Below are 72,089 nucleotides of genomic sequence, written 5' to 3'. Positions count from 1 at the left end.
TGGTTTATTAGAATGAATTCATCTATTCGAACCAGAATTTTTTGTTCAAACCAATGTTCTAATAGTTTGACCATAAATTGTTTCGTTTGAATAGTAGAAGCTTCCAGTTATAATATAGAATATAGTATAATAGAATACAGTATAATATATTATAACTACTATATATATAACTACTATAGTATATATAACATACTACTATATAGTATATAAACCATAATATATAACTAGTATAGTATATTACTACTTTATACTAATAATACTATACTAATACTAGTATATTAATAAACTATGCTATATACTATACTACTATATATTATACTATAGTATATTATATTAAAATAGCATATGGTATAGAAAGATAAAATCCAAAATGCACTTAGTGTATTATATTGTCTATATTATATATATAATAATATTAGTATATTATTTTGACTCTATTATAATATTAGTATATTATATTGAACATATATATATAATAATATTAGGACTTTCTTGTTTGAATGGGTATACTATCGTTTGAACAATACCTATTCGGGATCGAACAATTTTGAAAAGTATACGAACGGAATTACCAAAATGTTCGAATGACATATTTAATTATTCAAATCAAATCTCCACTCTTATTGAGGTGAGATCCTATATGAGGGAAAACTTTCCCTCCTTATTTGCCTACATTTAAGGGAATATGTTGGGAAATTTTATGGTATTGGCATTTGAATGCATTTGTAAAGCATTCGAATGGATAAAAGATGAATTAAAGCATGCAAAAATTAGGCGCCATTGCAGAAATTTCGTGCTCGAACGGGTAAAACACCATTTGAATGCAACGTTTCAGAATTTAAAACCTTATACTTCTAGTCTTATATTCACAGTGCATTTCTCTTAAACCAAACAGTGGAGAGCTTCCTATAGAAAGGGAGAGTAGCAGCATCCTAGAGAGAGTGTGTGTGTTAAAGAGAGAGAGAGAGAGAGAGAGAGAGAGAGAGAGAGAGAGTACGTTCTATAGAAAGAGTGATTAGAAGTTTGTTTGTTAGCTATGTTTGAAGGAGAAGTTGAGATTTGTATTTTTTTTAATTTATTTATGTATTTTGAATTATTGTACAAATTTTGAAATTTGATTTATGATTTCTCTCATATGTAGGTATTGGTGATTTGCGGAGTGTTGAGGACATGTTTCATACCACCAACTACACAAATATCTGCAATGAAGTAAAAGGGTGGCACGGGGTACCCAGTGGAATGCTGATGCCTAAATTAGATAAGTAGTCATGAGTAAATGTGCCAATGAATCAATGTAAATGTGTTACGTTTGAGTGTTACTTATGGAGATATGACGTGGTAAAGATGATAAACCTCCAGAGTATATCTTGAAGGCTCCCAGTATTAATTAGAGTGATCTACTTCCGAATAAGTCGAAGGCATTATCCATTATCTTGAATGTATATCAATAAAACTCATTCTTAGATTTGCACTCGCCCACTAGGCTTTCACTACAATGGGCCCATGGTTACCAAATATCCCTTCTAGTTACCTCGCTAATTTTTTTCGTGGCAACATATGGGAAATTACATATGTCATGTTTTCCTTTCTACCCTGCTTGCTTTGGACATGTAGCGGCCCCTGGACCTACCCTGCTGAGATTTTATGTTAATTAAGGTATAGGCTTGTGCAAGCAATGAACTCCTTGCATGCCCCGGATGTAATTGTTCCTTTCACTCTTTGTTTTCAAGAATGATAACCAACAACACACAAGTGACCATTCAGTTTCCCAAGAATCTCTAAGAATCCCTCATCATTACCTTCTTTCATCTGCTTTTCCATTTCCTTGGCTCCTTACCACTTTTCAAGTTTTTCTATTCCCTGCATTCCCTTTTTGAAAATTTACAATCCCTTCTAGGGTTTCCACCCTTTCTGAGGTTGAATCCTCTGAGGTCCAAACGCCCCCTTCTTTTGAGGGATTTACCTGGTCCATCACCACTTGAGAGTTGATAAACTTAAGGACTTCTTGCCATGTTCCTGATTCTGTGGAATTCGTCATTCCTCTCGAAGGGGTTAGTGCTGTAGATGAGGAAGGTTTCTCTAGGAGAGTAGCACTCATCACTTGTGCACTTTTACACAAATTGTGCCTCCCATTCTATCACCCCATTCATGATGTTTTGGATCTTCTCCAAATAGCCCCCACCAAACTTTACTCACAAGCTTGGCATGTACTTTTAAGCTCCAGCGTGGTGTTCCATATGTGTAATAACCCACTCCATTCTCTCTCTCATGATCACAAGTCTCGTTCTATGTGCCAAACCTTGATGGTATGCTTTTAAAGATATCAAGCAATTACTAAAGCAAGTCTAGTATTTTAAAGCCCTCGAATATTTTAAATGTCCTAAAAATATTTATACGGGATATTTTCAGTGTTATTGGACTAAACTTGATTTTAAGCAAGAAAATTATAATATTTTTGCAAATCTCAAAAAATGTTATAATCGCATAAAATCATTTTAATTAAATAATTTTAATCATTTAAGAATATTATGAGATTTAAATTATGTTAAAAATTCCAAATTAGTTAAATGGTTTTATTCTCTTAAAAGTAATTAGCAAAACTTTATCATTTAATTAATGATGAAAGATTATATTTTATAAGCTAAAGTTTAGTCAAATAATATTCTATGTTAATTCTTCTCAGTGTTTTCAGTTAATTCAATGTTTACGCATTTTCAAATCAGTATTTAAAATCCACCATTAAATCGTTTTAGAAACCCCAAGATGAAAGGTCTAGATTAAATACCTAAACCCCTTACTTTCCCTTTTCTCTCTCTCTCTCCTCCCTCTCCCCTTAAGCCCAACAAAGAGCTCCCTTCCCCTCCACCAAATCTCTCCTCCTCCAGCCCAACTCCACCGCCAACCACCCAACCTCACCACCACCACCACCGGCGACTTCCTCTTACACTGGCAAGCCTCCACTATGAAACTCAACCCTCACACAGCTCTCTCTCTCTCTCTCTCTCTCTCTCTCTCTCTCTCTCTCTCTCTCTCTCTCTCTCTCCCCTCTCCCTCTCTTCTTGCACGGGCTCTCTCCCTCAACACCAAGCCTACAGCTGCGAGCCACCATGAGGCCACCCTCACCACCATGGCATAGCCGACGAACCCCAACTCCTCCCCCTCCCTCATGCAGCCTCCCTCTTCCCCTTCACCCCACGTAAGCACACACGAAACCCACAGGTATCAAGACCCACATCGTTGTGCATTGCCACCCAAGCCATCGCACCACCACCAGTAGCTGCTTCCTCACCGGTGACCTTCTCTAACCATCCCCACCTCGCTGCATGCCTTCTTAGTCTCCCACAACTCCTCTCCATCTTTTGGCCTAGATCTGCCACCCTCTAGCCACATGTCGCCTCCCTATTGCCACCACAGCTCCACTAGCACCCCTAGGGGAGAGTATCAACCGGACCGAACCGAGAGTAGGTCCAATTGGTCTCGATCCAAATTTTAGTGGACCGATTAGTTTCGGTCCGGTCCCGGTCTAGGGGTTTTTTACCAAACCGGACTGAATAATAATATATATAATATATTTTATTATTTATATAGTATTTATAATTGTATATAATTAATTGTAATTTTTATCTAACCTAATAAGTTAATAGTTATAATTTTATATAATACTAATATTTATACCAAGACTAAATTACTAATAGTCTAAATTAATACTAATATACTATTATATAGTTATACAGTATACTAATCATAAATTTATAATAACTAAATCATTATAAGTCTATAACTATATCTAATAGTATTAGTATTAGTATTAGTTAACTTAATATCTAATATGCTAGTATTAGTAATAAGATTATAAAAGTATTAGTATTAGTTAATTTAATATCTAATATGCTAGTATTAGTAATAAGATTATAAGACTATAAGAGTATTACTATTATTGAATAAATGAATATAGTATTACATAGAGTATTAGTAAATGTGTTCGGTTTGAAGACAATGAAAAGATATAGTAAATTAGTAATACTAGTTATTAGTTATTATCTATTAGTACTAGTGTTATTACATATTATTAGTTATTAGTTATTACATCTAGTTATTAGTTATAATATTATTACTAGTGTATTATTAATTATAATAAATAAGTTAATAACTATTACTAATTTACTATATACTAATAGACTAATAGTATTAGTATTAGTGTATTACTAATATATATAATATATATATTAGTAACTTAGTAACTTAGTTATATGTATTAGTAATATATAATAATAGATATATATTACTAATACATATAACTTATAACTATATGTAATAACAGTATTACTATATCTCTTCAAACCCCACACATTTATTAATACTCTATGTCATACTATATTAAATAATAGAAAAATACTCTTATTATTAATACTCTATGTAGTTATATTAAATACTATATTACTAATACTCTATGTAGCTATAGTGATTTAATACTAACATATTACATATTAAGTTAACTATACTAATACTATTATAAATTTATACATATATAATATATTATAATTTATACCATAACTCTTATAATATGTTAATATATTGATATATATTGGTACTATATATTATAGTTAATATTTATACATTAAAGAGTATAATAATACATTGATACTAAATATATATAGTTATAGACTTAAAATGATTTAGTTATTATAAATTTATGATTAGTATAACTATATAATAGTATTAGTACTAGTGTATTATTAGTTATAGAAAATAAGTTAGTAACTATTACTAATTTACTATATACTAATACACTAATAGTATTAGCGTATTACTAATAGATATATATATATATATATATATATAATAGTATACCATATGTATATATATTAAATATATCATAATATAATTATATAAGTATTAAACAAAATGCCATTGGACTGAACGGACCGACCAGACCAGACCGTCCCGGTCCCTATGGAGTTCGGTCCAGTCCAAGGAATAGGTCCGGTCTGGTCTACAATATCTCCCCGGACTGAACTGGACTAGATCGAACTCCCCCCTAAGCACCCCCAAGCTCCTCCATGCCTAGCCATAGTCTCCAGCCATTCCCTTGCCTTACACGCACCCTCACTCTCTTGGATGCACTGTACATGGCTAGATGCCACTGTGTTTTGCACCTCACTACCATTCCAAGACCACCATGAGACTCCCAAGACCACCCTTAACCCATCCTTAAGCCCAAATTGACACTTTATGTGGTGGACAACCACCTTACAAGGTGGATAGCCATTGTATGAGGTTTAGCCACCGCGTATGACTCTACCGACGTCATTGACTATGATGGGTATCTAGCAATGCATGGGTAAATACCGATGATGGATAACCCTCTCTTTCTCATTATTTATATTAGATGTTGGTTGGTTGTGGACTATGCTTTGGATAATTGTGGAGTTCGGTATGTAGTGAAGTGTTGGGCGTAATTGTGTAGTGTGTTGTGTAGTGTTGTGGATTGTGTTGTAAAGTGTGGGTGTGAAGTATATGCTATAGTAGTGATGTGGCGTAATATTGTGAAGGAAGTATACATGGCATGTAATCCATGTCGTGCAGTGACGCACTATATAGTGTGTGTCGTAGTAGTGTGCGTTGTAGCGTAATGTGAAGGGAGTACACATCATGTGTACTCCATGTTCTGTAGCGATGCACCATGTTGTGTGCATCGTAGTAATGTGTGGCATAGTGTGGATGAAAAGGAGTTCACGTGGAGTGTACTCCATGTGATGTCGTGATGCACTGGATGGCGTGTCACAAAGGTGTGGATGGCATAGCTGAGGAGTGTACAATGTGTGGTGTAGTGTCGGAAACTGTATAACAGTGTCCTGAAGTAGTTGTTATGTAACTCTTTCATAGTGATGGGTGTCACGGTATAGCTTGGGAGTAGCATCGAGCTACATGACGAGAAAGAGGTGTAATGTGAATGGAGTCTTGTTGTGTTAAGTGTTGGAATGAACTAGTGAAGGGCCGGGAAGTAGGAAAGTCCTGCGTCTAGGTTTGAGTAGAAATTCATATCGAAGTATAAAGCTTGTTTGCACAAGCGGACGTTCAACAAATTATAAGTTGATCTTAGGTGATAAAAGGGGGTAAACTACGTGTGTAATCTTGTTAGACACATGTGCTAGACAGATTTACCATATATAATGGGTAATCGATCCTAAGCATGGTTACATGACGTTTAAGCTTCAAAGTTGGCTTAAAGCCATGTGGTATGTATGGACGGGAATGAGGGTGAAGTATAGGCTAGGATGCCGGAAAGGAAGTAATGTGTGTATTATCTAAGATTAGGATGCGTGACTTAGTCGGTTTGAGTTATGCATCGGAATGTGGTTAATAGGAAAAGTAAGACAAAGGTTTTAGTGTCTTAACTCCAAGGTGAATTATGAAGGTTCACTTTAGTGGATGAACACTCAAGGTAAGACATTGAATTTGAAAGAGGTAGTGACTGTAAGTGGATCCCAAAAGTTTTAGCATAGTAAAGGAAATGTAAGATCATGAGATAGAAGGAGAATGTTTCCATGTGAGGTGTAGTTCTATTTCTAGTCTAGTTGCTTATGTACTAGATAAAGAATGATGCTAAGGTTATGTGTATGCATGTAGGTTTCCACCTGACACGCAAATGAATTGACTGCATGAAATGAGTATGACATGGGGTCTAGGTAATTATTATGTTCATACCCTTCTAGAGTTTTCTAAAGATATGAAAATGAAATGCTTTTCATTTTCAAAATGACACAAATGACATTTTATGAAAGAATGCTAAGTATAATGTTTAAAGGTATATGTATGTAACGACCCTTCTTGGCAGCCCCTTTTTATGCATCCCAAGTATTTAAATGTATGCATGTGATGGATGACTATAAGTAGTATTTATTGTCTTTATTTTCATGAAAAGAAATGTCAAGGCTTATGTCCTATGCTTTAAATGACACAAAGAAAGTGTTTTAAAATGCCCCTATGAACTGATGTTTTAAATGATTCCATGAAAGATGATGTTTAATGATGCTTTAATGATGCCATGGACTGATGTTTTAAACAATGCTTATGTTTATGATTTCAAAGGTTGTTTTTAAATGTTGAGGTTTAAGTTTATGCTTTTAAATGATGTTTATGAAATGAATGGACTGATGAATGAATGAAAGTAAAAGGACTGAAAGGATTGAATGAACTAAAGGAAATGAAATGACTATTTTAATGTATGAAAATGCATAATGTCCATGAATGAATGAATGGGTACCAAAGGACTTGGCAATTGCAATACCGAGAAAGTAGTACTGGTAGTGCACCCAGTGCTGCCCCTAACTAAAAAGAGATTCCTAAACCATGGCCACAGGTGGAGTCTGGGTCCAAATGAAGACCGCTAACCCTAGCACATGGGGCATAACAGTGTGTAGGCCAATGGAAAGTGATAAGAGAATGTATTTATGATAAGGAAGAATGTATGTATACTCAGATCCTTTAAGAAATGAAAGTACGAGGCATTGGAAAATGTTTTATGAAGAAAAGAAACGTTTTACAAAAGAAAATCATTTTCAAGAAAAACCCCACCTTGAAATGTTTTAAATGAACGAATGTCTTATGTATAGTATGTATGCAGTGATGACGGCATGACTGAAAAACCTATGTTAGTATATGTTGATTGTATGAAGTAATGCTTATGAGTCTTTCACTCATTTTAATTTTTTATGTGTGCCTTCTCAGAGACAAGATGAGCAGGATGTGTCATGATAGACATGGCCCAAGGGGAAGAGCACGAAAACCTACGCATAACGTTTTGTATCAAAGAGTTTTAATTATAAAGTTTGATGTTTTCCGCTATAACCCTCTTTAAATTGATAAGCATGTTTTCTTTTATTAACATGGAGTCTTTCATATCATGGAAAGGAAAGGAAAAAGTTTTAAAATGAACGGTAATTCTTGTCTCTTTCTTAAAATTATTTTTTAAAAGTCCCAGCACAAGGACAGGCATTACAGTATGGTTCTGGAACTCTTAGGGGAGAAATACCTTTACTTGATGGCTTGCGAATTCTTTTCTTTTTACTTTGTAAGACAATTGCCAAGTAATATCTACAGCTTTTGTGTTCATTTGCAATGATTGGCCATTTTTGAGCCCCACTACTCTAATGGCAAAGCTTGAACTAGGAAATTTTTCTTTCTTGTTGGAAATGGTTGGGAATTCCCAACCTGTGAAAAAGATGTTCTTGATTTTTCCATTTTGGCCAACTGGGGAAAAGTCCCTGATGGCAATAAAATTCTTATTGAACTTATTGGTCATGAACAAGAATGCGTTGATACAATTCCTAACTGGGCTTAGGAACATGATAGTGAAGGCAAAGAAGGTGCCTTGTGGACAGATAAACTGTTGTTGCCTACCAATATAGATAGGTTTCTTGTATACCCAACCACTCCCATGTAAAGGGGAGTAAATTGAAAGATGTAAAAAGGGCCTCTTCCAAAAAGAACATGAGGATCGTGTGATCTTTTGGCTCCATTGCGAGTCTCTTACTCGACTTTGATTGCTAAATATGGAGGTCGTGCGGTCTTTTAACCTCCACGCACTTTTGGCTGCACCACGAGTCTCTAACTTGACTTTTGTGTCTAAATATGGGGGTTGTGGGGTCTTTTGACCTCCACGCTCTTTTGGTTACACCGCAAGTCTCTAACTCAACTATGATGGCTAAGTATGGGGGTTGTGGGATCTTTTGACCTCCATGCTCTTTTGGCTGCACCACGATTCTCTAACTCACCCTTTTGGCTACACAACGAGTCTCTAACTCAACTTTGGTGTCTAAGTATGGGGGTCAGGGGGTCCTTTGACCTCCACACCCTTTTGGCTACACCACGAGTCTCTGACTCAACTTTGGAAGCTAGGTATGGGAGTCGTGGGGTCTTTTGACCTCCACGCCTTTTTGGCTATACCGTGAGTTTCTGACTCGACTTTGGTGGCTAAGTATGGAGGTCATGGGATCTGTTAACCTCCATACCATTTTGGCTACACTGTAAGTCTCTGACTTGATTTTGATGGCTAAGTATGGGGGTTACAGGCACGCAAACTGGACAACCACCTGTCTTTATTGAATACATGCAAGAAAAGAAAAGTGAATAGCAACTAAGGGTAGAATTTCTTCAAGTGCTCAACATTCCAAGGGTGCTGCAACTCCTTTCCTTGGCTATCTTTCGGGCAATATGACCCCACTCTGTGGTTGGCTATCACTATGTTTGACCCTACCCAATGTAGCCCCAACTTTCCTTTGTCCTGAGTTGTCACTCTTGTTTCTTTGAGGACAGGTCGCTTACTTTGAATGATCTGGTCTTGCCCCGTTTATTGAAGTAGTGTCCTGTCCGCCTTTTGTGGAGGACTTTCTGGATCTCAGCTTTTTCTCTCTTTTCTTCCAGAAGCTCAAGGTGCTCCTCTAATTCTTCATCATTTTCTACTGGATTAAAATGGCAAGTTCAGTGTGTAGGCACACCTATTTCCATTGGCGCAACCGCTTCACTTACAAAAGCCAATGTTGTGATGCCCCCAGATTTTTGTTTGGGATCGAACGGACATCAGAAACGTCGGGACATGCAACACGAGGTTACCTATCCCCGTTCATGAGATATAAGATGCAATATTCCTAATATGCATCTAACATTATGCAATATTCACAGTGGATAATTTTTTTTTTTTAGCAATACTATACACCAAACTTATAATATCCCAAATAGTTAAATCGTAATCCAAGTGTACTTAATAGAATAAACATCTACGATTTCAATATGAGTCTTAGAAGACTGAAATCTCTAAAACATGGGAAGCCAGACTCCATATTTATATTTCCAAAATACACTATTGAGAAAGTTCATCGAGTAACTTGTGTAACTCGACTAACGAGGCCAAAATCTATCCAAAACTAACTATGGAAGCAGTAAATTCCGCGTTGTGTCTGCAGCGTCTAGTCAACCTCCTCCAGTCTACTAGTGTCTGCTCCCTGCTCTGATCCTGACACAACGCCTACCATTTGGGGGGAATGGTAGTTGGGACTACCACAGTAAGATTTGATTACAAATCTCAACAAGTTAATAGGAAACTTTCACACAGGTTAATGATGCATGCATGGCAATAAAAACATGAATGCATAATTAAAATCGTAAGTAAGCATTACATAAATTGACATATAGCATGGCATAACTAACATGCCCTAAATAGAAATGTGAACCAAACTTGACTTGACATGACATGAACTTAAACTTAAAACACAACATGGACTAGCAACATAACGAGAACTTGAACTTGAAACATAACATGGACTTGAAACATAGCATGAACGTGAACATACATAACATAAACATAAACTTGAGCATAACATGCCATAAACGTGAGCTTGAGACATAATATGAACGTGAATATAACATAACATGAACATGAACGTGAACTTGAACATAACATGACATGAATGTGAACTTGAAACATAACGTGAACATGAACATAATATAACATGAACATGAGTTTGAACTTAGCATAAACGTGAACATAACATGATATGAACATAAACTTAAAACTTAACATAAACATGAACATAACATAACATAACATAATGGCAGATTATACTCATTCACCGTAGTACTCGGCAGTGCATAGCCTTGACCGCAGTACCAGGCAACGCGTATCATCCTTTTGTAGTACGGCAGATTATACTTCTTCACCATAGTACTTGGCAACACATAGCCTTGACCATAGTACGAGAGAACGCGTATTATCCTTGACCATAACATACTTAACATAACAGTAGATTATACTCCTTCACCGTAGTACTCGGCAGTGCATAGCCTTGACTGCAGTACCAGGCAGCGCGTATTATCCTTAACCATAACATAACTTAACTGATTTAACCATCTGTAGTATGGTAGATTATACTCCTTCACCTTAGTACTCTGCAGTGCATAGCCTTAACCGCAATACCAAGCAGCAAATATCATTCTTGACCATAGTACAAATTAACTGATAACTGAAACTTAACTATTTTCAAAATGCACAACTATATTCGAGATTAAACATGACTGGAATATGAAAGAACATAAGTCCTGACGTTACATAACATGACTTGAATGTAACTTGAGAGACATGACTTACTTGAGATAGAAATATTTTGTAGTATGACATAATATGTAACAGACAACATTCCATAACATGGCATAACATATAACGGTAAATATTACATGACATGGCATACATGTAATAGATGGCATAACATAATATGATATACTTGTAACATATAGCAATACGTGACATAATAGATTGTGTAACAGATAAGCATTCATGACAGAATAAATCATGCGTAACAGATAAACATGTAAGGACATGGCATGGCATGGTATATATGATAACATACATACATAAATTGTAGTTCCCTTACCCATCATATATACACAATAAACTGATAATAAGTTAGAAGCCAACTTACCTCGATCGTCGCGTTTTACAACAATAAAGTGCGAAACACGAGGAACTGTAAGAGGGTATTCTAAAAGTTAGAAATTTAATTACTAACAATTATAAATGTGTAAAAAAGATAACTTAGAGTAAAATTACCATTTTACCCTCTACATGTGGAAAAATGACCATTTTATCCATAACTTAAGGATTTCACATCCTAACTCCAAAAATTTTCAAAATTTACACCCCTCTTGTAAATTTTTTTTCCTAAACTCAAATATCAACTCAGAAAATTTTAAAATAAATCACAACTAAAAAAAACACACTATGGCCGAAACAGCCATAGGCCATTTCTCTTGATTTTTGTTGCAATTCCTTCCAACTTCAAAATTTTGCAACAAAGATCTTCCTATCTTAAGTTTAAAATCATACTTAAAAATCCATTTAGAAAAAGCTAATAATCAATACCAAACCTTTTGTAAAAAGATCCAAATACTTGAGTTACAAGCTTTGACCCTAAATCAAAACATCTCCAAGAATTCCAAAAAAAATCAAATATTACTTCTAACATATTCATAACATCATCCTAAGATCAAACATGCTTTAAATAATCAAAATAAAGTCATCAAAGTCACAAAATAACACTTGGGGTTTTTGGTTTTATACTTAGTCCAAAAACAAAAACTTTTTCCTCAACTAGCTTTGATAAATCTCTTGATCAATGGCTTAAGAAGGTAAGATCTTTGAAATAAAGCATCACATGGTTTTAAAATGTCTCTTAAAGAATATCCAACCATAAAACTTAAAATAACATGGCTAAAAATCAATAAAAACATGGATCTAACCCAAAAACATCAAATCTTAGGCCTAACCGAAATTCTCTTGTATAGAAAAATCATATCTTTGAAACTAATACTAAATATCTTCAAAATAACATCATAAAATGAAAATAAGAGACTTAGGATTATCATATAAAAATATCAAAGCCATTAGAGTAAGATCAAACCACAAAATATTCAAACTTTCTCCAAATAAAAACTGTTTTTCCACTTCCAGTTTTCAAGTTTCTAGATCTAAGAAAATCTATCATCAAAAGCTTTACTCATGCGACAAAACCTCAATTTAAAATCATAAACATATGCTAAAAACACTCCATAAACGTTTTGGACTAAGATATGTCCATTAACTTGGTCAGAAACTCCAAAACATAACATACTCTCCAGTTTCAGGCCTAGAATGACATTTCTATGCTTAAAAATACTTTCAACCAACCAAATGACCATGGAATGATACAAATAATATATATATATATATATATGGAAACTAGACTCAAATAAGAACAACTTTTATGGAGGAGTCATCGTGTGAAAATACTTAAAAAGTGTCGAAAAGCTCCATGCAAAAAGCCCAAAAATCTGCCTGAGAGAGCTCTTTTGGATTTCTCTTTGAGAACGAGGTGAAGAAGTGATGAAAGGGAAGAAAGGGAAGAAAGTGTGTCTTGCACAACTCAAGGATTCTGTAGGGGGAAGATATGGACCTGAATGACCTTGATTTGAGGTGGCTATGTGACATAAAGTGGAGAATAGTTAAGGGCAAAGGACAGCTACAGAAGCTATGAGGTTTGGGGGTTGATGGGGTGGGTTTCTCCATCTCATCAAGGCACTATTGGGTGCAGCCAAGGGAATTGAATGGTCTGCCACATGGGGAAGGAAACTTCTTCAACAAGCCTTGCCAAGGTGGCCAAATTCGTGGGCCTTAATCAAGTGGGCTTCAATTTGGGATTTAAAGAGGGTTTGATTAGGGTTTGAGATGCTATCAAGCCCAAATCTAATTTTTCTTGGTCCAACCAAATTTTCAAGGTTTAAAAGGTTGGATAATGATGTCATAACAAGAATTTGAGAAATTAATAGCATGTGGAAGTGATTTAATCAAGTGATTAAACACAATGCTAGAAATTAGATCAAAAAGGGTTTGAAGGCCAATTTTAGGGTTTGGAAAAACCGTTTAGGGTTTCGGTTTCAACCAAGATTTTGGAGTTTCAATTGGATTCCAACCATTTAGGGTTTCACTAGGGTTGAAACCCTCTTTGATCTGGCTCAATTTGGTTGATCAGATGAAAAAAGTTTTATTTAGGTGGCATGATCTCACACCTTGATTTTCTTCATAAATCCATCTAATGGTTCCTCTTTGTGCCAAGTGTCTAATACTATTCACTATGTATGGCTAATATCTTAACAAGTGTCCAAATAAAACTTCTCTAACCTAATTTAGATATTTCACAATGTGATTTTAAAAACACTGCACTTAGTACGCTTATTGAAGTTACTATTCACTCCCAAAAAATGCGTAATAAACTTAGTACTAAAAAATCATAAATATTCATCTTAATCTACAGTGAAAATCATTTACCAAAACTTAACCCCGAAATGCCTAAAAATAAATTCACAGTTTCGAACAGCCGTTTCATTCGAAATTATGAAAATGAGTTATTGCGCCATAAAATCTTAAATATTCAACTGAGTCTAGTGGCATGGACCATAACACATTCTGGCACTTCTAACTACCTCAAACAATTAAAATCACATTTCTGGCACCATAATGAGTGATAATACTGACTATATTGACAGATTAAAACACTTGCGATTACACGATTCATGAAAACTTATGGAGTTTTCATGAGATTTCTAAAGTCTATAGAAATTCCACCATTGAATTTCTAGCGGGCTGTTACAAATGTGAAAGGTGTCTCACTCATTGGAGTCTTTACTAGTGTCCTATACGCCCATAAGACTCCCAGGAGCTCTGCTACCCATTCTCCTTTCTTTTCTGTCAGCTTTTTCTTTAAGGTCCCAAGTAAAGACTTGTTTGTCGACTCTGCATGTCCGTTGGCTTGTGGATGTCGAGGTGATGAATACTTGGCTTAGATTCCCAGCTCCTTGCACCATTCTTTGTAATGTTGTGAGTCAAATTATTTCGCAAGGTCTGATATTATACTATGACGGATCCCAAATTGGCAAATTATATTCTTCCACAAGAACTTGGTGACAATCTTCACAGTTATGGTTGCTAGGGGTTCCACCTTTGCCCACTTTGTAAAATAGTCTACGGCTACTATGAGGTGTTTTAAGCCCGATTTCCTGGAGGGAAGGGGCCTACTTAATCAACTCCCCACTGGGCAAATGGCCAAGGGGCCATTATAGAAAAAGTAATACTATTCACCACACTCTCATCCTATTTTCATTCTATTAAGTAAGATGTGACTCATTTATAACCATTGAATGAAAAGGAAATATGTAATAAATGAGCATTTAATGGTGATAAATGTACCACATCATACTTACTAGAATGAAAGCGGGATGATAGTATGATGTATAGAATTTTCCTTCTAGAAAATAGCTTCTCTATGGGTTATAGAAAATAGCACTTTATGCACTTTTTTGTAAATTGTTCGGCATCTTGAAGTGCAAATGGCCAATAATAGCCTGCCTAGAGTGCTTTCCTCACCAAAGCTTTGCCGCCCAAATGGTTCCTGCAGATGCCCTCATGTATCTTGGCTAGGATGTACTACGCCTCTTTTTGGTAAGATACATCTTAGAAAAGGGGCGGCGAACCCTTTTTTATAAATGATTTCGTCTACCTTGACGAATTGTGCTACGCTTCTCTTAATTCTCCTTGTTGCCTCTTTCTTCCGGAAGTTTGCCTCAATCCAAATATTCAGAGATTGCCTTGGCCCATTCTAGCTCTATTGGTGCCAATTGGTTGACTCTCATACGATTGCTAGAATCTCTATTACCTTTCTATGTAACTCCCATGGGAGATTTACTTCTTCCTTTGTAGAGGTGACTTTGGCCAGTCTATCTGCTATGACACTATCTTCTTTGGAGATCTACTCCAAGTTGAAGTAAGTCATCTAGTAACAAATCTCCCACACCAGGTTTAGATATTGTTTCAATTTTTCCCCTTTAATGGCGTAGGCTCCAATGACTTGGTTTACTACGATTTGGGTATCTACTTTCGTCTCAATTTCCACTATGCCCAATGCTTTGGCAATTGAGAGTCCCATTAGCAAGGCTTCATTATTGGTGATTTTGAATGTGAGCATCACCAAATAATAATGTTCCTTGCTACTTTCTTCAATAATGTAAATCCTTATTCCCATCCTGTTTGACAAGTTGATCCATCGACAAAAACTCACCTAGGCTACTTGTGTGGTGTGGTGATGAAGTCCTCCAAAACTTGTCCTTTAACTGCACTCCTGGGTATATATTCAATATTGAACTCACTAAATTCCACTGACCATGCGACCAACCTAGCTATGGAGTCAAGCTTCTACAATATTCTTCCAAGTAGGTGTTCAGTCAACACCTACACAAGATGGGCTTGAAAGTATGTGTGTAATCATCTAGCAGCGTTTACTAAGGTGAACTCTAACATCTCCATTCTCGAGTATCTGACTTTGATGCCTCTTAGTGCACAGCTCGCATAGTATACTAGTGCTTGGGCAGTGCCTTCCTTTTCAACTAGGACTGTGGAAACGGTGTGTGAAGATACTGCCAAGTACACATACAAGGTATCTCCATGATTAGGCTGCTTCAATAACAGTGAGCTGGAAAGGTATTGTTTCAAGTCTTAGAAAGCCAAATTGCATTCTTTATTCCATGGATGGACCTTCCACAAAACCCTGAGAAAGTGAAGGCACTTGTCCGTGGACCTTGAAACAAACCTATTTAAGGCTGCTATTCCACCCGCCAGTTTCTGGGCGTCGTTGATGTTCTAGGGCATCTTCATTTTTAGTTTGGTGTCGATCTTCTTGAGGTTTGCTTCAATGCACCTTTCAAAGACTATGAAGCCTAAAAAATTTCCAGAATCTACGCCTAAATCACACATCGCAAGATTTAATTTCATCTTGTATTTGTGAAGTACATAGAAAGATTCTCATAAGTCAGCTAAGTGCTAGGTAGGTTCTTTGCTTTTTACCAATAGGTCATCGACATACACATCCATAGTCTTTCCAATCTGTTGTTTAAATATCCAGTTTACTAGTGGGCCATCCAATACTCAGGATGTTTGGTGTGTGGATATAGATTTTACATGGCTGACAAATAATGATATAGGAAAAATTAAAATTATGGGGTTATAGTCAAAGGAAGCCACAAGGAGAATAATATTTACTTCTATGGAGTTGTCGAAGATATCATTAGGTTAAAGTACGTGGGGGGAACAAATGGTCTAGTTATTTAAATGTAATTGGTGGGATATCTCAAACCCTAGACTGAGAGTGCGTAATGATGAATATTTCGTGAGTATCAATTCATCTTGCAAACGGTATGAGGAAAATCATTTCATTCTTGCTTGCCAAGCAATTCAAGTTCTTTTATTTATCATATTTTCTTTTTGTTTTATTTTGAACTTTATAATGAGATCAATACCTTAATTAAATATTTAAAAAGATTAAGAAGAAATCATATTAGTATATATGTATATTGCTTGAATTCTTATAAATATAAATAAAATTAATATAAGTATGTATAAATTATAAAATCTGTTTGCAAACATCCAAAGTTTATTTATTAAGATTGTCTTAAAGCTTATAAGTACATAGTTAATAAGCAAGCCTGACATTCACGCGTGCGTACATGCGTGCATGTGTGTATATATATTATTGATGTACGTGCATATGTATATATATATATATTAATATTGTTAAATAAAATATTATTAAAATTTTTTCTTTTAATATTATTTTTATTTTAAAATTTAAAAAAGTTAAATTATTTATTTTATTTTATGTAGAATTTTAGAAAAGTTATAATATTGATTCGATAAGATGAGATGAGTTAAGAAAACAAACGAGGCCTTAATTATCGTAGAATGCATGCTTTTAATTTTGTCATGGATGGATTCTTTAATTATTTATGGAGGGGATGGAGTTGTTGTTAGGACTTGGCCGTGTAAAACCAATTATAATGTCTCTCTCCCTCTCTCTCTCTCTCTCTCTAATCAAGCATTTAAAATACAGAATTTGAGGTGGATCCTTTCTACTATCAATATACAAGAAGCAACTAGTGATTTTATCTAAGGGTAAGCTTCCAAAAACAAGATTGGTAGCTACCCCTTGCGCTATTGAGTGCGCACATTGATTTTGAGATCGATGAAATTTAGCAAATCACCATCCTTGTTGATGATGAAAGATACGTTGAATGTCCTTAATGATAGTGGCGATGGTCCAGAAGGGAGTGGAGTTTGGGCATTCCCTTCTATTATCACTAGCTCTTGAGAACTAGCCATATTGGAAGCTAACAACATAGCTTTAGCTTCTACTACTAGAGGAATTGTGGTTTGAAGCTTTTCCTTTGTTATTTCCAGTATGTCTCCCCTGTGATTCCTTTGTACTACTGATGCTGCTAAGAATTGATCACGTACTGCTGCATCAAAATAGAAGCTTTGGTAGTTTGAGGGTTGGGGGGGGGGGGGTTCCATTCTTCTTCTTTTCTGTGTTGTCTTAGCTTTCCTTTCCAAGCTTCCTTGTAGTCTTCATAGATGTGGCCTAGCTAGATATTTGCCTCTTCGAGTAACAAGGAGGTGTGATTATGAATAATGTCGTTTCGCTTCCTCCAAATAAAATCAAACATTATAACTGTGAACAATTGGAATTGATGTTTTTTCTCATTATGAAGCCCCAATTCCTTTTCTGGGTGGATTATCATTCTAATCCAGTCTAAAATTATGTATATTGGTAGACTTGTAAGGTTTTAGGACCAACTGCTCTGTTGCCACACGATTCGGTTAAGAAGACATTCTACAAAGAGATGCAGTAGAGTTTCTTTCTGTTGGTTGCAAAGTGGGCGTTCTTTAGATTCTTAATGAGGGATGATTTTGCCAAGCAGTGATTTAGTGGGGAGGATATTCTAGAGTAGCTTCCAAATCAGTAATTTATGATAATCATGGATTTTAAGGCTCTACATTGGCTTGAATAGTGACATTTAGATATTTTGCTACTCTGGTTCTTGGGCAATTATTGTTGCTTAATAAGCTATTTTAACCGAATAATTCCCACTGTGGTTTAGTGCCCAAACAACTTTATCTTGCTCATGTGCTCTTGCTAAGAGTGAGATATTTTGTATTTCTGATATACTTTCCTGATTAAAGAGGTTTTGCATTTTGGGTACAAATCCGAGGATCATTTTTTATAAGGCCTGAAATTGTAAGAGAAGGAAAGTTTGGGGCCATACCTTGGATTGGCTTTGGTTTAAAATTTACCAATGTAGGGATCCACAAATCAAACCAAAAATTTACTAATTGTCCACTAAAAATTTGAAAGCAGTGCCCTTTTTTGAGTTGGTCTTTTGTTTTGAGTATTCCCTTCCACATACTAGAATCAGATGTCTTTTGTGATGCCTCACAGAATGATGTGTCCTTAAGATATTTAGCCGTTAGGATTGAATGCCGCACGCCATTTTTAACATTGCTTGATTCATCTTTTCCATCAATCTAATGCCGAGGCCTCCATCATTTTTTGGTCGGCAGATAGACTTCCAAGATTTTAATGTCAGATTATGATTTTTGTCTTTTGGGAAGCCCCAACATAAGTTTTTGAAGGCTCTATCAAGAGTCTTGTGTGATGACCTGCTTTTACGTGTATTTTTATTGAATAGTTGTTTTCAATTTAATTAATATATTGGTTTATTTATTTTAAATTATTGTATTTTAAATTGATTTTTAATTTATTTGATATGGTGTTTAATTTATTTTAGTCATTTTATGTTTTTAAAATCGTTTTCGGTGGATCAGTTTTTAGTTTCCGGAGTAAGGATTAGACCTCATTTCTTTTCTTTTCTCTTTTTTCTTTTTCCCTTTTTCCTTTTTCCTTTTCCCTTTTCTTTCCTTCTTCTTTCTTTCTTTTTCTTCTTCTTTTTCTCTTCTCTCCCCGCATGCCCGAACGCCCCTTTCTTCCCTTCTCGTCGCCGACCCTTCGGCTGCCCAGTTCGCCGCCGTCCCACTGCCGTGTAGTACACCACTCCCACCAAAATCTTCCCCTCCCACCAGTGATCATCTCCACCAATTTTCAGGGCCATTCGTCTAGCCGTTAGCCGCCACACACGGCTGGAAGTCACGGCACTAGCCCACCCTTCTCTCTCTGGGCATCGCTCGTTTAGGTGTCACACGCATAGATGTTACTTGCGGTGTGGCACAGAGCCAAGGTGTGTGAATGATCCCTAGGGGAGATCATGGTGCATGCATAATTGGATCGTTTTTATGGTTTTGGTTAAGGGCCATTTTTTGGAAAAATGGTGAGGTTTGGTTTGAGGCTTTGTGATCCATTTTTTGGAAAAATGGTGGTTTGATTTGGGCCATTATCTGGGATAATGGCGAGGAATGGTTTTAATGGTAATGTTTTTGGGCCAAATAGGTTTTTGGCGTGCGTGGAAAAATGTGGTTTTCATGGGACATGTGCATTGGCTTTTCTTTCATATATATTGTTTGAGTTTTATATATTTTTATCTAGTAGTGTTTGGATTTTACTTACCTGCGGCACTATTTTTGGTTCCGTCAATTTTGGTATAGAGTTCGAGGAGGAGGAGGAGGCTGGGCCTAAGGATGCGGCTCCGCTGGAGTTCTGTGTTGGAGTTATGCTTTATAGTTGGTTTGAAACAATATTTGTAGTTTGTAATACTTTATTATGTATGTTTTGAACAGTTTTGTATTAAATAAAGAAAAATTTCAGTACTTAGTTTATGACTTTGCTATCCGCTGCGTGTTTCTTCGTGCATATTTGTTGCTTATACACACATTTGACACTCATCGATAGGGTGGTGACCTGTGATGTCATCATCCGGACGTCTCGATTTCTCCGTATCTGTGCGTGGGGATTTGGGGGCGTCACATCTTGCAAATTGATTTCGGTAGCTGGAATGAACTCATGTGGTATGTGGGGATCATACTTACTACTGATTTGATTAGCATGGTTCTCCCTGCCTGAGCTAGTAGCTTTGATTTCCAACCTTCCAATTTTTTCCCCACTTTGCTCAGCATTTATGCGTAGTTTTCCTTTTTATTTTAGTTGAAAGAGGTGGGTAAGCCCAGATATTTCATTCTAGTTGATGATGCTTTGTAAGGAAACTATTGAGAAATAGGTGTTTTGGTTGTTGGGCTTGTATTTATGGTAATAAACATGGACAACTTGCTTAGATTTATCTTCTGTCCTGACCATCCTTGGTATTTTGCGAAGCACTCTGATATGATTTGAGCATTTTTTTCTGTGGCCTTTGCAAAGATAATTGTGTCATCTACAAAAAGTGTGTGTGATACCGATAGACTATTTCTACTAATTTTAACCCCTTCCAGCTTTTTTTTTTTTTATTTTTTGCTTCTACCTTTAACAAGATTCTAGATAGAGCTTCTGCGACTAGTATGAAGAGAAAATGCAACAATGGGTCTCCTTGCCTAATTCCTCTGTGATATGAAGAAGCCTCTTTGTAATACCCTGTATTTATGTGTATTTTTAATGAATGATTATTTAAATTATTTTAATTAATGGCTTTCTTGTTTTAAATTTAACGTGCTAATCGTTGGATTTATTTGATGAATTTTAAGATGTGAAATTTATTTTGATGGACTTTCTTTATATTAATTCTTGTTTTACATTTAAATTGCTCTTTGCTTTAAATTATCTTATTGTTGGGCTTAAATTAGTTTATTTTGCTAATGTATAGTCGTAGTGTTTTTACTTGGTTTTTATTTATTTATATTGTACCTTTCTATTTCTTAGATCTTTATTTTCAGACAGGGTTAATTTTTAGTGGGTTGTTCTTTGTTTTTGAGCCAAAATCCCTTCATTTTTGGGTCCAGCCTGTGTGCTTCATAACCCAGCCCCTTATCCCCCTTAAATGGGTGTGTTTTGTGCCTAGCCCTTAGGGCTTTTCTTCTTCTTTCTTTCTTCTTCCTCTGCCACACGCCCTGCCTCATTTCTTCATCATTTTCATTCCTTTTGTTCTCTGTTTTGGCTGCTACTGCTGCATCTCCTCTTCACCTTCTTTTGTTTTTCTTTTCTTCCACTGTTGCACCGACTACCTTCTTTTTGCTGTAAAACTGTGCATTACCCTTCTCTCTTACATTTATTTTTCCCCTTTTTTTGCTGATTTTGGCAAGCCAATCCATGGAGTCTTGCTTTGTTTTTGGCCCCATTTTCATACTCGGCTTCTCTCTTATTTTTTCCTTAGTATTTCCATGTTTATGCTTGAGTGAAACCCTTGAGAGTTTCGAGTGATTTGGCCTCCAACCATGCCCTATTTTTGGTTTAAATCCGTGGGTTGCATTTTTGATTTATTGGTATTTTGGTGTTGTCGTGAGCTTCATTTTCAGTTTTGTTGATTTTTGGTTCCTACCATGAGCCACATTTTTTCCAGCCATCATCTTTCAGATTTGCCTTTAGCACTATAAGTAATTTTCCAAATACCTTTTGAGATTTAAATATAGTTTTGCACTAACCAATATTTACTGTGATTTTGTTGGCTGTGTTGAACTGAGTCCGAGGAGTTGGGGGTCAGTTGGATAGAAGGATGGAGTTGTTTGTGTGTTTGGATTATGTTGAGATTTGATGGTTGTTGATTATTTGTGTCGTGTCATATACATTGCATAATTGCACGCATGTTCATGTTTGTAAATGAAAACTGGGTTTAATTGCATGCATGTTCATGTGTATATTTGAAAACTAGGTTTTCATGTGAGAAATGGTTTTTGGGTGCTTGTGTAACATGACCCCAAACCGAGATGAGGTATTATCTTGGTGGAGCTCCTCTGGTCACTCGGGAGCTGAATATACTGAGTGACATCCCCTGGGTTACTACTGGGCGACAACAGGATCGAAAGAGATGCTAACAGGATCGTGCCAATTCTGTGGCCCCTCTATTGGCAGGGGCTAGAGGGTGCTTGTCCACGATCACGTTGGGAACAGAACTAGGCATCGCTTGTTACGGAGTCACACACACGGCCGTTACCCGTGGTGTGACGAAGGGGGCCAGGGTGTGCAGACGGTCCCTAAGAGAGATTATGGTGCATACGGTAAAAATAGATAATGGGCTATTTTCTAGGAAAATGACGGGTTTCCATAAATGGATTTGTGAGAAGCATTTTCTGGAAAATTGGTCAATTTTTATATTGGGCCATTTTCTAGGAAAAATGGCAGATGATAATTTTTAATGAACTTGGTTTTTGGGCCAACATGGGATTTTGGCATGCGTTAGAAAATATTCATTTTTGAGAAAAATGATGTTCTCGGTATCATGCATATTTCATCATATGCACACATATTTATTGATTACATTAATTCATTTTTATCTCTTGGGTTGTTTGGCTTATTACTTACTGAGATTCACAATCTCACAGTATTTGACACCCTGTGGTATCATTTCATGGTACCGTAGATTTCATGGTACCGTAGATTTTGATGCAGATGACAAGGTAGAGCCTGAGGATATGGCTCCACCGAAGGAGAGATCGGGGATCACTTTCTCAAGTGTTGGGATTTATTTCCCGTTTTTTATTATTGTATTTTGGCTTTATCATGGTTTTATCGGACAATTGTATTACTTTTTAAAATGTTTGTATTTAAGTAAATCTGTATTTAACAATTCTGATACTTAGTTAACTAACTTTGACTTGTCCGCTGCATCTTTTGTCTTACATGTGTTGCATGTGCACACACTTAGCACTTGTCATTGGGGTGTATGACCCGTGTTGTCATCATCCTGATGCCTCAATTCTTTTCGTACGTGGGAGTTGGAGGCGTCACACTCTTGATGAACCATTGATGAGAATGGAGAATGACACTGTTGTTTTGCACTCATTTATCAAATTTATACATCTTTGATTGAATCCCACGGTTTTCATCACTACAAAAAGGAAATCCCATTCCACCAAGTCAAATGCCTTTTCCATGTCAAGCTTAATGGCCATAAATCTTTTTTTTTTCCTGTCTTCCTTTTGAGATGGTGAAAAAGCTCATGGGCTATAATAGTATTTTATTTTATGTTCCTGCCTAGGACAAAGGCTGTCTGAAGTGGAGAGATGATATTTGGGAGCAAGCCTTTAAGACAGTTGACCATGATTCTGTTAATTATTTTGTAGCTGACATTTGTGAGACTTATTGGGCAGTTTGGCTTGGGGTATTTGGGCTTTTTAGGGATAAGAGCAATGTTGGTATGATTAAAATCTGCTTTAGGAGCTGCCCACTTTTAAAGAAGTTCTACACTGCCAGTATGCCTTCTTTTTTTATAATGCTCTAGTAGTGTTTATAGAAAAGGTCTGTCATTCCATCTGGGCTTGGAGCTTTATTGCTAGGAATCTATTTTAGAGCTTCTAAGATTTCCTCTCCTTCCGGTATCACTTTTAGGGATTCATTCTCTATGTCCGAGATTTGCTTGTCAAACAGATTATCTAGATGTTCCAGGATACGAGGGTTTCAAGAGGAATATATTGTTCTAAATTATTAATAAAGGCAGATTCTATAACAAGAGGGTCCATTGACCGATTACTTGGCCCTAGTTTGATTGATTCTATAGCATTTCCTCTTCTTTGGATAGTTGTTGTCAAGTGATAAAATTTTGTGTTGAGATTCATTCAAGTGAAATCACAATCCATGAGTGATCCACAATCACTCCTCCGGCGAAGCCGCCTCTTTGAGCTCAGCCTCCTTGTCGTCTACATCAAAATCTATTGTACCAAAAACTGTACCGCAGGTAAGTAACAAACTAAACAAACCTCAAGATAAAAATACATTTATGCAGTAACCAAATGCATGAACATGATGTCATATGCATATGTCCCGAAAATCATCATTTTACCAAAATAATCCTTTTTCCAACGCACTCCAAAATTTCATTTTGGCCCAAAAATCCAATCCATTAAAACAACCACCATTTTTCCAAAAAATGGCCCACATATCCCAATCCGGCCATTTTATGGGAAAATGGCCCAATAGCCAACCATTAGAACAGTGTAGGCGGGAAACACAAGCGGGAGTCTACCATCATCCCTGCTTACTACCATCCCTACGTATGCACCGTAGGAGGGAATCACAGGTGGGACTCTACAATCGTTCTTGCTTACCACCATCCCTACAAGTCCGTCTATAGGCGGGAATCACAAGCGGGACTCTACTACCGTCCCTATTTACCACCATCCCTACAGTGACTCTCTATCAAACTGTTCAATCAGTTCATTTCAAATACATTTAAAATCTTTTCTCGTATAAAAACCCAGTTTCCAAATATGCACATGAACATGCATACAATCATACGAAAACCCAGTTTTCATTTTACAAACATAAACATGTGTGCACTATGCAATGGATGACACGAAACTAAACATCATCCAAACATAAATAACTCCATCCTCAAAACCATCTGACCCCCAACTCCTCGGACTCAGTTCGGCATAACCAACCAATCAAAATTATTGTTAAAACAAAAATACATTTAAATCTTAAAAGAAGTTTGGAAAATACTTACAGCGCTATATAATATTTTTTGAATGATCGCAAAGGTGCAAAAAGCAACAGTAAAGCAACGTAACAATGTAAAATGCACTATGATCGTGGGTCACAAAATACCCACTTTTGAATGGGAACAAACTAAGACTTGGAATTTATAGAAAATGGCTTAGAGATATTAGTGAAGCTAATGAAAGTGAGGGTTGGCTGTGGGTGGTGGCGAAAACGGCGGTGGAGGTGAAAAATGGCCAAAATGGAGTTGACCTCGTGGTAGTTACTCCGACGGCAGATTGGAGCTGGAAATAGGTGGGTTAGGTCGGCAAGGGGTTAGTGATGAAGTAGTGAAGATATGGTGGCCGAAGGTGGAATGACAGCAGCAAAACGGCTCAAAAGCTGTGCGGCTTGGAGGGGCACGTGTGGCTCAAAGGTGGTGCCGGAGGGGCTGAAATTTGGTTGGGAGGTGCGCCGGCCAGTAGGGAAGAGGATGGTGGGGGCGGTGCACGTCACGACAGCAGTGTAGTGGCTGAACAAAAAAAAATGAACGGGAGGGAAGAGAGAGAGAGTGTCAAGCGGGGAGAGAGAGACCGAGAGAGAAAATGGGAAGAAAGAAAAGAAAAAAGGAAAAAGAAAGAAGAAGAAGAAAAAAGAGAAAAAGAAAATATGGGGAAAAGAAATGAGGTCCAATTCTCACATCTAAGGTCTAGAAACTGATTCAATAAAAATAATTTTAAAAGCAATAAGTTGAATAAAATAATTTAAACACAATATTTTAACTAAAATAAAATAAAAACTAACAACAAAATTTAAAATCCAAAAATAAACTAAATTAAATTACGGAGCAATTTAAACACAAAACGATAATTAATATTAAGAAAACACCTCAAAATAAATTTCACAACTAAATAAATCCAATTAAAATTCGATAAATTTAAAACAAAAGAACCAATATTTTAATTAAATTAAAATACTTTTTTAATAAAAATACACGTAAAAAGGGGATATCATACTGATCATTGTTTAAGCTTTACAAGATAATAGTATAAGTAATTCGGTGTTAGGTGTGCTTTATCATGAAATAAAGAAACTTTCTTCTTGTTTTGGTACTTGTACATTTTCACATGTTTATTGAGAGGGTAATATGGTAGCTCATAAGTTGACTAGGAATGCTTTCATGGTTGAAAGTATTAGAAAGTATTAATTTATGGTAGGATTGTATTTCATACTGTATATCTCAAGTCCTAGTGCTTGACAGTTGTCTCTAATTGTGTTTCTATTTGATGAATGAAATTATCATTTTCTACCTAAATATATATATATATATAGAGAGAGAGAGAGAGAGAGAGAGAGAGATGATCAATTTTGTTGTTAAACTAATTAAAATTAGAGTTTAGTGGAACCATATCTGACTGACTCTACTATATATGCTAATTATTGTTGTTAAGAGGTCAGTACAAAATGTGTTGCAAGAAAATATGAGCTCTCCATGTAACTGAGTTGGATCTATTTTATCAACTCTCCATGTAAAAGCTTTAATATAAGAAGTGAAAATTTTTTTTTAAAAAAAGATCTGAAGATCTTACATCCGGTTCAAGATTGTTTACTTCCTCATAATCAATAAGAAAAATAAAAGGTACACATTACAATGATATAGAAATGAATATATTGTAAATCACTCATCAGGCACATGGTCATTAAAACTACCTAGCTAACATGTAAAATCAATGGTGTTCTATTCACCCACTCATCAGTCCAACAAGAAGTTGTCATCCTTTTGAAGTGTGTAATTGAACATAAGAATCTTCTTGGTTTTTCTACAATTGATCAAAATTTGATGCAAAATAGCCTAAACCTCTCCGTTTATATGGTTGGGTTGCGCCTGCAGCTAGCTGTTCTCACCCAAACCTTTCCGATGTTGTTGGGAAGGCTGAGGAATCAACGCTTTAAGGTATTCTCCTATGCTTTCCGCTTCCTCCAGTTGGATGAAAACAAGGATGGGTCTTGATCAACCAAGGCCGCTGGATGGAAACAGGGATGGATCTTAATATATAAACCCAAAATCGAAGACAAGGAAAGGTAATGTAAGCATATTAATTAGGATATTATAATCTGGAATAGCATACGCCATGTTCCAGTTATATGCATAATAATGCATTACATAATTCATGAACACAGAGTGAAAAGCGTACGATTGGTTTAGAATTAATGACAAGGAGAGCAGCAAACAATGGCTTTCAAAATGCCAAACACAAAAAAGACAGATAACAACAGAACATTGGTATCAGGAAAAGAACATTTTTAATTAATAAATCGTAAGATTCCCAACAATAGTTTACATAAAAAATGGAGCAAGAAAAATACCATGATTCCCCATTTCTAACCACTTGATTCCCCATGCTAAACCCGCCGTGAGGTCCAAATATTATGGGAACTGCATCAAAAAAACTGAGTGTGAAACAATCTTATCATCAGCATGCATGTACAAAGATCTATGCTAATAGAAACATGCATGTACAAAATAATGTAACAAGAGTGGAGAGTAAAAGAGGGATTACATTTATCAGGTAATCCATTGATTCGATGTGACCATGAAGCATTTATACGCTGATCTTGACATTTCATTCTCTTCCTGTTTGAGAATTTGAGAACTTCTAAATTCTCCTCCATTTTGTAGCTTAGATGTCGAAAAGAAAACTATACAATGCTTTAGTTTTAATGGGGCAAATCATGAAGAGAATTTGTATGTGGAGAGCTTCTTAGCTTTGTGAATTGTGCCTGCTACTAAGTGCATAGGGGCCTTAAATAGAGCCAAAAAGAAGTTTCAAACCACAGATTTATCCTTATCTCCACTTGCCTTCATTTATAAACAAACGATATAAATGGAGATATTCTCCAGATTTTGTATTTAATTATTTTACTCTCTTTAAAGTTAGAAACCTAATGGGATTATTGACAAGGCATGGCCGTATGGCCTTAGCATGCCCGGTGTAGCTCTAACAAAGTCGTAAAAAATTATATTTTATTCTTTGTAAATTTCATCTGTGAAAATTATAAACACTAGAACTTGTTGAGTAAAAATCTAAGAGTAATGATACAGCCATGAAATGTGCAAACGCTGCACAATCGCTTTGAAAAAGAGGGGGGTCCACAATTAAAAAGTTAGTTCTTTTTTCATGTAAGTCCCGTATTAATTCACTTTTTTAAAAAAGACTGCACGGTGCTTGCACAATCACGATTACAAATATCATTTCTCAAAATCTAATGACTAATTTTATAATTTTTTATTATACAGCTTTATAATTTTTTACGAGGAATACTCAAAATGGTACAATAATTAAATGTCTTGTGAATCCATTATGGCATATAAGAATTGTTGATTTCCTATTCAATTTTGAATTCTTTGTACAAAAAATTATAAATCTCTTACCAATTTTAATATAAGGGTTTCATACCAAATGTGTACATCCATCCACATGTGAATTGATGTCAGGATTACTTTTGTGTATATAAACCAGAAAAACGCTACAAAAAGATAACATTAAAGCCTCTCTTTCTCATGATTAAACTACCTCTACCTGCTTTTTATAACCAAACAATATAAATGAATATCTTCTTCAGATTTTATATTTAATTATTTTACTTTCTCCACCTGCTTTTCATGTTGTAGGAACTAGAGTGAAGATTTTTATTCATGCTAGCCAACCATATGTCATATGGGTTCCCATCAGTCACTAACTTGTTAAATGTAAACACCTAAAAAATAAACCATAAGAAAATGATCTTAGACATTACAATACAACAAATTATTGAAGTAGAATATACCAACGAGGTTTGTAGCTGCCTGAAGAACATACTGCAACACTTTTTGGGTGGAGGGAAGGGGCTTGTGTTTATTCATAATAAAACCATACATTATTACATAGTTCAAGAATTTGCCCCTTAATGTATGGAAAAGAATCCTTTCCATTTCAGGTTAAATTAATAATATCCATTTAGTACAAAACTTGGGATATTTTCATCATTTCATTCTTCAACAAAATATGACATGATCAAAAGAGCCATTATTTTATATTAAATGAAATATTATCCATTTCACTTGGAAATTGAAATGGAGAGGATCCATGTCCCTAATGTACAACTCTTTGACTAATAGCTTTTATGAAAAGACAAGATTATGTATCAAAAGTTTGAAGCCACGAAAAAATCCACATAATCACAAAACAAATCTGTTGAGAATAGTCAGAATCAAATAAGTGCAACTTCATGTATAAATCAAAGAGTAAGGGAAGGGCGAAGGTGGGCTACTTACCTTCTCCGATCAGCGCAACATTACATTCTGGTAACTCATTGACTCAATGTGATATTGATATGTAAGAGATTTGTACCAAATATTTTGGAAGTCTTGTCTCTTTTCCTCAATACATTCATTTGGACTTCCTCCATCAATATACAACTCCATTCTTCTATAAAATATGGGTAAAGAAAACCCTCAATATGTATAAAGAAGATGAGAAAGTAACAAATTAACAAGTGATTAAGTATGAGAAGGGTTAGGATTCTTCATATTGAAGAATTCCAGACAATTACCTCTAGAGAAAGCGGCTAGGGTTCTTTTTTGTGCATACCCAAATGCTCTAAAGGGCATATTTATAGAGTTTTTAGACAAGTGTAACCTCCCTTGGTTTCTCCGCAATAGGCCATATTTCCATAATTACCCATTCTTTAATGAACAAAATTTTATCTAGAATTATAATTATTACTTTTCTTGTTTTTAATATTTTATTAGGATTAGCAATTTGTATTTGTAGGTCGTGGTTTTGTCGTATCAAGTCGTGAGTATTCTACTATATGAGTCAATCTGAACATGATCCGTTAAGCTAAATGGGTCAGACTTTTAAACCCTAACACCACCTATTTAAATAAGGGGTGTGTCGTGTTATGTAATCTGTTTTGAACAATATAAAAATTAATTAGAAATAGGTCAACACAATATGACTCATTTTAACTCATTTCATGTAAATAGCTTGAACTAACCCGTATAACCTATTTGACTCGATTAACATAATTTTACGTAAAAGTTGAAATATATATTTATTAGTAGCCATAATATCTTAAAATAAATAAATAAGTAAGATTACCTACTAAAACAAAATATCAAATTTTTTCAAATTTTAACCTATAATAGAACCAATACTATAAAGCCAACAATAACAAATATAAGCATTGGTCCAGAATTATAATGTCAATAATAAAAACATAAGTATGTTGAGAAATATCAATATTACAATCTAGCAATAATAAAATTTTAATTTTGAAATAAAATTTAAATGGATTGTTTTGGGTCTATTTTAGATTTGTTTTGTTTATTAATTATATCTTAATGAGTCAATCCGTTTTGACCAAAACCCATTATATTAAGAATAATGATACATTTGAGGTTTGTTGACAACCGGTTTACTACTTGTCCTACGTGGACATTTCTTTATTTTCTTTTCAAGCAGCTGACACTACAGTAGTCTTCTGAAAGCAAAAGTCACCTTCTGACACAAGCTGAACGCTACAATACTCCTCAGACACTACAGTACTCATTTTGAAAATCAAAAACAAAGGAATTGAAACCATTATTCTCATTCCTCCCTTGAACAACCAGCTCTTCTCCAGAACCTAAAACCCACCCAGCCCTTCTCTCCATCGCAACCAACTAGTGTGGAAACACCAGTGCCGTCAAAGGTGAGATACCCATCTCCCATACCCACTCCAGAAACCAATCTCTCTCTCTCAGCCCTGATGTCACTGCTAGGCCAAGGCACCTTTGCTCTTAGGGTCATGCCTCCTGCAATGTGGCTATCATTCAATAGTGCCTTCGAAGGTGAGGTTGCTATCTTACTCTCCCCTCTCCTTCACCTCCCTCTCTCTCTCTAACTCTCTCTGTCTCAGATTTGGGATGTTTGGGCAAAATCACACAAGGTCTACCGCCCCCCGCCCCCCGGCACAGTTGACTACCCTCCTGAGTCGCCAAGTAAGCCCTATAATTTTCCTCTCTCTCTACAATTTTCTTTTCTAGTATTCTTGCTTGGATTGGTGTATACTGTGCTTTATAAGCCTAGTGCATTCTTGTTCATAATAGAAGGAAAAAAATGTTAGAAAACAAGCAAGGATCAATGTGTCCCCATTTATATACCCCAAACCAATGCGTGTAGCCATTTGATGGTTATTATTTTGGAAAACAAATCATGCCAATGTGCAAGATAATTAAAAGTCAGTCCAATGTGCATGACTGTTTAAAACACATTCATTTCTTTAGTAATTTTATGGCACTATGGATAACATTGTTTGAGTGGCAGGTTGGTGGATACCGTAAGCTTGTTTAGAACTTGTGCATCTTTTAAGTTGATTTAGTAATTTACAGCTTCATATCAACTTATATAACCACTTTTAAACTGCTAGTATGACATACAAAACTGTCAGATCATGCTTGGACATGCTGTTATCCTTCTTGATGTTGTAGATATTTATTGACTTGTGTTGGAAGTTGGTTGGTTAGCTACATCTAGTCTCTCTTTCCATCTTTAGGCAATTACCAAGCTTGGAAATGAAATTTCCTTAGGTGGGTGTCAGTTTTCTTACTTATTGTAGATCAATGACTAATGATGCATATCTCGGGTGATAGAGTAATTTCTTACTTTTGTTTTAAACCCAGTTTTTAAAGTGGTTCATGTAAATGTTTCCATCCTTTCTAATATATAGTAGTTTAATGGTAAGGTTGATTTGGTATTTCTTACTGATTCTAATTCAATGGCACATGCTTCTTTGCGATTTGAAATGATGGTGGTCTTTTTGAAATGTGGGTTCAAATGAGTTACTTCATTTTTATAACAATATCTTATAGATAAAAGGCAATGGTATTCATGATGTCTGGTTTCAATAACTAGAGAGTTTAAACTAATGGGAATGATAAAAATGAAACATGGGGCTTTTTGGCTGGTAGTTTAAAGGTATGAAATAAAAATTGAACCGAAAGGTAATCTTATTTTCTTCAATTCATGTCATTAACAAATAGATTCCTAAGAGAATCTTGCATTGAAAACAATTTGTCATGGCAAGGTGAAGTACATCCCCTTGGGGTTTCTAAAATATTACATTTACTCGTGTTTCATTAGAGATCTTAGCCTCATTACTTTAATCTAACCAGCGCATGCTTTGTTGTGTGATAGCTTTGGTAGTGCAAAATTCCCCCAAATTTTGTGTTAAGCTCAACTACTCAGACTGATTTATCAGTTCAGCAAGCGCCATTTGAGTAAAGGTCAACAGTGGACTTTGAGGCTACCTAACATCTTAATGGATTTGGGAATGAAGCATTTAGCATATTCAAGATTCTCATGCATAAATCAGTGGGCTACACTTATAATGTCTTGGATTTTTTTCTTAGTTGTATTAATATGGTTGCTACTTTAATTTAACAACTTCAAACCATCTTCAAAATCTTGCTGGTTTTTTGGTTGAAAATATTATGTTTGGTATATGTACTCTGATATGATGAAAATATTGTATATGCTTACTTCTCCCTGGAATGGAAAAAGTTCCATATATATAACCTTTTTAGTCACGTTGTGATATGTGCATTATATAAGGTTTTTAGTCAATATGTGATATGTGCATTTCAACATATTGATATGTGCCTCTAAATAGAAGAATGAAAAAATATGTTTATGGTATGGTACACGCTGTTGCGGTGCTTTTTCTTGTAATGGTTTTGGCTCCTACAAAATAAATTTTGCAGTCTGCATACGGTGGAATTAATAGGTGGTTTTTGGCTCCTACTTGTCTTTTACAAGTAGTCTCAATCAATACTATTTTAATGGCTTCCAAGATAGATGGACAATACAAATAATTTGTCAAGTATAAGCTACTGCAACTTCTAAAGTGATAAGAAAGTGGTTGCATCATGGTTATACAATAGTTGCATCATGGTTATACAAAATGGTTTTTGTCGATAGTTATAACATTTACCAACATTAAGAATGTGTACAAAATGGTTACAAATCCAAGTGACTAGTTACAAATATTGAACCATTTTGGAGTCCAAGACTCAAAATCAACACTCCAACCTTGCATCATCAAAGTTCCAGTATAGTTAATAAGCAAATGAGCACAAAAATCATCATCTGCAACCACAAATCAGCAAATGAGCACAAAAATCATTCTTCCAATTGACAAGTAAATCAGTTGCAAAAAATGAATGCCAAGCCTCTCACAAAAGTTAACCGCAACAATGAGCACAAACATCTTAATAATATTCAAGAACAACTCAACTTAATTACACTATCAAACATCTTAATATATATATATATATTGTATCTTATACTTAGTTTGCCACATTATGGTCTGACCAATGTTGCTAAAGAATTGATCTACAATCCCAAACCTGCATTTATTATACAGTTAAACCAATAATTATTATATTTTGAATAATATTTAAATTTAGCATAAATAAGTGTTATGATATAATAATATGGATATCGATGTCTACATCTTGATACATACGGATAGGAGCACAACAAGAGATTTCCTCATCCAAAAGTTGAAAAGATGGTTGTAACTACCAAGAATAGAGAAGAAACCCACAATTAATATCGTCAAAGAATTATATTATATAAACAATACTTGAAAACAATACCACAGTTGATTGAGCAGTAGAGGCTATAGGAAAGTCACGCTCGGCCAAGCTAGATGAACCAAAATCTGACACAGTTGTTCTATCTAGGCACGGTCTATTCTTCTGTTCATAATTTCAAAATGTATAGTTAATGTCAATAGGTTACAAAATGGGATTAAAAACACAAAAGACCTAAACTACCTGACTTAACTGAGCCTGTTGAGTCTTCCTTGCTTTCAATCTATTCACTGCCTTCTCAATAGTGGATTGTTTCCACCAATAAACTCCTTTACTAAATGTAGCTACAAGACTTTTTAATTTGTCAGACCCCTTTATCACTAAGCATTCAGTTGAACGATTATCACACACTGGCTGGACATCAACCCACTCCAGCTTCAACTTACTTAACTGAGTCATTAACTTTGCACAACCTTCATCTAAGGTGCCTGCAATTACAAAAATCTAGTAAAAAGCTTTGTTCAATTTATTCATTTAATGTGCATTTGGACTATAACTCAGATTGTCAAGGCTACTTCAAACAAGCGTGTAATCTCGTTTCAGATATTTCCCCACCTATCAAGGAAGTATTTGCAAGCAACTCTTCCTTGTCATGGAGTGTCAACACACAGATGGCATGTTTACACAAAATGCCCTTAAAAGCAAACAACTGACATGTGCAACTTGCTTCGCAATCTTCCTCATTAAACTCAACAACATATTTTGTACTTTTTATAAACCCATTCATAGCGAGGACCTGATCAGCAACATGATATGTACAAATCCCCTCTTCACTCTGAACCACTAATGGGCAACAATAAATCAACCCTCTTAACTCTTCTTAAATTTCTTTAAATTTTACATTTTTATAATTTGCTTCGAACTACTGCTCAATGCCGTAAAAAGTTATGCACAGAATTTGTGTGTGGAATGAACTGAAGTTAGTTGCAAGCTCATTCTCAATCTTGCACCTAAGTCCATTATCATACTGACCTACAAATTGCTTTAGTTTTGTCTTTGAATTTATATAATCATCAAAGAACACATTCATACTCTTGCTTCTTTGAGTAGTTGACATTCCTCCCCAAAATTCATTCCTTACATACGCTGGCACCCATAGATGATGCTCAGAATATAGCCATTCAAGCCATGAATTATCATGTAGATCAAAATTATCAAGAAGTTGTAGCCAACAACACTCAAATTCATCACGACTCAATGTGTCATAAACACACCAATGTGCATAATCCAAAGAAAAAAAAATCATTTTCCAAGGGGATAACATAGTATTCAAGAAATAATCGTGGAAAACTAATACTTGTGCAGCACCTTTTGATGCCATCGTATTGACTATGTGATCCAAATTTCTTAGGAACTTTTTTCATTATATGCCACAAGTAAAACCAGTGTCGAGATTTTGGAAACACCATTGCAATTGTATTTTGCATAGCTTTATTTTGGTCTGTTATGATGCCTTTTGGTGCACAGCAATTCATGCACTTAAGCCACGATTCAAATAACCATACAAACTTATCCATGTCCTCCTCGGAAATCAAGCCACATCTAAAAAGAATTGATTGACCATGATGATTAACACCCACAAAAGTATGCAATAGTTAAGTATGTCGTGTTGAAAGTTATAACATCATCGAATGACTCATACGTAGCTCTACTGTGGGCATTTGCCCAAAACACATTTCACAATCTGGTTTCATCATCAGCGTCCATGACATAATAGAAACCATCATTTTGTGCTTGCATACAAGTGAAGTAGTTTTGCAGTGCTTCATCCCCTCTTAACCCAAGCCGAAGTAATCTAACCTCACGTATGTAATTTCATGCATCTCTTTCTCTAAATGTCAAATTTTCATACCCTCCTACCTCAACGACGCAAGAATTATAGTTCTTTTCATATAAATGCCAGTCATATCAATGAATTCTAGTCTACTTTTCATTGGCTAATCCAACCTCTTATAACATCTAATGTATCTTTCTTTCCTAGGACTGAGAGCATAAGTGTGTTCAAGAACAACATGGGTCAAGCAAAATTCACCTTCAGAACCCAATATCGCATTAATCTTTGCCTTGCATCCATTATGTTTCATCGGTTTTGGTTTAAGAATTTTTGACGATGTTCTCACAAAGGTGCCTTGACGGACACAAGCATGGGTGAAATATCTTATTTTCCCATCCTCTCCGACTTTGGAACTTTGCTTTGTCAGTCCAAAACCAACTTGTTTTGCATACTTCATATCATATGCCCTTACTTCGTCAACTAAGGAAAATGGCATTCCCTCTTTAGGATCTTCAACAATATCCTCACCTCTAACATTCGGTTCCATCTGCATTCTTAGAATTAGATTGACAATAAAAGGAATAAAATGTTTGTCTAATAATTAGATTCATAATAAAACAAGACAAATTTAGACCACCTCAAACCAAACAAGCAAGCAATTAAAATGTGCAAATATTTATCAATTAAATACAAATATTTATCAATTAAACAAAACTAGAAAGCAATTAAAAGTGTGACAGCATCTCAATATTTGCATAGTATCAAATAGTTAAAACTTTAACATCATTATTTGATAAGAGATTGTCTTTATCTTAAAAACTACTTCCAATGTGTAATGTGTGTGTGTGTATATATATATTATCAAATTTTACTTTTCCAACTAAAAGAATTAAAATAAGTTATGCTTTCTTTGAATTAAGCCTAATTTTATGAAATTAGTTACTGAAAGTAAGTTGTGCTTACAACAAGTAAGTTTAATTTATCCGCTTACAACAAGTAAGCTTAATTTATCCAAATTAGTTACTAAAAATAAGTTAAGATTGCCCTAATAAGTTCCTAAAATAAGTTACCCTTTGAATCAAACAACTGCATTATACTAAATTAAGTTTACGTACGGATGATACCAAATTTATTTCTTAGAAATTTCACTCAAACATAGGACGTATATACAAATTTATTTCACATGTATACTTGCAAGAATATGTATACAAATTATTTTCCATATCTCAGAAATTTGAAGTAAATGATTCATTTTTGCATACTGCAGGATGTGCACCACAAAGGCATAATGGATAGAAGTATTATCACCACAACAAAGATGGGTTAGACGTCTGGGCTCAGAGTGGGCTCGACATCTAGGTTTAGATGGGCTGCATGTTTGAACTTCGGTTTGGGCTTAGGGGTTGGGCTCGTGGGCTGTGGCTGGCGCTGTTCAACAGTGGGGCAACTAAATGGTAGCTTGAGAGAGAGAGAGAGAGAGAGAGAGAGAGAGTGAGCAAAGAAGTTGAAAGTAGTCGGGTTCTTTTTTATTTTTTTAGTGCCAGTTCAAAATGCAAAAGTTTCTATCTTCTGAGCAAAAGCAACCATCAAATCGGCAAAGGAATACTATAGTGTTCAACTTGTGTTAGAAGGTAACTTTCGCTTTCAAAAGACTACTGTAGTGTCAGCTACTTGACAATAAAATTTAAAAAAAAAATGTCCACGTAGGATAAGTAGTAAACTGGTTGTCAACAAACTGCAAGGGTATCATTATTCTTATATTAAACGCAAATCTATTCATTTTGTATCATGTTCATATTGGATTCATAGGTCATGTCACATGTTGTCACCCTTATATTTTATCAGAGTTTTTGTTAATAAAAATTGATAATATAAATTATTAGAGAAATAATAATCCATAATAAAATTTGACAACTTTAATAATTATAATTACAAATTATAAAATTATATTAGAGCTAAAGTATAAGAATCCAAGAAAAATATTATTTATTATAAAATTGTAAATTAATTATATAGTAGTTATGTCCGTACTAAGACTCCAAAATGGGTTAATACACCTGTTGAATGAATAGGAAATGCAAGTTTTTCATTAGTGTAAACATTTAAATAATAAATTTATAAATTGAAAACACTCCCCTGCAAAATTTTAACCATGTCGAGACAATAATATCCATAGAAAGAGTTTGGTTATGGACATAATTTACATTTTTAACAAATTGATCTATTCCGTGAAGGGTTATATTCGACAACTTTTTCTTCTTTCTTTTTGTCACAAGCTTGGTAGCAGATGGAGGAAAGGCAGAGTAAGGGCGTTTCGGAAGGCTAGCGTACGAGGAAGAACGAAGAAGATGGATACGTGAGACAGCCGGCATTTGACTAAGGGTAAAGTTAGTAAGGTGGAGTTAGTTCGTAGCCGTTGGATCAAAGAGGTGGAAAGCATCTAAAGCTTTTACGTGGAAGAGGTAGCATCAAGTATTGTGTAGTTAAATGACTCTTAAGGACATTGTTTACTATTTTACTAGCATTTACGTTTGTAATGTCTATTATATCCTTTTAATAGTTGTCAATATCCCATTGGTTGGGACCACTTTCTGTTAAGGCCTCTGCTGTATGAGTAGGCGGACGCTGGAAATATTCAGTTTTGATGCAAAAAGTATTATATAGTTTATTCTCAAATCTCTCCTTCTTCTCTCGTCTGAATTTGGAGGTACTCACCCTCTAAGTGAGAAATTCTATCATACACATTATAGTTTACGGAAGTGTTACAAGTGGTATCAGTCGTCACCGATCCTTGTTATTTTTTTCTCACCATGCCTGAAGGTACGAGATACACCCAGCTCCAGGAAGGGCTTAATGCTGTGAAGCAAACTACCACTGGCCTTGAATCTGAACTGTTGGACTTGAAGAAATGCTCAGAATCTCAGTTTAAACATATTGAAACTGAGATGGCTGCTTTTCACAGGGAAATCTTTAATCAGCTGGCTGTTTTGACCCAGGAGCTGCAACAGAAAAATCAGCATAAAAAACATGACGAACCAGAATCTTCTTCAGTCACTCACCCACACCATGAACATCACAAAGAATCATTTGGAGAAATTGGCACCAGATCTGTTAGAGTGGATTTTCCCTCTTTCCATGGGGAGGATCCCAATGGTTGGATCTATAAGGTAAACCATTTTTTTTCCTTTCATAACACCTTACCACAACACAAGGTGCGCTTAGCATCCTTCCATATGGAAGGGCAAGCATTAGTGTGGTTCCAAAATATGGAAGAAATGGGAGCATTTCCAGATTGGGACTCTTTTACGCGTGCTTTGTCAATGCGTTTTGGCCCTAGTGTCTATGATGACCCCATGGCTTCACTGGCCAAATTACACCAAACGGGGTCAGTGGAGGATTATAAGACCAGGTTTGAGAATCTGTCCAATCGGCTTAAGGGGTTGCCAAAATCTGTCCAACTGAGTTGTTTCCTCAGTGGCCTTAAAGAGGAGATTCGTGTCACAGTTACAATGTTTAATCCTACCAATTTAATAGCAGCTTACAACCTTGCTAGATTACAAGAACAGAATGTGGCCCTTGCTAGGAGGTACCACCGCACCCCCATACTGCCCTCCAATGAACCTAGATTGTTGAAAACGCCCCCTTCCGTTCACTTTGAGCCTCCAAAAGGGGCTGTTAAACCTCAGCTTCCAGTACATAAAATTAATCAGGCCCAAATGAAAGATTGAAGGGAGAAGGGCTTGTGTTATCACTGTGATTCCAAGTGGAGTCCAGGCCATAAGTGTCAAAAACCTAAGTTGTACATCCTGGAAGAGGTGTGGGAAGACTCTTCTGACAAGACCATTTGGGATAAACCAAAGTTGGAACCAGCAGTAGCTACCTTGGCTCTATCTACGGTGGAACCCATTCCGGAAATTTCTTTGCATGCTATCACGGGCTCCCTTAACCCACGCACTATGAGGGTTAAAGGGAAGGTGGGATCGCAATGGGCTACCATTTTAATTGACACAGGTTCCACCCACAATTTCCTTGACCCTGCTGTGGTAATAAAGGGCCAGTTGCCTATTAACCAAGAAAGAAGGGTGCGAGTGAGGGTGGCGAGTGGGGAACAACTCTTAAGTGAAGGGGAGAGTGTGCAAACCAGATTTAATATCCAGGGTATCAGTTTTGTGGATAACATGCATGTGTTGGTGTTGGCGGGGTGCGACATGGTGCTCGGCATCCAATGGTTGAGGGGCTTGGGTTCTATTCTCTGGAATTTTGAAAGCCTCATAATGAAATTCACTTATCAGAATAAGGAGGTGGAAATTAAAGGCTTGGCAGCATCACAACTCATTGAAGAGGGGGATGGCAATAAAAAGCATAAGCTGGAAACAAGGGGGGTCCTACTACAATTGCTCCAAGAACCTGAACCGTATGGTGCTTTACAAGAAAAAGGGTTGCTCCAAGATGTGTTACAAGCCTATGCCGATGTTTTTTCTGATCCTAAGGGATTACCCCCCCCCCCCCCCTAGATCTCATGACCATGCAATCCCATTGCTGCCACATACCGGTCCAGTCTCAGTTAGGCCATACCGCTATACTTATTTTCAAAAGGATGAAATTGAGAAGATAGTTAAGGAGCTGCTCGTCTCAGGGGTGATACGCCCAAGTCAAAGCCCCTTCTCCTCACCCGTGCTGCTGGTCAGAAAAGCAGACGGGACCTGGCGCATGTATGTCGACTACAGGGCACTAAATCAGGTCACAATTAAAGATAAGTTTCCTATTCTAGTAGTTGAGGAACTTATGGATGAACTACATGGGTCAAAATTTTTTTCTAAGCTGGACTTGCATTCTGGAGACCACCAGATTCGCGTGAGGCCTGAAGATGTGCCCAAAACAGCTTTTCGTACACACGAGGGGCATTACGAATTTTTAGTTATGCCCTTTGGACTAACTAACGCCCCCTCAACATTTCAAAGCCTCATGAACGAGGTGTTTAAACCCTTCCTCCAGAAGTTTATATTGGTTTTTTTTTATGATATCTTAATATACAGCAGGAGTGAGGTAGACCATGTGGAACACCTAAAAATGGCCTTGGAGACCCTGCGGCAGCAGCAGTTATTTGCCAAAATGACTAAGTGCAAGTTTGGGTGTCGTGAGATCACCTATTTGGGTCATCTCATATCAGCTCAAGGGGTGCGGGCAGACCCGGATAAATTACGAGCAATGTTGCAATGGCCACTCCCTAATTCAGTCAAGGGGCTACAAGGTTTTCTAGGCCTCAGTGGCTATTACCGGAGATTTATCCGTGGCTATGGAGGGATAGCAGCCCCCCTAACTCAGATGCTTCGCAAAAACAGTTTTGAGTGGACAGATGAGGCACGGGAGGCATTTGAAAAGCTGAAGGCAGCAGTCACACAGCCACCTGTTTTGGCTCTACCGGATTTTCCCAACCTTTCACTATCGAGTGTGATGCCTTGGGTGGAGCGGTGGAGGCAGTACTAATGCAAGGAGGCAGACCTATCACTTTTTTCAGTCAAAAACTGAAGGGAAAGGCCCTTCAACTCTCCACATATGAGAAGGAACTGTTTTCCCTCGTTTCAGCAGTTCACAAGTGGCGACCTTACCTGTTAGGTCAGTCTTTTACTATTAAGACTGACCAAGAGAGCTTAAAGTACTTATTAGACCAGAAGGTTGGCACCCCCATGCAGCAAAAATGGTTGACTAAGTTGTTGGGCTACGACTTCATAGTCGAGTACAAGAAGGGAAAGGAAAATCGTGTGGCGGATGCACTATCTAGAAAAACAAAACCAGAAGATGCTATGCTTTGTTTACTCTCCTTCCCTACGGTGGATTGGCTGGTTGAGTTGAAAACGGCCTATGGGAAGGACCCACAGTTTCAAGAACTGGTCTCTAAGCCTCTGCCACCCCATTACAATTATAGAGATGGCCTGATGTTGTATAAGGGGCGGATAGTTGTTCCAGATGATAAATCTTTTAAGGCTAAGCTACTGGATTTGGTGCATAACAGTGCCTTAGGAGGCCATGCTGGGTTTGATAAAACCATGCATAGGGCTCGGAGGGAGTTTTTCTGGGCTGGACTTAAGGCGGATGTGAAGAAATTTGTGAGAGAATGTGATGTGTGCCAGAGGGTGAAACATGAGAGCAAGTACCCTGCCAGACTCTTACAACCCTTACCCGTACCATCCCAACCATGGTCAAATATCACCATGGACTTCATTGAAGGCCTTCCCACATCACAAGGTTACAACAGCTTGTGGGTGGTGGTGGATCGCCTCACCAAATACAGCCATTTCACGCCCATTTCCCATCCATACACAGCCAAACACATAGCCCAACTTTTCCTAAAACACATATTCAAACTACACGGCTTACCCCTAACCATCATATCAGACAGAGATTCAACATTCACTAGCCAATTTTGGCAGGAGTTCTTTAAATTGCAGGGGGTACAAATGGCTTTCTCAACAGCCTACCACCCTCAATCAGACGGCCAATCAGAAGCAGTAAACAAAAGTTTGGAAAATTACCTACGTTGTTTTGCAGGAGATCAGCCAAGAAACTGGTCCAAGTGGGTCCCCTTGGCCGAATGGTGGTACAACACTAATGTGCATTCCTCCACAAGGCTGTCTCCATTCGAAGCCTTATACGGATATGCCCCACCTCGCCTCAGGTGCTATGTGCCTGGCACGGCAAAGAGCGAGTCTGTGGATGAAGAGTTAATTACCAGGGAACAGATTATGAAAACTCTCAAAATGAATTTACAACGGGCCCAAGAACAGATGAAGAAATATGCAGATTTAAAGAGGTCGGAAAGGGAGTTTACCGTCGGTGAGTGGTTGTACCTTCGTCTACAGCCGTACCGGCAGACCACAGTGTCGCAGAGGAGGGACCTCAAGCTAGCCCCAAGATACTATGGGCCATTCCAAGTACTGGAGAGGGTCGAATCAGTGGCCTATCGCCTGGATCTTCCCCCTACCGCCAAGATCCACGCCACATTTCATGTGTCCCAGTTGAAATCCAAGATCGGAGCAAAGATTGCTCCTTTAGCCACCATACCCCCTGTTGATGCTACAGGGGTCTTAAAACCGGAACCTGAGGAAGCTTTGGCCCGTCGCATGGTGAAGAAGAACAACAAACCAGTCACAGAGGTGCTGACGAGGTGGCAAGGATAGGGACCCGAAGATGCTACTTGGGAGTCGTATGTGAGTTTGAAAAATCAGTATCCCCACCTTGCAGGCAAGGTGTTCTAACGGTGGGGTATTGTCACAAGCTTGGTAGCAGATGGAGGAAAGGCAGAGTAAGGGCGTTTCGGAAGGCTAGCGTACGAGGAAGAACGAAGAAGATGGGTACGTGAGACAGCCGGCATTTGACTAAGGGTAAAGTTAGTAAGGTGGAGTTAGTTCGTAGCCGTTGGATCAAAGAGGTGGAAAGCATCTGAAGCTTTTACGTGGAAGAGGCAGCATCAAGTATTGTGTAGTTAAATGACTCTTAAGGACATTGTTTACTATTTTACTAGCATTTACGTTTGTAATGTCTATTATATCCTTTTAATAGTTGTCAATATCCCATTGGTTGGGACCACTTTCTGTTAAGGCCTCTGCTGTATGAGTAGGCGGACGTTGGAAATATTCAGTTTTGATGCAAAAAGTATTATACAGTTTATTCTCAAATCTCTCCTTCTTCTCTCGTCTGAATCTGGAGGTACTCACCCTCTAAGTGAGAAATTCTATCATACACATTACAATTTACGGAAGTGTTACACTTTTCAGTAAATTATAGATAATTTAGGATAAAGTTATTCTAGGATTTTATCTCGATCTAAGATCTTTATCTGACAATCTACTATATCAATTCATATTTTATTTATACGACATTTTAAAGAAATACTTTTAATAAATTTATTTCCAATGGAAATGGGGAAACGTTTATAGTAAGTGATGTTTCATTCCTAATTAATTTCTTAAAAGGCTCTTAGGATCTCCCTTTACATTCTAAGATCTGTTTCTTTTCTTATTAGTAGGTTTTGTTTTGTTTTTTATTTTTTTTATCCTTCATAATTAATATATCTTATTGTAATCCTCCATAATTACAACATTTATGGTTATTATAAATATTTTTGTTTTTCTATAACATTCTATTGCAAACATTTTCTATAATTTAAAAAAAAATAGAAATTGGAGAGGGCTCGATATCCTTTGAGGCCGATTGGGTTGATCAATGGCCTTAGATAACTAATCAAATCGCTAACTTAACCCCTAGGGCTGAGTTCACCTCCAAGGCCCAATTCACATTACCCACCAAGAAGATAAATGCTTGAGAACCCATTAAAGAAAGGAAGTTACGGGTTGAATATAAGTATCGTTTGAGAATGGATAAACGCTCCATCTCAAACATTTGAATTTCGAATAATACATAAATCTACTATTACATAATAACATATGCCTCACGGCCTCTATATAAACAAAAAACTCATATATGTTATGATCTATTTGATTGATTCGTATTAAAAAGCCTTCCAAACTGTGATATCTGACTTTAATTAGTTTGGTGGTTATCGGTGGAAGGGACAGCCGTGTCAAACAATATCCATTGGGTTTTAATTAATTTGCAGGTAGAGACAAATGAAGAAGAAGAAGTTGGGGAAGAAAGGGAAATCGGGATAAAATTGAAGGAGTGGGAGGGGTGACATATGAGTTTTCCCGCCCTGTCAAAACCCAATTGCAGCAATTTTGAACGTCGCAACAAGTTTTTATTTTACGGCAAATGTTTTCGTCTCAATGGGACTTAAAAGCGCAGCAAAAGTACAGTCCAAGAAGTTGATCTTAGAACTTAGAATTCCAAGACTAGTCAAAAGTCGTTGCAATTAACAGATTTTTGCAGCAACTTTACTTTCAGCAGACGCAAAATGGTCGCAAAAAATCTTATTTCTTGTAGATATATATAATGGGTCCAGCTACTATGCCGTCTCAAACATACCGCTGGGTATTTTTTTTTTTTTTTTTTAATCACTTTTTTAATTATTAAATAAAAAAAATACACCAATACATTTAAAATTATTTCTTAATCACTAAATAAAAATAAAAATAAAAAAATTCTTGCCCAGCGATCAACCCGGGAGTTAAACCCCAGGCGGCGAAGGGGCTTTTTCCTATATATAATATACATTGGCTTCATAAAAAGGACTCTCGAAGGAGGGTTATACATACATATTGTAGTTATTCCTAATGCAATATATTACATTTTCTATTTTGAAGTACAAAATGTAAAACTCTGATGAATAATCTGAGGGTGCAAAATGTATCTATCATTTTGAAGTTTTGAAAATCATGCGAAGTTTGGGTGTACGTAGGCCTTCCACTAATCTAAACTTGAGCCCAACAACTATCAACTGTGTGTTAATATTAATGAATTCTGATCATTTTTCTTAAAAATTCTATTGCAAGGTTATTTTGCATTAAAAAAGACAACGGATCCAAAATTTAAAAAAACGGCTAGGAATTCCAACGGTCTGAAATTTTGTCGAAAACTCCAAGCTTTTCAAATTAAGGGCTATTTGAGTACTCTGCCTTTCCTCGACGTCTCTCATATGTGTTTCATCTTCTTCACCCACACATAGAGAGAGAGAGAGAGAGAGAGAGAGAGAGAGAGAGAGAGAGAGAGAGAGAGAGAGAGAGAGAGAGAGAGAGAGATTGGTTCGTGTACGAAGGCTTTTCTTTACGCGACTCAGAGACCAATTATTTTTCCCCTGTTTTCTTTCTTCTTGGTAATTGATTTCAGGTACTCCTCCGCTCTTTTTTTCTGCTTTCTTCTGATTCTTTTCCCGGATCTCGATCTTTCTTCCTTGTCATACGTTTCTTTTCTTGATTTCTTTGGTAGCGGAGAAAAGGGGGGAATGGCTGTTTTAGTTGTATTCAATGGTACGTCTTTTTCTTTTGCACACCAATGTAATGCAGCAGTGCCATTTCTAATTTTCCTCTCTCTCTCTCTCTCTCTCTCTCTCTCTCTGCGCTTAGGATCTTTACTTCTATTTCATTGGCTTTCAGAAAAGTTATTTATTGTGACATATAGTTCTTGATTCACGTTGCTGCATCTATACTAATTATGCTAGACATCGTCTCCGAAAAGGTCAAATTCTTTCTCTGCCATGTTTTTTTCGTATTGGCATGATTTGAGTAAAAATCTGTCAAATTTCATGTTTAATTCTGGTACATACGGGTTTTCTTTCTCATAATAATTAAAATTTCAAAGTACTTACCGAAGGAAAAAGAAAAAAAAATGAGTAGACATATCATTGGCATTCTGGGTGTCGCTCCAAGCTGTTCGCCATTAGGGGTCTTTTGCATTTTCACGTGAAGAACACGTTATATGAACAGTCAATTGTGGCGTTTACAAAATTATCCCATAATATCCTTCTTTCAGATTAGAGCATAGTTGAACCATGAAAGAGATCCACACCTTTCTTACTGATTGAAAAATTCCATGTTTCTCGGTACAAAACTTGAGTCTTGAATGAAGGCAGGTTCTTTTGATTTAGAGACGTTGACCGAAGCAATATTCGTGTTGGTATTGGAATCTTATTTTGTTGTCAGAATGTTGGATTTTTTAAATCGCCAGCCAATATAATTTTGCATGCTTGCAGAAAAGAGTGTCAAGAACTGGAGAATTATGCTATGTATAAGGTTGGGGAGAACACAGAGGCGGTTAACAACTGCCTGAAGATTTCAGAGGACGACAGGGAAGATGCTAGAAGGACCCTTGAGAAGTTGCATCATCAGGGTGAGCAAATCACTAGGACCCACATGATGAATGCCGATATTGAAAAGGATTTGAGTCAGGTAAGCTTATTTATATTCTTGGTCATGAGAACTTCATTCTTAAGTGCGAAATCCAGGAATGGTTTGTGCTGTGGTGGTTAATGTAATCGAACCTTTTTGATATCCTGCCCATCTTTAATTTGACTTCGAATATCTAGGGTTGATTCTGCCTTCTTGAAGATGGTAGAAATTTATAATTTGAAGTACAGCACTTGAGAACCTTTTGCAATTCATTTCTCGGGGAAAAAGAACGTACGAAGCTGGTTTGCATAGTAAATTGCCCGACCTAAATTTAGGGTCGCATATGATTTCAAAGAACATGGGTGTGAGGTTGTGCATGCGTAGCTGGCTGTGTGGTTGTTTGCGTCTGCAAGGGACGGGCGTGTGTTTGGTTGTGGGTGCGCGTGGGTATGGGTGTGAGTGCGCGTGGGTGTGCATGGGTTTCGGTTTGGGTGTGTGCGTGCATGCGTTTGGTTGTGTATGCGAGGGTGGGTGTCTGGCTGTGTGCTTATGCGAGCGAGCGTGCGTGTGTGCTTTTGGTTGTGGGTGCGTGCGGGTGTGCGTATGACTATGGGTATGCATGCATCTGCTCTGTGTGTCTGTGTGTGGGTGGGTAAGTGTGCGTACTTGTTTGGGTGTGTGAGTAATTGTGTGCTTATTTGTAGTAGTCGATTGGAACTTATGTAGGAAGAACTCAAATTGGACATCTACAAGCTCAAGAAATACAAAGGTACGACTTTTCAGGGGTGCTTTCTCATTTTCTCTCTCTATTTATCTTTATGAGTATTATTTATTCGCTTGAACTATTTCTTGGAGGAACTGTAATTAGTTGTCACCAGGCTTCTTTATAGGTGTTTTTTTAATATATATGCACACTTTGCTAGGCAATTTTTTTGTTTGTTTGTTGTGCATTACAAACAATTTCTATGACAAGGAACATATTTTACTATAACAGTTGCGTCCAACGTTAAAGGTTTGAAATAAGGTATAATTCATTTATAAATTATTTACTTTCGAAATTATATTCTTTTTCAATATAACATACTTTCAGCTTCAATAACTTTTTATTTACTAGGGGAATATTTATATATTTATATTATTAGCCTAAAAAATATAATTTTTCCCATCTTTTCCCATTCTCCACCACCACCATTGTCGTCATCATCTTCTTCTCCAACTCCTTCATTTGCTTCTTCTCTTCCGCTCCTCCTCCTCCTCCTCCTCCTCCCTCCTCTGACTCCTACTCCTACTCTAACTCTGATTCATACTCCTACATTTATGCTTTCTTTTCATCTTCATCTCATCCTTCCTCTACTTCTCACGACGACGACTCCACTCATTCTCCTACTCCTACTCTAACTCCCTACTCTCATTTTTTCACATTCTCATCCTCCTCTTCATTTTACTTTGGTTTTGGGTGAGTGTGGGTGCATGTGCAGGAGTGTGTATTCATGTGCATGTGAGTGGGTGGGTGAGTTTGTGTGCTTATTTGTGTGTGCACGTGGGTTGTGTGCTTGTGTGTGATATTTGATGGAAATTGTATATAGGAGGAACTCAAATTGGACATCTACAAGTTCTACAAGCATGCAAAGGTCTCTCTTACTTTTTTACTAGTCTTTTCTCATTTTCTCTTTCTAAATTATATTTATTTGTGATATTTATTTAGTTGAAACTTTAAGGAGCTTCTTTTAATACAAGTAATACTCTACAAAGCAATTGTTTTTGTTTTTGTTTTTCCCCATTACAGACAATAATGACAAGGAACATATTTTTTGGCCTTCGTGGTATAATTTTGCTAAAGTGGTCGAATTTGACATTCTGATGGCTTCTTCAATAAGGTATAATTTATTTATCAATGTTATTTTTGAAATTATGTTCCTTTTTGGTATAATGGAGTCTTCAATAATTTTTTATTTACTAGGAAATATTTATATTTATGTTATTAATCTAAAAATTCCCATCTTCTCCCATTCTCAGCTGCTGTCGTCGTCGTCAACATCATCTTGTTCTTCTACTCCTTCCTCTGCTCCTTCTCCTCCTCCTCCTCCTCCTCTTACTCCTACTTTAACTCCTACGCCTTCTCTTCATCTTTTTCTCATCCTTCCTGCACTTCTCCCCTGACTCCTCTCCTACTTATACTCCTGCTCCAACTACATACTCTCATTTCTTCACATTTGCATTCTCCTATTAATTTTCCTTTGGTTTTCAATGGATGTGGGCATGGGTCCATGTGCAAGGGTGTGTGTTCATGTGCATGTGAGTGGGTGTGTGAGTGTGCGTGCTTATTAACGTGTGCGCTTGTGTATAGTATTCGATTGAAATTGTATGTAGGAGGAACTCAGTTTTGACATCTACAAGTTCTACAACCATGCAAAGGTATTGTGCCTTACTTTTTTTACCAGTCTTTTCTCATTTTCTCGTTCTATTTTTCTTTATTTGTGATATTTATTTGGTTCAAACATTATCTTAGAGGAACTCCAAATAGGTGTTCCTTGTCATTATTAATCTAAAAGTTCTAATTTTTTCTTCATTTTTCTCAACTTCTCCCATTCTCTACCACCATCGTCTTCTTCTTCTTCTTCTTCGTCTTCTTCTACTCCTTCCTCTACTTTTACTATTTTCATTCCTACCCCTCCTCCTCCTCCTCCTCTCTTCATCCTCCTCCTCCTCTGACTCCTCTCAACCTCAGACTCCTACGCCTTCTCTTCATCTTCTTCTCATCCTTCCTCAACTTCGCCACCTCCTCCGACTCCTTTCCTACTCCAACTCTCTACTCTCATTTCTTTGCATTCCCATCCTTCTCTTCATTTCGCTTTGGTTTTGGGTGGGTGTGGGTTGGCAGCATGTGCAAGGGTGTGTGTTCATGTGCGTGTGAGTGGGTGGGTATTCGTGCATGCTTATTCGCATGTGCGCATGAGTTGTGTTATTGTGTGTTATTTGATTGAAATTGTATGTAGGAGGAACTTAACTTGGACATCTACCAGTTCTACAACCATGCAAAGGTATTGTACCTTACTTTTTTCCAGTCTTTTCTCATTTTCTCTTTCTATTTATCTTTATTTGTGATATTTATTTGGTTCAAACTTTATCTTGAAGGAACTCCAATTAGGTATTTTTTTTTTTTAATACAACTAATACTCTACAAGGCAATTGTCTTTTTATTTGTTTTTCTCCATCACAGATAATAATGACAAGGAACATATTTTATGGCCTTTGTTCTATCATATAATGTATAATTTTTCTAGAGTAGTTACGTCCAACATTCTGATGGCTTCTTCAATAAGGTATAATTTATTTATCAAGGTTATTTTTGAAATAATGCTCTTTTTTGGTATAATGTATAGTCTGCTTCAATAATTTTTCATTTAATAGGAAATATTTATATTTATGTTATTAATCTAAAAATTCTAATTTTTTCTTCATTTTTCTCAACTTCTCCCATTTTCTGCTGCCAACGTCATCATTTTCTTCATCTTCTCCTTCCTCTACTTCTACTCTTTTCTCTCCTCCTCCTCGTCCTCCTCTTCCTCATCCTCTGACTCCTACTCCAACTTTGACTCTGACTCCAACACCTTCTTTTACGCCTTCTCATCATCTTCTTCTCATCCTTCCTCTACTCCTCCACCTCTGACTCATTTCCTACTCCAATCCCTAATCTCATGTCTTTGCATTTCCATCCTCCTCTTCATTTCGCTTTTGTTTTGGGTGGGTGTGGGTGTAGGAGCATGTGCAAGGGTGTGTGTTCATGTGCGTGTGAGTGGGTGGGTGAGTGTGCATTTTTATTCAAGTGTGAGTATGGGTTGTGTGCTTGTGTGTGGTATTCGATTGAAATTGTATGTTGTAGGAACTCAGCTTGGACATAGATACAAGTTCTACAAGCATGCAAAGGTATTGTGCCTATATTTTTACTAGCCTTTTCTCATTTTCTCATTCTATTTTTCTTTATTTGTGGTATTTATTCAGTTGAAACTTTATCTGGGAGGAACTCCAATTAGGTGCTATTTTTTATACAAGTAATACACTACAAGGCATTTTTTTTTTTTCTCCATTATAGACAATAATGACAAGGAACATATTTTTTAGCCTTTGTTTCATCATATAAGAAGGTGCATGAATTTTGCAAGAGTGGCTAAGTCCAACATTCTGATGGCTTCTTCAATAAGGTATAATTTATGTATCAATGTTATTTTTGAAATTGTGTTTTTGTTTTTAGTATAACATAGTCTGCTTCAATAATTTTTCATTTACTAGGAAATATTTATATTTATGTTCATTTTTTCTAAAAATTCTAATTTTTTTCTTCATTTTTCTCATCTTCTCCCATTCTCCACTGCCACTGTCGTCATCGTCATCTTCTCCTTATACTCCTTCCTTTGCGCTTCTTCTCTTTCCGCTCCTACTCCTACTCCTCCAACTCCTACTCCTACTCCTACGCCTTCTCTTCATCTTCTTCTCATCCTTCCTTTACTTCTGCTCCAACTCTTCTCCTAATCCTACTCCTACTCGTACTCCTGCTCCAAGTCCATACTCTCTGCTATTAATTTTCCTTTGGTTTTGGGTGGGTGTTCATATCCGTGTGAGTGGGTGTGTAAGTGTGCATGCTAATTAACGTGTGCACATGGGTATTGTGCTTGTGTATGGTATTCGATTGAAATTATATGTAGGAGGAACTCTGCTTGGATATCTACCAGTTTTACAACCATACAAAGGTATTGTGCCTTACTTTCTACTAGTCTTTTCTGATTTTCATATTCTATTTATCATTATTTGTGATATTTATTCCGTTTAAACTTTATCCAATTAAGTGTTTTTCTTAATACAAGTAATACTCTACAAGGCAATTTTTTCTTCTTCTTCTTCTTTTCTCTAGTATAAAAAATAATGACAAGGAACATATTTTTTGGCCTTTGTTCCATCATATAAGATGGTGCTTGAATTTTGCGAGAGTAGTTGCGTTTAACATTTTGATGGCTTCTTCAATAAGGTATAATATATTTATCAATGTTATTTTTGAATTATGTTCTTTTTTGGTGTGACGTAGTTTGCTTCAATAATTTTTCATTTACTCCTCCTCCGACTCCTTTCCTACTCCAACTCTGTAATCTCATTTCTTCGCATTCTCATCCTCCTCTTCATTTCACTTTGGTTTTGGGTGGGTGTGGCTATGGGATCATGTGCAAGTGCGTGTTCATGTGCGTGTGAGTGGGTGGGTGAGTGTGCATTTTTATTCAAGTGTGCGTGTGGGTTGTGTGCTTGTGTGTGGTATTCAATTGAAATTGTATGTAGGAGGAGCTCAACTTGGACATCTACAAGTTCTACAGCCATGCAAAGGTATTGATTGTGCCTTACTTTTTATGAGACTTTTATCATTTTCTCTTTCTATTTATCTTTATTTGAGATATTTATTAGATTGAAACTTGAACTTGGAGGAACTCCAATTAAGTGTTTTTCTTAATACAAGTAATACTCTATAAGGCAATTGTTTTTTTTTTTTTTTTCTCTATTACAAAAAATAATGACAAGGAACAAAAAAATACTCTTGAATTTTGCAAGAGTAGTTGCGTTTAACATTTTGATAGCATTTTCAATCAGGTATAATTTATTTATTAATGATATTTTTGAAATTATGTGTTCTTTTTTGGTTTAACGTACTTACTAGTCTACTTTAATAATTTTTCATTTACTAGGAAATATTTATATTTATGTTATTAATCTAATAATTCTATTTTTCTTCATTTTTCTCAACTTCTCCCATTCTCTGCCGCCATCATCATCAACTTCTTCTTCTATTCCTTCCTCTACTTCTACTCTTTCCATTCCTCCTTCTCCTCCTCCACCTCATCCTCCTTGTCATCGCTTTCCTCATCCTCCTCCTCCAACTCCTACTCAACCTCTGACTCCTATGCCTTCTCTTCATCTTCTTCTCATCCTTCCTTTGCTTCTCCTCCTCCTCCAACTCCCTTCCTACTCCAACTCCTTACTCTCATTTCTTCACAATCACATCCTCCTTTTCATTTCACTTTGGTTTTGGGTGTGTGTGTTATACCCCGTTTTTACGTGTATTTTCGCTGAATGAGTATTTTAATTTAATTAATATATTAGTTCTTTTATTTTAAATTATTGGATTTTAATTGGATTTATTTTAGTTTGATGTGGTGTTTAATTTATTTTAGTCATTTTATAGTTTTTAAAATTGTTTTCATCAGATCAGTTTTTAGACTCCAGAGGTAAGGATTAGACCTCATTTCTTTTCTCCATTTTTTCTTTTCTCTTTTTCTTTTTCCCTTTTTCCTATTTTCTTTCTATTTTCTTTCTTTTCTTCTTTCTTTCTTTTCTTTCTTCTTCTTTTTCCTCTCCTCCCCTGTACGCTTCGTCCTCTCTTCCTCCTCACTAACGCCGTCCAACTTCTGCCGCTCAGTACCGCCGCTCGCCGGCAACGTGGCCCATAGCACCAACCTAGAAACTTCCCCCTCTGGCCGGTGCACCTCTCCACCAAATCTCACTTCCATCCAAGAAACCGTTTGCCGCCGAGAGCCCATCTAAGCAGCAGGGTTTTTGTGCATTTTCGCCACCGTCGCTCCACCTCCGGCCACCATCTTTTCACCACTTCATCACCTATCTCTTGCAACGTCTTAAACCACCCATTTCTGGCCCCGATCCATTGCCGGAGCAGCTTCCACCGCCATTTCCACCGCCACCCACGGCCAAAACTCACTTTTATTAGCTTCATAAACATCTCTAGGCCATTCCCTATCAATTCCAAGTCTTAGTTTGTCCCCGTTCGAAAGTGCGTATTTTACAACCCACGACCATCGTGTATTTTACACTATTACGTTGTTTTTTCTCCGCCATTTGCAACGTCATGATCCTTCAAAAAATACCTTATAGCTCTGTAAGTATTTTCCAAACTCTATTTTAGATTTAAATATATTATTACTTTACAATAAATTCATTGACTGGTTGGTTAATTCCGGACTGAGTCCAAGGAGTCGAGAGTCGGATGGATTGAGGACGGAGTTGTTTGGTTTGATTGATTTTGTGATTGGTTGGATGATTTGTATCTTAAGGTGTGCATTGCATGATGCATTCATATGCTTTTATTAATTTGAGAGAAACTGGCTTTTTTGTGTAAATGGATTTTCGGGTGCGTGTGTATCATGACCCCAAGCCGGGATGGAATATTATCTCGATGGAGCTCCTCTGGTCATTCGGGAGTGGATAATACTGAGTGACATCCCTTGGGTTGTCACTGGGCGACGACCGGATCGCACGATACAGTAACGCTGTCCTGTCGACTCCGTAGTCCTTAGGGTGGCAGGGACTAGAGGATGACCTAGTCAGGTACACGCTGGGTGCGAGAACTGGGCATCGCTCATTTAGGTGTCACACACGTAGTCGTTACCTACGGTGTGGCACATGAGCCAGAGTATGCGGATGATCCCTAGGGGAGATCATGGTGCATGCAATAATTGGAACGAGTTTTGGATTTTGGATACGGGCCATTTTCGCGAGGTTATGTTTGAGGCTTTGTGATCCATTTTCAGGAAAAATGGTGGTTTCTTGATTTGGGTCATTATCCAGATAATGGCAAGGACTGATTTTTAAAGGATATGATTTGGGCCAAAATGGGATTTTGGCGTGCGTGGAAAAATGTGGATTTATGGGATATGTGCATTTGCATTCTTTCATGCATATTGTTTGAGTTTTAATATATTTTTATCTTGTGGTGTTTGAATATTTACTTACCTGCGGCACCATTTTGGTACCGTAGATTTTGATGCAGAGGTCGAGGAGGAGGAGGAGGCTGAGCCCGAAGAGGCAACTCCACTGGAGTATTGATTTAAAGTTTCATGCCTTGTAGTTTGGTGTTGAAACAATATTTGTGGCTTGTAATATTTTATTATGTATGTTTTGAACTGGTTTGTATTAAACAAAGAAAAAATTCTGGTACTTAGTTATAAGACTTTTGTTATCCGCTGCGTGTTTTTATTTGCACACTTGTTGCATGTACACACACTTGACACTTGGCGATAGGGTGGTGACCCGTGTTGTCATCATCCCAATGTCTCGATTTCCACGTGTCTGTATGTGAGATTTTGGGGCGTCACAGGTAGTATCAGAGCAGTTTGGCTCTGGGTAAAACCACATGTCCCGTAAGTGTAGTACCAGAAAGTTTTTAAAGTTGTGATTTGAAATTTATTTTAATTAAAGTTTGCTATTTGATTTGTTTTATTTGATTTGAATTTATTTGAGTTAACTTGTTTGTATTTATTTATTTAGTTATGTTTTTGCATGCTAGTATATTTTATTTTCTTGTTATGCGGTTTCGGTTTTGGTTTTGGTTTTATGTTGTTGGTTTTATTTGTTTCTTAAAAAGGGTCAAAGGTTGTGTTGTGGCAGGAAGATGGTTAGGCCAAGAAAGTTTATTCAAGAGCATTGGGATGATATGTCGAGAGATGATGCCATAGCCCAAGAGCTAAGGCAGATGACTGAGTTCATGCAGCAAAATTTTAGGCCACAACAAGAAGGGCCTAGCGTAGTGGTGCAAGCTGGATGCACTTATGAATGCTTTCTAGTACATAGAACTAGGGGTGCTACCCGCACCATACGGTGCGGGGTAGGCCCCCCCCCCCCCCCCCGCCCCCCGCCCCCGCATGGGGCGGATGGGGAAAATCTCCCCCGTCCCCCGCCTCCGGTGTGCGGGGGCGGGGTACCCCGTCCCGCATGACGGGGTACGGGTGTGGGGGGCAATCCGTTCGGCCCCCCACACCCCCATTCTGGGCCTTGGGCCCAGAAGCAATTTCTGGGCCGAAAATGGCCCAGAAGCAATGGGCCCAGAAATCTCAATAATGGGCCAAAATGGCCCACAAGTATGTATTTTTGGCCCAAAAATACCTTGTAGGCCATTTTCATTTTTCAACCCATAAAATTATAAGTAAAAAAGAAAAAAAAATTTAAAACCCAGATTAAAAGAAAAAAAAAAAGTGTTATGTCTAAGAGTCTAATACGTAATAAACTAATAATAATAACTAAGCTATTACAAAATTGAAAGGCTAAACAGTTACAAAATTACAAACATAAAAGTGTCTAAAGGACATTGTATCAACATTACAAATTATTGAATACAAAATTTTTACAAATCATTCTAAAGAGGCTTGTCAGCTGTGGCTTGTCTTTGAGTCAAGGGGTGTGACAGTTGGAGCAGCCCGGGCTTGAGCACATTTTTATGTTGCAGAGGTGCTAGACGTCTCATGTGTTACTACAAAAATTAATATTAAAATTAATAACGATGAAATGGAAATGAATATAAAAAAATTAAAATAATAAAATAATAAAATAAAAAATAATTACCAGGTGGTCCAAATCCAAACTGATCACCACCCTTATCGGTCTCCTTAAAATCTAAAATATATCCGGAACATGAATATCCTTTCCTATCGTCCAACTCTGTGCATATCAATGCCTCTACAGTTGTAGGAGACAATGAACTACGGAAAGGATCCAATATACGACCTCCAGTACTAAAGGCTGACTCTGAGGCAACGGTGCTAATAGGGATGGCCAAAATACAGCGGGCAATCTCAGAAATGATGGGATATTTCTTTGAGGCATTCTTCCACCATCCTAATATATCGAAATGATCATCATCATCTTGGACCATATCCGCTGACAAATAGTTGTCTAACTCAGAAACGACCTCCGTAGATTGATGGACTAGTGTGGGATTCTGTGCGAGGGTCTTAGTCCACGGCATTCTACGCTTCTTTTTAGGAGGCCCGGTCACGGTGTCTGTAGAAGGAGTTGGGGTCGGTGTATGTGTCTTCGATGTAGTACCACCCTTAATTGCCATAAACTCGTCAAACAATTTTTTCAGGGTATCTCGGGCCAATTCACCAATAATGTCAGTCCATACCTGATCGTGAACAAGTCTCAACCCATATAACAAGCCTGAAACTTTTAGACGGGGATCAAGAATAACAGCCACATATAAGAAAATATTCATTCTAGTCAAATCTCTCCAATACTTGTCATATTTTAGCATCATGGTCACTACCATCCCCCTCATCCTTTCATTGGAACCTCTATGCATATCTTCTAATTCTTCTTTTACCCTACATATTTGTTGACAAAACTCATGGGATGTAGAGTACAAAGAACCAGATATATTCAACGTGACATCATAAAATAATCCAAGAAAATCAACGAAAGTAGAAACTACCACCCAATCATCATCATTAAGCTTTTGTGATCCCCCGTGCTCATCAAAGTATTTGACATATTGGATGTCTTTATCACCTAATAATTGAAAGGCTGTCTTATATTCCTGGGCCGCCTCCAACATCAAGAAGGTTGAGTTCCATCTGGTAGGAACATCAGTACAAAGACCCTTCTTCGATGTTATGCCCACAGCCTTTGCAGCAACTTTGAATTTCTCCAACCTATAAGGAGAAGACCTCACCCATTTCACAGCCATTCTAACTCGTGCAACCGAGTCATCAACATCTTTCAACCCCTCAGTCACAATTAAATTCAAAATATGTGCAGCACATCTAACATGCAAGTATTCACCACCCAAGAATGTCTTATTTGCATCTTTAAGATAATTCTTTAGATATCCCAATGCGACATCATTAGACGACGCATTATCAACTGATACAGACAAAACCTTTTCCAACCCCCACTCCTTTATTGCGGCCTCCAATGCCTTCCCAATCGTCTCACCCTTATGATCAGTTATTTGACAAAATTTAATAATCTTTTTGTGCAGAACCCAATCAGCATCAACAAAATGCACAGTCAACGACATGTAATTCATATTTTGGATAGAAGTCCAAGTATCGGTAGTGAGGCAAACCACCAAACCCGCGAGTTGGCCCCTCAAAACATCTTTATCACGAAGGTACATCTTCTTAATATCTTTTGCCACAGTGTGACGAGAAGGAAGTACAAATCTGGGTTCCAACTCTTGGACAAATTCTTGGAACCCTTTACCCTCCACAAATTGAAAAGGCAGCTCGTCCATGATAATCATACGAGCTAACTTCCTTCTACACTCATCGGGGTTATACTTCGTATACCCCTTCAATGTTGGCCCCCCGGCCCCACTACTCCCATCAGCCATTTTAAAATCTAGTCTAGATTGGCCCTTCTCTACTAAGGATTTTAAAATTGGACTCTTCTTGCATTGTTCCTCTAGATGGACCTTCAGCTGGGATGTACCATGTTTCCTATAGTGACATCCATACATTTTTCCACAGCGATTACATTTAGCTTGTGGGTTGTTGGGGTCCCCACCCTCTAGTTTGGTAAAGTGTTGCCAAACTATAGATACAGGTTTCTTGCCCTGTGTGGGCTTCGAAGCAGGGCAAGGTGTACTCGTTATAGGGGTAGGAATAGGGTTAGTTTCTGGGGGGGTGTTGGCTGGGGAAGGCGAGCTATTACTGAAATCCGAAGACATTCCTGATTCTCCAACAAAAAAAAAAAAATTCAAAGTGCAATCCAACACAATCAGCAAAAACTACATAAATAACTATTAATGATGTATTAAGTACTTTTTATATATAATGATGATAATATGAATGGCTACACTATAATAAGTTTTTACACCTCATATAAGCAATTCCAAATAATTTGATTAGGAAGAGTCGAAGAGAGATACTTCATATTTTTAATAGGCATTATTTTAATAGGCCACTTTAATAGGCATTTTTTAATAGGCATTATATTCTTCTCTCTTTCCTCTTTTTTACCCTTTTTTAAGTTTTGGCAAGCGTAGGGGTTAATTTTGTGTCATTTATATATAGGCCAAGGTAATTTAGGTTAATCATGTGTATCTTATATATATCATGTGGAGTCATGAGTATAAAACTTTACCACAGTACATATGATAATTTTATTCAATCATTTAAAAATACTCAGACTTTCTCAATTCGTAATTGGAAATGATATGTACTTAAATGATTGAATAAATGACATGTACTTAAATGATTGAATAAAAAAAATTATCATAATTTTAATCACCCAAAAATTATCATTGTCTTCATCACCCAATGATATCATTCAATTAAATGATATGTACTTAAATGATTGAATAAAAAAAGACATTCATGAAGGCCATATTTGATTTTATATAATTTTCAAATTGATTGTTTTTTGAATTTTAATTATCTAATAGTTATAATTATTTAAAACTTTTAAATAAAACAAAAAAAAATGATAATATGCTTCATAGTTTTGTTCTCTCATTTTTACTTTTCATATATTTAATTTTATAAAATTATTTTCTTAATAGTTACTGACATTAATATTAGTATATTGGTATATTTTTTAATTTTTTAAAATCTTGAAAGATGTTTAAAAATGATTGAATATGTACTTAAATGATTGAATAAAAAAAATTATCATAATTTTAATCACCTAAAAATTATCATTGTCTTCATCACCCAATGATATCATTCAATTAAATGATATGTACTTAAATGATTGAATAAAAAAAGACATTCATGAAGGCCATATTTGATTTTATATAATTTTCAAATTGATTTTTTTTGAATTTTAATTATCTAATAGTTATAATTATTTAAAACTTTTAAATAAAACAAAAAAAAAATGATAATATGCTTCATAGTTTTGTTCTCTCATTTTTACTTTTCATATATTTAATTTTATAAAATTATTTTCTTAATAGTTACTGACATTAATATTAGTATATTGGTATATTTTTTAATTTTTTAAAATCTTGAAAGATGTTTAAAAATGATTGAATATGTACTTAAATGATTGAATAAAAAAAATTATCATAATTTTAATCACCTAAAAATTATCATTGTCTTCATCACCCAATGATATCATTCAATTAAATGATATGTACTTAAATGATTGAATAAAAAAAGACATTCATGAAGGCCATATTTGATTTTATATAATTTTCAAATTGATTTTTTTTGAATTTTAATTATCTAATAGTTATAATTATTTAAAACTTTTAAATAAAACAAAAAAAAAAATGATAATATGCTTCATAGTTTTGTTCTCTCATTTTTACTTTTCATATATTTAATTTTATAAAATTATTTTCTTAATAGTTACTGACATTCATATTAGTATATTGGTATATTTTTTAATTTTTTTAAAATCTTGAAAGATGTTTAAAAATGATTGAATATGTACTTAAATGATTGAATAAAACAAATTATCATAATTTTAATCACCCAAAAATTATCATTGTCTTCATCACCCAATGATATCATTCAATTAAATGATATGTACTTAAATGATTGAATAAAAAAAGACATTCATGAAGGCCATATTTGATTTTATATAATTTTCAAATTGATTTTTTTTTAATTTTAATTATCTAATAGTTATAATTATTTAAAACTTTTAAATAAAACAAAAAAAAAATGATAATATGCTTCATAGTTTTGTTCTCTCATTTTTACTTTTCATATATTTAATTTTATAAAATTATTTTCTTAATAGTTACTAACATTAATATTAGTATATTGGTATATTTTTTAATTTTTTAAAATCTTGAAAGATGTTTAAAAAATATGAAAAATATGTACTTAAATGATTGAATAAAAAAAATTATCATAATTTTAATCACCCAAAAATTATCATTGTCTTCATCACCCAATGATATCATTCAATTAAATGATATGTACTTAAATGATTGAATAAAAAAAGACATTCATGAAGGCCATATTTGATGTTATATAATTTTCAAATTGATTTTTTTTTTAATTTTAATTATCTAATAGTTATAATTATTTAAAACTTTTAAATAAAACAAAAAAAAATGATAATATGCTTCATAGTTTTGATCTCTCATTTTTACTTTTCATATATTTAATTTTATAAAATTATTTTCTTAATAGTTACTGACATTAATATTAGTATATTGGTATATTTTTTAATTTTTTAAAATCTTGAAAGATGTTTAAAAAATATGAAAAATAAAAAAGATCAAAAAGTGCAAATTTGCCAAAAACTTAATTTCATACTTTCAAGAGCAAAAACCCTAGCCAAGAAAAGAAAGATGCCAAAAACCCTAATAAATCATACCGTGCGTCCATGATGATTACTATCTCAAACAAGTTTCACAACTCCATAAATTTATATATATGTATATAAATAATTTATATATGTATATAAATATATATATGTATATGATTATTATCTCAAACAAGTTTAGGGTTTTTTTTTAGGGGTTTCAATCATTGAAACCCCTAAATCAATTTAGGGTTTCGGATTGGGACCCTAATTTAATTTAGGGTCCCAATCCGAAATCCTAACCCCTAAATTGATTTAGGGGTTTCATGACCTAAATTGATTTAGGGGTTTCAATCATGAAACCCCTAAATCAATTTAGGGGTTAGGATTTCAATGAAATTTACAACAAAAATGGGCAATCCGAAACATCCAAAATGCTTGAAATCCGAAACAATCACACAATTTGACAAATCAACGAATTCACAGCACACAATCCACAAATCCCATCCTCCATCTCCGATTCAACCCCATCCTTCCTCCAATCTCCGACCAAAACTCAAAATATATATATATAATTTAACAGAGAGAAATTAAGAAAATCAATGACAATTTGACAAAATTATACATACCGTGCGTCCGGTGTGCGTCCGGCGTGGCAGAGGAAGGAGGGACGGCGTGCAACACGGCAACTTAGGCTCGGAGGGGAGGGGATTGGGGGTTTCGGAGGGGAGGGGAGGGGAGGGACTCGGGAGAAGGGTTTGAAGAAGTTTCTGGGTATGGGTTTCGAACGCCCGGGGGGGGGGGGGGGGGGGGGGGGGGGGGGGTAGGGGTAAGGGGTATAACTTAAGTGAAATGACAAAACGGCGCCGTTTCACTTAAGTTATACTTAAACTTATATATATATAGTATATAATATATATTATATATGATACGGGGCAGGGCGGGGAAAAACAGACCGGGGGGGTCCGTCCCCGTCCCCCGCCTCTGCTGGGTTACACCTTCCGGGCCGGGGGGCCCCGCCCCGGCCTTGATGGTGCGGATGACCCGCCCCGCCCTATGCAGGGGCGGGGCGAACGGGGCGGGGCAGCGGGTAACGGGGCCCCGCTGCCCACCCCTACATAGAACTCCACCCTTCACGAGAGAAGAGGATCCACTTCAGGCTGGAAAGTGGGTTAGAGATTTAGAAAGAACGTTTCAAGTATGTGGTTGCACTGAGACGCAACAAGTACTTTATGCCATTTATCTGTTGCAAGGCACTGCTTCTGAGTGGTGGGATACAAAAAGAGTAATGTTGGAGTCAAAATTGAGGTCTTTTGCCGCTGTGTCCTTGCAGTGCTTTAAGAAAGAATTTAATGATCGATTCTTTCCCGCTTCTATGAGGCGGAAAAAAGCAAGAGAGTTTACAAGGTTGGTTCAAGGGAGTATGACCGTGGAACAGTACGCCTGAAGATTCATAGAGCTTGGGCGATTTGCTCCCCACCTCATCGACACCAAGGAGATGCAGGCCAAACGTTTCTAGGATGGTCTGCATCCTGATATATGCCGAATGATAGTCTGCCACCGGATTTCCACTTTTCAGAATTTGGTTGACTTAGCCACTCTTGCAGAGCGAGAGATTAATTTGAGTATGGGCTCCCCTCCAGGACAAAAGAGGCAGAGTTTTACTAGTGAAGGAAGTAGCTCTGGTTTTCCTCAGAAATTTGTTCAGCGGATCGAGACTCGACTACAAGCAGCCTCAGGTGTACATATGGGACGACGGGTGCCAGTTTGCAGAAGTTGTAATAGAGCCCATGTGGGTGAGTGCCCTTCGAGTGGGGCTCGATGCTATAATTGTGGCCAGTAGGGACACTTTGCTCGTGAGTGTCCTAGGCCAGTTCAAGGAAGCCGTGGAGGTAGACGTGGTGGAAGAACAAATCAGAGGCAAACAGTGCAAGCTTGGTTTTATGCTGTTGCACCCGGAGATGTTGATGATGAGGCACAAGCGACCCATAATGCTGGAGTGATTACAAGTATGGATCTAATTTAAATTTTGGATTTGATTTTTGGTGTGTTTCGGTTTCTTCTTTGTATTTGGATTTCATTGGTTAATGTGATTGGTTCAGGGAAAGTCCGTTTATATGAATTTTATGCTTGCACTTTGTTTGATTCGAGTGCATCTCAGTCGTTTCTATCTTCCACTTTCGCTCGGATATGTAATCTGGTTATGGGACCTTTGCCAAAATCATTGGTAGTGGCTCTACCAAATGGTGAAGTGGTGTGGTGTTCCAAAGTTGCTTTGAGTTGTCCTTTGAATTTTGGTGGAAGGTTTCTGGATGTAGATTTGGTTGTATTCAAGCTGCTGGGATTTGATATAATCTTTGGGATGGATTGACTACATCGATATTCTGCAAGTATTAATTGTAGAAGTCGAGTAATTAGCTTTCAGCTCCCAGATGGTGATTGTTTGGAATTTGTAGGGAGTTTTTTTTGAAAAGCCGGTAGTTATATCGGCAATTCAAGCGAGAAGAGAGATTGTTTGTGGAGCGGATGTCTTCTTAGTCCAAATGGTGTGTCTATGCCGTCTGAGAAGAAGTCATTGGTTGATATCCCAATTGTGGAAGAATTTCCTGACGTGTTTGTGGATGACTTGCCTGGGCTACCCCTTGTTCGTGAATTGGAGTTTGTTATTGACTTAGAACCTGGAGCAGCCCCTGTACATAAAACCCCTTACCGTATGGCACCAGCTAAATTAAAAGAGTTGAAGGTTCAGTTGCAAGAGTTGGTAGATAAGGGGTTTATTCAGCCAAGTACTTCACCATGGGGTGCGCCAGTGCTGTTTGTTAAAAAGAAAGATGGTACTCTCAGAATGTGCATTGATTATCGGGAACTAAATAAGGTGACCATTAAGAATAAACATCCTCTCTCACGGATCGACGATTTGTTTGATCAGCTTCAAGGAGCAGCTGTATTCTCGAAGATTGATTTAAGATCAGGATAATACTAATTGAGGATAAGAGGCAAGGATGTACCCAAAACTGCTTTCAGATCGAGATATGGGCATTATGAATTTAAGGTGATGTCTTTTGAGTTAGCCAATGCCCCTGCAACTTTTATGAATTTAATGAATCGGGTATTTCGACCTTATTTGGATTCCTTTGTGGTAGTTTTCATTGATGATATTTTAATTTATTCCCGAGATTTTGAAGAGCATGTTTATCATCTTCGTCTAGTTCTTGAAAAATTAAGAGAACACCAGTTGTATGCCAAGCTCAGCAAATATGAATTTTGGTTGGAGGAAGTCAGATTTCTTGGACATGTGATTTCCCGAGACAGGGTGGCTGTTGATCCTAACAAGGTGGAAGCTATTTTGTCATGGCAGCATCCGACGACCGTGCGTGAGATTCGAAGTTTCTTGGGACTTGCCGAATATTACCGAAGATTTGTGGAGGGATTTTCTCGCTTATTCGGACCTCTCACTGCTTTGACTAGAAAGAATACAGAATTTATTTAGTCAGACAAGTGTGAGAGAAGCTTTCAAGAATTGAAGAACAGATTGACAACTGCACTAGTGTTGGCACTTCCAGAACTGCACAAGCCATTTGTAGTTTTCAGCAATGAGTCTAAATTTAGATTGGGATGTGTCCTCATGCAGGAGAGACGGGTTGTTGCTTATGCATCTCGTTAGCAAAAGGATCATGAGAAGAATTATCCGATGCATGATTTAGAATTGGCTGCAATTGTGTTTGCTCTTAAGATCTGGCGGCACTATTTGTATGGAGAAGTTTACGAAGTATATACCGATCATAAAAGTTTGAAGCACTCGTTTTCTCAGAAGAATCTGAACATGAGGCAGAGGCAATGGCTAGAGTTAATCAGTGATTACCAGTGCGAGATCAAGTATCATCTAGGGAAGGCAAATATGGTTACGGATGCTTTGAGTCGAAAGCCGCACTTGGAAGATGAAGTTGAATCGTCAGAATTGGATTCTTTACTTTGCGGGATGAGAATACTTTTTATTGAAAGTTTCCAATCAGAGGAAATATTATCTTCAATTCTTCATATTCGAGTAGCTGATTTTGAGGAATTGAAGACTCTTCAAAGGAAAGACCCGAAGCTATTAGATATCAGAAAAAGAGTCAGAAAATCTAGAGGGCCATTGCATTATAGTATGGATAAAGATGGAATTCTTCGGCTCCGAGATCGTAGGGTAGTCCCCAAAAATGCATAATTCAAAGAGCGAATTATGGCAGAAGCTCATGCGGCCCCTTATTCAATTCATCCTGGCAGTACGAAGATGTACCGAGACTTGAAGAAAAATTATTGGTAGGAAGGGATGAAGAAGGATATTGCCTTGTATATCGAAAGATGCCACACATGGCGTCAAGTCAAGGCTAAACATCAAAGACCCGCTAGTATGCTCCAACCCTTCCCTATTCCTGAGTGGAAGTGGGACGACATCACGATGAATTTTGTAGTGGGCTTACCGAAGACTCCTAGTGGGAAGAACTCAGTTTGGGTGATTGTTGACCGGTTAACTAAGAGTGCTCAGTTCTTGCCTATTAATACCACTAATTCCTTAGGTAAGTTGACTCGCTTGTACATAAAAGAGATAGTGCGGTTGCAAGGTATACCGAAGAGTATTGTGTCGGATCAGGACCCAAGGTTCACATCTCAATTTTGGAAAAATTTGCAAGCAGCATTGGGTACTAAGTTGAAATTTAGTACTGCATATCACCCTCAGACGGACGACTAATCAGAGCGCACTATTCAGACCCTTGAAGATATGTTGCAAGCATGTGTTATGGAATTTCAAGGAAGTTGAGAAAATCACTTGCCGCTCATAGAATTTGCTTATAATAATAGCTTCCATGCGTCCATCCAGAGATGCAAATCACCATTGTGTTGGGATGAAGTCGGGGAGAATAAAATAGTTGGGCCCGAATTAATTCAAGAGATACAAAGTCAAGTTCGGATTATAAGAGATAAAATGGCGGCAGCTCAGAGTTGTCAGAAAAGCTACGCAGATACAAGGAGGAGAGAGTTATCTTTTGAAGAAGGTGATTAGGTTTATCTCAAAGTCTCTCCCATGAAAGGAGTTAAGTGTTTTGGTAAAAGTAGGAAGTTGGATCCGAGATTTATTGGCCCTTTTCAGATTTTGGAGAAGGTAGGGTCCGTCGCTTATAGAATTGCTTTGCTAGAATATTTTGGAGAAATTCATGATGTCTTCTAAGTATCCTCCTTGAAGAAGAGTTTTGGACAACAAGAGATGCGCTTTGTCAACCTAGAGCGTATTCAGTTGCAACCGGACCTTACTTATGAGGTTGTTCCTTCACAGATTATGGATTGGAAAGAGCAACTGTGACGCCCCCAAATCCCACGTATGGACACGGGAAAATCGAGACGTCGGGATGATGATAACACGGGTCACCACCCTATCACCAAGTGCCAAGTGTGTGTACATGCAACAAGTGTGCAAAAGAAAACACACAACGGATAAACAAAGTCATATAACTAAGTACCAGAATTTTTCTATGTTTAATACAAACCCGTTCAAAACATGCACAATAAAATATTACAAGTCACAAATTTTGTTTCAAACCAAATTACAAGGCATAAAACTTCAAATCAATACTCCGGCGGAGCCGCTTCCTCGGGCTCAGCCTCCTTCTCCTCCTCGACCTCTGCATCAAAATCTACGGTACCAAAAATGGTGCCACAGGTAAGTAAAGATCCATACACCATAAGATAAAAACATATTAAACTCAACAATATGCATGAAAGAATGCCAAATGCACATGTCCCATAAACCACATTTTTCCACGCACGCCAAAAACCCATTTTGGCCCAAAACATATCCTTTAAAACCAGTTCTTGCTATTATCCCAAATAATGGCCCAAGACAAGAAACCACCATTTTCCCAGAACATGGATCACAAAACCTCAAACATAATCTCGTCATTTTCCCAGAAAATGGCCCGTATCCGAAATCCAAAACAAAAGATCCAATTATTGCATGCACCATGATCTCCCCTAGGGATCATCTGCACACTCTGGCTCCTGTGCCACACCGCAGGTAACGACTACGCGTATGACACCTAAACGAGCGATGCCCAGTTCTCGCGCCCAGCTCGTACCTGGACCAGGCCATCCTCTAGTCCCCGCCATTCTAGGGACCACGAAGTCGACACGACAGCGTTACCGTATCGTGTGATTCTGTCATCGCCCAACGACAACCTAGGGGATGTTACTCAGTATTATCCATTCCCGAGTGACCAGAGATGCTCCACTGAGATCATACTCCATCCCGAAAATCCATTTACATAAATAAAACCGGATTTTCTCAATTTAAATAAAATGCACATGAATGTATCATGCAATGCACACCTCAAGCCACAAAACATCCAACCAATCACAATATCAATAAAACCAAACAACTCCGTCCTCAATCCATCCGACCCCCGAACTCTTCGGACTCAGTCTGGAATCAATCAACCAGTCCAAATAATTTATTGTAAGAGTAAAAATATATTTAAATCTAAAATAGAGTTTTGAAAATACTTATAGCGCTATAAGGTATTTTTCAAAGGATCACAACGTTGCAAACGAATGAGAAAAATCAACGTAACAGTGTATTTTACACTGTGACCGTGGGTAGTAAATTACCCACTTTCGAACGAGGATAAACCAAGACTTGAAATTGATAGGGAATGGCCTAGAGATGTTTATGAAGCTAATGGAAATGAGTTTTGGCCCTGAATGGCGATGGAAGTGCAAAAAGGGGCAGATCGGAGTTGAGCTCGTGGGAGCTACTCCGGCAACGGATCGAGGCTGGAAACAGGTGGGTTAGGACGACAAGAGGTAGGGGATGAAGTGGTGAAAAGATGGCGGCCGGAGGTGGAGTGACAATGCTGGAAATGGCCAAAAGTCGTGTGGCTTAGATGGGCTGTAGGGGGCTAACGGCGGCACGGGAGGGGCTGGTTTTTGGTGGGGTGGTGCGCCGGCCGGGGGGGAGTTGACTGGTGGGGGTAGTACCGGCCATGTCGCAGGCGAGCGGCGGGTCTGGGCTGCACAACCGAACTGCGACGGGAGAGAAAGAGAGAGGTCGAGCGCGCAGGAAGAAAGAAAAAAAGAAGAAGAAGAAACGAAAGAAAAAAGAAAAAAAAGAAAAAAAAAAAGAAAAAAGGAAAAAGGGAAAAAGAAAAAGCGAAAAGAAAAGATGGAGAAAGAAAATGAGGTCCAATCCTCACCTCCGGAATCCAAAAACATATCCGACAAAAATAATTTTAAAACCATAAAACGACTAAAATAAATTAAACACCACATCAATTAAAATAAAATCAATTAAAATAAAATAATTTAAAATAAAAGAACTAATATATTAATTAAATTAAAAAACTCCTTCAGTGAAAATACACGTAAAAACGGGGTATCACATCCTCCCCCTTAAAAACAAATTTCGTCCTCGAAATTTGCAAGATCAAACACTAACTTGAAACAAGCCACATGATTCCACTAAGACCAAGTTTAAGAAACGTACCGTCATTCACTCAAACAAATAGGGGTACTGCTCTCTTATGTCTACTACTCTCTCCCAAGAGAAATCTTGAACTAACGGATCTCCCCATGCCACCTTTACCAAGGTATCGTCTTGGATCTCAGCTGTTGCTCTTTCCAATCCATGATCTGTGAAGGAACAACCTCATAAGTAAGGTCCAATTGTAACTAAAGCGCGGCTCTTGTTGTCCAAAACTCTTCTTTAAGGATGATACATGGAAGACATCGTGAATATCCCCAAAATATTCTAGCAAAGCAATTCTATAAGCGACGGACCCTACCTTCTCCAAAATCTGAAAAGGGCCAACATATCTCGGATCCAGTTTCATCCTTTTACCAAAATGCTTAACTCCTTTCATGGGAGAGACTTTGAGATAAACCCAATCACCTTCTTCAAAAGATAACTCTCTTCTCCTTGTGTTTACGTAGCTTTTCTGACGACTCTGAGCTGCCGCCATTTTATGCCTAATAATCCAAACTTGGCTTTGCATTTCTTGAATTATTTTGGGCCCAACTATTTTATTCTCCCCGACTTCATCCCAACACAAAGGCGATTTGCACTTCCTCCCATAAAAAGTTTCATAAGGAGCCATCTGGATGGACGCATGGAAGCTATTATTATCGTTGAGTACTGTGGAGTCTGGTCCACACCGCTCGAGCGGAGGCATTGGCCGCTCGAGCGAATTCAGACAGAGTCGAACGCTCGATGTCAGCTCGACAGTTCGCTCGAGCAAGATGCGTTCGCTCGAGCGAAGTCAGGTAGAATCAAATGCTTGATGTCAGCTCGACAGTGAGCTCGAGCAGGATGTGAAAGGGAAGTTCGCTCGACACGCCGCTCGAGCAAACATACATTTTTGTAGGGTTTCCGCCGTGTAACTATATATATGATGTTTTAAATCATATGGCCGTACGATTACTGTATGAGTGAACACTGTGGACGTACAATGTTGAGATCCATCTTGTAGTGTGATATTCATCAATAATAAAATCTTTTGCAGCTCCCGTGGACATAGGCAATTTGCCGAACCATGTACATCTTGTGTCGTGTGTGATTGCGTGTGTGTTTTTCTCGTTCGATATTATCTTTCAATTCATTGTCATCATTTTTCACAACAATTGGTATCAAGAGCCAAGGTTCGGGTCTGAGGAAAAATGATGCCTGGAGATGATTTGAAGGTATCGGGGATCGAGAAGTTTGATGGCACGGATTTTAGATACTGGAGGATGCAGATAGAGGACTAACTCTATGGGAAGAAACTTCATCTTCCACTATTGGGGAAGCAACCGGAAAAGATGGATGATGCTAATTAAAACCTGTTGGATCGACAGGTTCTGGGTGTTATTCGATTAACCCTGTCGAGATCTGTTGCACACAATGTCATCAAGGAGAAGACGACTGCGGATCTCATGGCGGCTTTGTCAGGTATGTATGAAAAGCCGTCAGCGAATAACAAGGTACATTTGATGAAAAAGTTATTCAATTTGAAAATGGTCGATGGTACGTCTATTGCACAACATTTGAATGATTTTAATACTATTACAAATCAATTGTCGTCTGTTGAAATTGAATTTGATGATGAGATACGTGCACTGATACTATTGGCTTCACTGCCAAATAGTTGGGAAGTCATGAGAATGGTTGTTAGTAATTCTGCTCGTAGAACTAAACTGAAATATGATGATATTCGTGATTTGATTTTGGATGAGAAGGTGCGCAGGAAAGATTCAGGCGAGACCTCGGGTTTGAGTTCAGCCCTAAATGTTGATTCTCGAGGGAGATCACATGACAGGAACTCAAACAGAGGAAGATCAAAATCAAAGAACAGGGGCAAGAGCAAGTCGAGGCCTGGTTAGCAGGCAACTTGCTGGAACTGTGGCAAAGCTGGCCACATAAAGAAGAACTACAAAAACCCTAAGAAGACGGAGAATGATAGTACTAATGTGGTAACTGAAGAAGTACAGGATGCACTATTGCTTGTAGTTCACAGTCCAGTTGATGACTGGATACTAGATTCAGGGGCTTCCTTCCATACATCTTCCCACCGGGAGCTAATGCGGAACTATGTTGCAGGTGATTTTGGGAAGGTGTATCTAGCTGATGGAGAGGCTTTGAGTGGGGATGGGAGACATTGATATTGCACTCCCTGGCAAGAACAAATGGACCTTACAAAAGGTCAGGCACATTCCTGAGTTAAAGAAGAACCTCATTTCTGTTGGGCAACTTGATGATTGTGGTCATTCAGTGGTGTTCTCAGATAGCACTTGGAAGGTCACAAAAGGGGCATTGGTACTGGCTCGGGGTAAGAAAACTGGTACACTGTATATGACTACTGGTTTAATTGACACTATTGCTACTACCGTTGCAGAGAGCACAGCAGATTTGTGGCATTGCAGGCTTGGCCATATGAGTCAGAAGGGAATGACAGAACTTCTGTCTAGAGGCAAGCTACCAGAACTGAAGACAGTTGATCTCAGTATGTGTGAGAGTTGTGTGATGGGGAAACAAAAGAAGGTCAGCTTCTAGAAAAGTGGCAGGACGCCTAAGACAAGAAGACTTGATCTTGTGCACACAGATGTGTGGGGTCCTTCCCCAGTGGCATCTCTTGGAGGTTCTTGCTACTATTTTACGTTCATTGATGACCATAGTAGGAAGGTATGGGTTTATTTTTTGAAGCATAAATATAAAGTATTTAATGTTTTCAAAATTTGGAAAGCCATGGTTGAGACAGAGACAGGCTTGAAACTGAAGTGTTTGAGGTCTGACAATGGTGGTGAATATGTCGATGGTGGGTTCAAGGAGTATTGTGCAACTTTGGGTATCAAAATGGAGAAGACCATTCCTGGGACACCACAGCAAAATGGAGTTGCTGAGCGTATGAACAGAACCATCAATGAGCGTGCTAGAAGCATGAGGTTGTACACTGAACTACCACCTTTCTGGGCAGATGCAGTCAGCACTGCCGTTTACTTGATAAACAGAGGGCCATAAGTTCCACTGGATTGTGGATTGCCTGAGGAGGTTTGGAGCGGGAAAGAGGTTAAATTTTCTCACCTTAAAACTTTTGGTTGTCTTTCTTATGTGCTTATTGATTCTGATGCTCGTAGTAAGCTTGAGGCTAAGTCAAAGAAATGTTATTTCATTGGCTATGGAGACGAAGCATCTGGCTATCATTTCTGGAATGATCAGGGTCGAAAAATCATAAGAAGCAAGAATGTGATTTTCAATGAAAAAATTATGTATAAGGATAAGTCTAGTACAGCTTCTGCAGTAGCTCCTCAGGAGTCCGAGTTCGTAAGATTGGATGACCTACCAAAGGTCACAATGTAGTGTAGAGATGTGAGTGACAGGGAGAGTGGGTCCAGTGCACCCATTCCTATTATTCCGCAGGTAGTTTCAGAACCGTCCACTCCTACAGTTGCAGTTCGCAGGTCAGGTAGGACTATACGTCCTCCACAGCGTTTCTCACCTACTTTGAATTACATTCTGTTGACAGATGGTGGAGAACCGCAGAGTTACGAAGAAACCTTGCAAGATGAAAATTCTAACAAGTGGGAGCTGGCCATGAAGGATGAGATGGATTCCTTGTTAGGGAATCAGACATGGGAGTTGACAGAACTTCCATCAGGGAAGAAGGCATTACACAACAAGTGGGTGTACCGGGTGAAAACTGAACATGACGGCAGTAAGAGGTACAAGGCTAGACTTGTTGTAAAAGGCTTTCAGCAGAAGCAGGGTATTGATTACTCTGAGATCTTTTCTCCTGTGGTGAAGATCACAACCAGCAGGATGGTACTGGCTATGGTTGCTACTGAAGATTTATTTCTTGAGCAGTTAGATGTGAAGACAGCTTTTCTTCATGGAGACCTTGAAGAAGACATCTACATGCACCAGCCTGAGGGGTTTGTGGTACAGGGAAAGGAAGGTTCAATTTGCAGACTGAAGAACAGCTTGTATGGCCTGAAGCAAGCTCCTAGACAGTGGTACAAGAAATTTGACAACTTCCTGCACAGTGCAGGGTACATTAGATGTCAGGCAGATCACTGTTGCTATGTCAGGCATTTTGACAATTCTTACATTATTTTGTTGTTGTATGTGGATGACATGCTGATTGCAGGAGCTAGTATTGATGAGATCAATAATCTGAAGAAGCAGATTTCAGAGCAAATCCTTGGTATGAGAATTGTCAGGGATAGAGTCAGAGGTACGTTAAGACTCTTACAGGCTGAGTATGTGAAAAAGGTACTCAGCAGGTTCAATATGGACAAGGCCAAACCAGTTGGCACACCCTTGGGAAGTCACTTCAGACTCAGCAAGAATCAGTCACCAGAGTCAGAGGAGAAACAAGATTACATGAGTA

At 37.2% G+C, this 72,089-nt stretch overlaps 2 protein-coding genes and 1 long non-coding RNA gene across 9 annotated transcripts; 2 read left to right on the top strand and 1 right to left on the bottom strand.

Annotated features, from left to right (window-relative positions):
* Window positions 1–26,519: 26,519 nt before the first annotated feature.
* On the bottom strand, window positions 26,520–29,394 carry LOC122314136. Its single transcript, XR_006243610.1, has 3 exons — window positions 27,491–29,394; window positions 27,297–27,366; window positions 26,520–26,953 (listed from the first exon to the last, which is right to left on the bottom strand). It is a non-coding gene; the product is annotated as an uncharacterized LOC122314136 (long non-coding RNA).
* Window positions 29,395–38,193: 8,799 nt separating this feature from the next.
* On the top strand, window positions 38,194–40,870 carry LOC122312586. The gene is made up of 3 exons (XM_043127230.1): window positions 38,194–39,075; window positions 39,148–39,855; window positions 39,980–40,870. Exons 1-3 carry the CDS (start codon window positions 38,194–38,196, stop codon window positions 40,868–40,870), a joined length of 2,481 nt encoding a protein of 826 aa, XP_042983164.1.
* Window positions 40,871–44,993: 4,123 nt separating this feature from the next.
* LOC122312929 lies at window positions 44,994–54,177 on the top strand. Of its 7 annotated transcripts, none has more exons than XR_006243234.1 (8): window positions 44,994–45,166; window positions 45,276–45,306; window positions 46,029–46,224; window positions 46,891–46,933; window positions 47,751–47,795; window positions 47,951–48,041; window positions 49,161–51,534; window positions 53,975–54,177. XR_006243234.1 is itself a non-coding variant. In XM_043127603.1 (8 exons), the coding sequence occupies exons 3-8, from the start codon at window positions 46,060–46,062 to the stop codon at window positions 53,979–53,981; spliced, it is 396 nt and encodes a 131-aa protein (XP_042983537.1). In that variant the 5' UTR covers window positions 44,998–45,166; window positions 45,266–45,306; window positions 46,029–46,059; the 3' UTR covers window positions 53,982–54,177. The 7 variants fall into 7 exon arrangements, 1 of the variants encoding a protein (XP_042983537.1); XR_006243236.1 differs by having other exon boundaries at window positions 45,276–45,333; XR_006243237.1 differs by having other exon boundaries at window positions 45,266–45,306; window positions 46,872–46,933.
* Window positions 54,178–72,089: the final 17,912 nt, after the last annotated feature.

This window comes from Carya illinoinensis, chromosome 6 (genome assembly GCF_018687715.1).
Source record: "Carya illinoinensis cultivar Pawnee chromosome 6, C.illinoinensisPawnee_v1, whole genome shotgun sequence".
Classification (NCBI taxonomy): domain Eukaryota; kingdom Viridiplantae; phylum Streptophyta; class Magnoliopsida; order Fagales; family Juglandaceae; genus Carya; species Carya illinoinensis.
This window is presented reverse-complemented; position numbering and strand designations above follow the sequence as displayed.

What these genes read in the sequence shown, in the direction of transcription:
- LOC122312586 (XM_043127230.1), top strand. Translation starts at nt 38,194, where the DNA reads ATGCCTGAAGGTACGAGATACACCCAGCTCCAGGAAGGGCTTAATGCT. An exon ending in CTGTTAAACCTCAGCTTCCA is followed by an intron (nt 39,076 to 39,147) that starts GTACATAAAATT and finishes TGTGATTCCAAG; the next exon opens with TGGAGTCCAGGCCATAAGTG. An exon ending in TGTTACAAGCCTATGCCGAT is followed by an intron (nt 39,856 to 39,979) that starts GTTTTTTCTGAT and finishes TATTTTCAAAAG; the next exon opens with GATGAAATTGAGAAGATAGT.
- LOC122312929 (XM_043127603.1), top strand. Translation starts at nt 46,060, where the DNA reads ATGTATAAGGTTGGGGAGAACACAGAGGCGGTTAACAACTGCCTGAAG. An exon ending in CAAGCTCAAGAAATACAAAG is followed by an intron (nt 46,934 to 47,750) that starts GTACGACTTTTC and finishes AATTGTATATAG; the next exon opens with GAGGAACTCAAATTGGACAT. An exon ending in CTGATGGCTTCTTCAATAAG is followed by an intron (nt 48,042 to 49,160) that starts GTATAATTTATT and finishes AATTGTATGTAG; the next exon opens with GAGGAACTTAACTTGGACAT.